Below are 72,089 nucleotides of genomic sequence, written 5' to 3'. Positions count from 1 at the left end.
TCTCTCATGTAAAATACAAAAATTCTAATTTTACGTGAATCAAAAAAAATCTAAATAATATCTAGGCACCCCAAAGTTAAAAGAAAATGGCTCTGAATATAGTCTGTTAGAAAAAATATACAATGCTTTATTATACTCTGTTTTGGAGTATATACTCCAACTCAGTATGCTCTCTCATGTAAAATACAGAAATTCTGTTACCCGAATCGAAAGAATCTAAATATTATCTAGGCACGACAATGATAAAAACAAAATTGCTCTGAATATAATCTGTCAGAAAATACATACAATAAACTATTCTACTCTCTTTTGGAGTATATACAATAACTCCATATGCTCTCTTATGTAAAATACAGATTCTATATTTAAGTGAATCGAAAGAAAATCTAAATATTATCTAGGCACCCCAATGTTAAAAGCAAAATTTCTCTAAATATAATCTGTCAGAATAAATATACAACGCCCCTTTCCACTCTGTTTCGGAGCATATACACCAACTCAATATGCACTCTCACGTAAAAAACCGAAATTCTAATTTAAGTGAATGGAAAATTTTAAATATAATCTAGGCAACCGAATGTTAAAAGCAAAATTTCTCCGAATATAATCTGTCAGAAAAAATATACAATGCCCTTTTCTACTATGTTTTGGAGTATATACACCAAATCAATATGCACTTGCATGTAAAATACCAAAATTATAATTTTACGTGAATCGAAAAAAATCTAAATAATATCTAGGCGCCCCAAAGTTAAAACAAAATGTCTCTGAATATAGTCTGTTAGTAAAAATATACAATGCCCTATTCTACTCTGTTTTGGAGTACATACACCAACTCAGTGTTCTCTCTCATGTAAAATACCAAAATACTAATTTTACGTGAATCAAAAATAATCTAAATATTCTCTAGGCACCAGAATGTTAAAAGAAAAATTGCTCTGAATATAATCTGTCAGAAAAAATATACAATGCCCTTTTCTACTCAGTTTCAGGGTATATACACCAACTCAATATGCTCTCTCATGTAAAAAAACCAAAAATCTAATTTTACGCGAATTGAAAAAAATCTAAATAATATCTAGGCGCCCCAAAGTTAAAAGAAAATTGCTCCAAATATAGTCTGTTAGAAAAAATATGCAATGACTTATTCTACTTCGTTTTGGAGTATATACACCAACTCACTGTGCTCTCTCATGTAAAATACAGAAATTCTATATTTAAGCAAATTGAAAAAAATCTAAATAATATCTAGGCACCCCAATATTAAAAGCAAAATTGCTCTGAATATAATCTGTCAGAAAATATATACAATGCCCTATTATACTCTGATTTGGACTATATACCGAAACTCCATATGTTCTCTCATGTAAAATACATCACTATTTAAGCGAATCAAAAAAAATCTAAATATAATCTAGGCACCCCAATGTTAAAAGCAAAAGTGCTCTTAATATAATCTGTCAAAAAAATATACAATGCCTATTTCTACTCTGTTTTGGAGTATATAAACCTATTAAATATGCTCTCTCATGTAAAATACAAAAATTCTAATTTTACGCGAATCAAAAATAATTCAAATAATATCTAGGCGCCCCAAAGTTAATATAAAATGGCTCTGAATATACTGTGTTAGAAAAAATATACAATGCCTTATTCTACTCTGTTTTGGAGTATATACACCAACTCAGTATGCTCTCTCATGTAAAATATTGAAATTCTAAATTTACGTGAATCGAAAAAAATCTAAATACCATCTAGGCACCCCAATGTTTAAAGAAAAATAGCTCTGCATATAATCTGTCAGAAAAAATATACAATGCCCTTTTCAACTCATTGTTGAAGTATATACACCAACTCCATATGCTCTCTCATGTAAAATAGCGAAATTTTAATTTTATGCGAATCGAAAGAAATCTAAATAATATCTAGGCGACCCAAAGTTAAAAGTAAATGGCTCTGAATATAATGTGTTAAAGCAAATATACAATGCCTTATTCTACTCTGTTTTGGAGTATATACACCAACTCAGTATCCTCTCTCATGTAAAATACCGAAATTCAAATTATACGTGAATTGAAAAAACTCTTAATATTATCTAGGCAACCGAATGATAAAAGCATAATTGCTCTGAATATAATCTGTCATAAAAAATATACAATGCCCTTTTCTACTCTGTTTTGGAGTATATACACCAACTCCATATGCTCTATCATGTAAAATACAAAAATTCTATATTTAAGCGAATCGAAATAAATCTAAATATTATCTAGGCACCCCAATGTATTAACCAAAATTGCTCTGAATATAATCTGTCAGAAAAAATATATAACGCCCTTTTCTACTCTGTTTTGGAGTATATACACCAACTCAATATGCTCTCTCATGTAAAATACCGAAATTCTAATTTTACGTGAATCGAAAAAATGTAAATATTATCTAGGCAACCCAATGTTAAAACCAAAATAGCTCTCAATATAATCTGTCTGACAAAATATACAATGCCCTATTCTACTCTGTTTTGGAGTATATACACCAACTCAATATGCCCTCTCATGTAAAATACCGAAATTCTAATTTTACCCGAATCGAAAAAATCTAAATATTATCTAGGCAACCCAATATTAAAAACAAAATAGCTCTCAATATAATCTTTCTGACAAAATATACAATGCCCTATTCTACTCTGTTTTGGAGTATATACACCAACTCAATATGCCCTCTCATGTAAAATACCAAAATTCTAATTTTACCCGAATCAAAAAAATCTAAATATTATTTAGGCAACCCAATGTTAAAAGCAATATTGCTGTGAATATAATCTGATAGGAAAAATATAAAATGCCCTTTTCTACTCTCTTTTGTAGTATATACACCACCTCAATATGCTCTCTCACGTAAAATAGAGAAATTCGAAATTTACGTGAATCAAAAAAATCTAAATAATATCTAGGCACCCAAAAGTTAAAAGAAAATGGCTCTGAATATAGTCTGTTAGAAAAAATATACAATGCCTTATTCTTCTCTGTTTTAAAGTATATACACCAACTCAGTATGCTCTCTCATGTAAAATACAGAAATTATAATTTTACGTGAATCGAAAAAAATGTAATATTATCTAGGCACCTCAATGTTAAAAACAAAATTTCTCTGAATATAATTTGTCAGAAAAAATATAAAATTCCCTATTCTCTTCTGTTTTGGAGTATATACACCAACTCCATATGCTCTCTCCTGTAAAATACAAAAATTCTATATTTAAGCAAATCAAAATGAATCTAAATATTATCTAGGCACCCCAATGTATTAACCAAAATTGCTCTGAATATAATCTGTCAGAAAAAATATATAACACCCTTTTCCACTCTGTTTTGGAGTATATACACCAACTCAATATGCTGTCTCATGTAAAATACCGAAATTCTAATTTTACGTGAATCGAAAAAAATCTAAATAATATCTAGGCGCCCCAAAGTTAAAAGAAACTGGTTCTTAATATAGTCTGTTAGAAATAATATACAATGCCTTTTTCTCCTCTGTTTTGGAGTATATACACCAACTCATGATGCTCTCTCATGTAAAATACAGAAATTCTAATTTTACCTGAATTGAATAAAACTAAATGTTTTCTAGGCACCCCAATTTTAAAAACAAAATTACTCTTAATATAATCTGTCAGAGAAAATATACAATGCCCTATTCTACTGTGTTTTGGAGTATATACACCAACTCCATATGCTCTCTAATGTAAAATACAGAAATTCTATATTTAATCGAATCGAAAAAATCTAAATATAATCTAGGCACCCCAATATTAAAAGCAAAATTTCTATTAATATAATCTGTCAAAAAATATACAATGCCCTTTTCTACTTTGTTTTGGATTATATACACCAACTCAATATGCTCTCTCATGTAAAATACAGAAATTCTAATTTTACGAAAATCGAAGAAAATCTAAATAATATCTAGGTGCACCAACGTTAAAAAAAAATGATTCTGAATATAGTCTGTTAGAAAAAATATACAATACCTTATTCTACTCTGTTTTGGAATATATACGCCAACTCAGTACGTTCTCTCATGTAAAATACCGAAATTCTAATTTTACGTTAATCGAAAAATTTTAAATATTATCTAGGCATCCAAATGTTAAAAGCAAAATTGCTCTGTATATAATCTGTCAGAAAAAATATAAAATGCCCTGTTCTACTCTGTTTTGGAGTATATACACCAACTCAAAATGCTCTCTCATGTAAAATACCGAAATTCGAATTTTACGTGAATCGAAAAAAATCTAAATATTATTTAGGCACCCTAATGGTATCAGCAAAATTGCTTTGAATATACACTGTCAGAAAAAATATACAATGCCCTTTTCTACTCTGTTTTGTGGTATATACACCAACTGAATGTGCTCTCTAAAGTGAAATACCAAAATTCTAAATTTACGTGAATTGAAAAAAAACTAAATATTATCTAGGCACCCAAAAGTTAAACGAAAATGGCTCTCAATATAGTCTGTTAGAAAAAATAAACAATGCCTTATTCTACTCTGTTTTGGAGTATATACACCCATTCAGTATGCTCTCTCCTGTAAAATACAGAAATTCTAATTTCACACAAATCGAAAAAATCTAAACATAATCTAGGCAACCCAATGTTAAAAACAAAATTACTCTGAACATAATCTGTCAGAAAAAATATACAATGCCCTATTCTACTCTGTTTTGGAGTATATACAAGAACTCCATATGCTCTCTCCTGTAAAATACCGAAATTTTAATTTTACATTAAACGAAAAATTTTATATATTATCTAGGCATCTTAATGTTAAAAGCAAAATTGCTCTGAATATTATGTGTCAGAAAAAATATAATATGCCCTTTTCTAATCTGTTCTGGATTATATACACCAACTCAACTTGCTCTCTTATGTAAAATACCGAAATTCTAATTTTACGTGAATCGAAAAAAATCTAAATAATATCTAGGCGCCCCAAAGTTAAAATAAAATGGCTCTGAATATAGTCTGTTAGAAAAAATATACATTGCCTTATTCTACTCAGTATTGGAGTATATACACAAACTCAATATGCTCTCTCATGTAAAACACAGAAATTCTAATTTTACCCGTATCACAAAAATCTAAAAATTATCTAGGCACCCCAATGTTAAAAACAAAATTTCTCTGAATATAATCTCTCAAAAAAAATATACAATGCCCTGTTCTACTCTGTTTTGGAGTACAAACACAACTCAATATGCTCTCTCATGTAAAATACAGAAATCCTATATTTGAGTGAATCGAAATATATCTCAATATTATCTAGGCACCCCAATGTTAAAAGCAAAATTTCTCTGAATATAATCTGTCAGAAATAATATACAATGCCTTTTACTACTCTGTTTTGTAGTACATATACCAACTCAGTACGCTCTCTCATGTAAAATACCGAAATTATAAATTTACGTGGATCGAAAAAAATCTAAATAATATCTATGCACCCCAAAGTTAAAAGGAAATGGCTGTGAATATAGTCGGTTACAAAAAATATACAATTCCTTATACTACTCTCTTTTGGAGTATATACACCAACATTATATGCTCTCTCAAGTAAAATACAGAAATCCTATATTTAAGCGAATCAAAAAAAATATAAATATTATCTAGGAAACCCAATGTTAAAAGCCAAATTTCTCTGGATATAATCTGTCAGAAAAAATATACAATGCCCTTTACTAATGTGTTTTGCAGTATATACACCAACTCAAATGCTCTCTCATGTAAAATACAGAAATTCTAATCTACGCGAATCGAAAAAAAACTAAACAATATCTAGGCGACCCAAATGTAAAGAAAATGCCTGTGAATATAGTGTGTCAGAAAAATATACAATGCCTTATTCTACTCTGTTCTGGAGTATATAAACCAAGTCAGTATGCTCTCTCATGTAAAATACAGAAATTCTAATTTTGTGTGAATCGAAAAATATCTAAATATTATCTAGGCACCCCAATGTAAAAAAAAAATTTCTCTGAGAATAATCTGTCAAAAAAAATATACAATGCCCTATTCTACTCTCTTTTGGAGTATATACACAAACTCCATATGCTTTCTCATGTAAAATACAGAAATTCCATATTTAAGCGAATCAAAAAAAACCTAAATATTATCTAGGCAACCCAATGTTAAAAGCCAAATTTCTGTGAATATAATCTTTTAGAAAAAATATACAATGTTCTTTACTACTCTGTTTGGCAGTATAGACCAACTCAATATGCTCTCTCATGTAAAATACCGAAATTCTAATTTTATGCGAATCGAAAAAAAATCTAAATATTATCTAGGCACCCCAATGTTAAAAACAAAATTGCTCTGAATATAATCTGTCAGAAAAAAATATACAATGCCTTATTCTACTCTGTTTTGGAGTATATAAACCAACTCAGTATGCTCTCTCATGTAAAATACCAAAATTCAAATATTGCGTGAATCGAAATATATCTAAATATTATCTAGGCACCCCAATGTTAAAAACAAAACTGCTCTGAATGTAATCTGTCAGAAAAAATATACAATGCCCAATTCTACTTTGTTTTGGAGTATATACATTAACTCTATATGCTCTCTCATGTAAAATACAGAAATTATATATTTAAGCGAATCGAAAAAAATCTAAATATTACCTAGACACCCCAATGTTAAAAAAATTGCTCTGAATATAGTCTGTCAGAAAAAAAAACAATGCCCTATTCTACTCTTTTTTGGAGTATATACACCAACTCCATATGCTCTCTCATGTAAAATACAGAAATTCTAATTTTACCGAATTGAAAAAATCTAAATATTATCCAGGCACCCCAATGTTAAAAAAAAATTGCTCTGAATAGAATCTGTCAGAAAAAATATACAATGCCCTATTCTACCTTGTTTTGGAGTATATACACCAACTCAGTATGCTCTCTCATGTAAAATACCGAAATTCTAATTTTAGGTGAATCGAAAAAAATTTAATAATATCTAGGCACCCCAAAGTTAAAAGAAAATGCCTCTGAATATAGTCTGTTAGAAAAAATATACAAAGCCTTATTCTACTCTGTTTTATAGAATATAGACCAACTCAGTATACTCTCTCATATAAAATAGAGAAATTCTAATTTTACGTGAATAGAAAAAAATCTAAATTTTATCTATGCACCATAATGTTAAAAGCAAAATTGCTCTGAATATAATCTGTCAGAAAAAATATACAATTCCCTTTCCTACTCTGTTTCAGAGTGTCTACAACAACTCAATATGCTCTCTCATGTAAAATACCTAAATTCTAATTTTACGTGAATCAAAAAAAATTTAATAATATCTAGGCGCCCCAGAGTTAAAAGAAAATTGCTCTGAATATAGCCTGTTAGAAAAAATATACAATGCCTTATTCTACTCTGTTTTGGAGTATATACACCAACTCAGTATGCTCTCTAATGTAAAATACTGAAATTCTAATTTTACTCGAATCGAAAAAATCTCAATATTGTCTAGGCACCCCAATGTTAGAAACAAAATTTCTCTGAATATAGTCTGTCAGAAAAAATATACAATGCCCTATTCTACTCTATTTTGGAGTATATACACCAACTTCATATGCTCTAAAATAAAAAATACATAGATTCTATATTTAAGCGAATCAAAAATAAATCTAAATATTATCTCGGCATCCCTATGTTAAAAGCAAAAATTCTCTGAATATAATCTGTCAGAAAAAATATACAATGCCATTTTCTATTCTATTTTGGAGTATATTCACCAACTCAATATGCTCTCTTATGTAAAATACCGAAATTCTAACTATACGCGAATCGAAAAAAATCTGAATAATATCAAGGCGCCCCAAAGTTAAAAGAAAATGGGTCTGAATATAGTCTGTTAGAAAAAATATACAATGCCTTATTCTACCTTGTTTTGGAGTATATACACCAACTCTGTATGCTCTCTCATGTAAAATACAGACATTCTAATTTTACACGAATCGAAAATTATCTGAATAATATCTAGGCGCCCCAAAGTTAAAAGAAAATGGCTCTAAATATAGCCTGTTAGAAAAAATATACAATGCCTTATTCGACTCTGTTTTGGAGTATATACAAAAACTGAGTATGCTCTCTCATGTAAAATACCGAAATTATAATTTTACCTGAATCGAAAAAATGTACATATTATCTAGGCACCCCAATGTTAAAAACAAAATTGCTCGGAATATAATCTGTCAGAAAAAATATGCAAGGCCCTATTCTACTCTGTTTTGGAGTATATACACCAACTCAGTATGCTCTCTTATGGAAAATACAGAAATTCTATATTTAAGCGAATCGAAAAAAATCTAAATATTATCTACGCACCCCAATGTTAGAAGCAAATTTGCTCGGAAAATAATCTGTCAGATATAATACACAATGCCATTTTTACTCAGTTTTGTAGTATATACACCAACTCAATATGTTCTCTCATGTAAATTACAGAAATTCTAATTTTACCCGAATTGATAAAATCTAAATATTATTTAGGCACCCGAATTTTAAAAACAAAATTGCACTGAATATAATCTATCAGAAAAAATATACAATGCCCTATTCTACTCTGTTTTGGAGTATATACACCAACTCAGTATGCTCTCTTATGTAAAATACAGAAATTTTGAATTTACGTGAATCGAAAAAAATCTAAATATTATCTAGGCAGCACAATGTTAAAAACAAAATTTCTCTGAATAAAATCTGTCATAAAAAATATACAATGCTCTATTCTACTCTGATTTGGAGTATATACACCAACTCCATCTGCTCTCTAATGTAAAATACAGAAATTCTGTATTTAAGCGAATCGAAAAAAATCTAAATATTATCTAGGGAACACAATGTAAAAGCAAAATTGCTCTGAATATAATCTGTCAGTAAAAATATACAATGCCGTATTCTAATCTGTTTTGTAATATATACAGCAACTCAATATGCTTTCTCATGTAAAATACCGATATTCAACTTTTACACGAATCGAAAAAAATCTAAATAATATCTAGGCGCCCCAAAGTTAAAAGAAAATGGTTCTGAATAGAGTCTGTTAGAAAAAATATACAATGCCTTATTCTACTCTGCTTTGGAGTATATACACCAGCTCTGTATGCTCTCTCATATAAAATACAGACATTCTAATTTTACACGAATCAAAAATTATCTAAATAATATCTAGGCGCCCCAAAGTTAAAAGAAAATGGCTCTGAATATAGTCTGTTAGAAAAAATATACAATGCCTTATTCGACTCTGTTTTGGAGTATATACAAAAACTGAGTATGCTCTCTCATGTAAAATACTGAAATTCTAATTTCACCCGAATCGAAAAAATGTACATATTATCTAGGCACCCCAATGTTAAAAACAAAATTGCTCTGAATATAATCTGTCAGAAAAAATATACAAGGCCCTATTCTACTCTGTTTTGGAGTATATACACCAACTCAGTATGCTCTCTCATGTAAAATACAGAAATCCTATATTTAAGCGAATCGAAAAAAATCTAAATATTATCTAGGGAACCCAATGTGAAAAGCAAAATTGCTCCAAATATAACCTGTCAGTAAAAATATACAATGCCGTATTCTACTCTGTTTTGTAATATATACACCAACTCAATATGCTCTCTCATGTAAAATACCAAAATTCAACTTTACACGAATCGAAAAAAATCAAATAATATCTAGGCGCCCCAAAGATACAAGAAAATGGCTCTGAATATAGTCTGTTAGAAAAAATATACAATGCCCTATTCTAATCTTTTTTAGAGTATATACACCAACTCAATATGCTCTCTCATGTAAAATTCAGAAATTCTAATTTTACACGAATCGAAAAAAATCTAAATAATATCTACGTGCCCCAAAGTAAAAAGACAATTGATCTAAATATAATCTGCTAGAAGAAATATACAATGCCTTCTTCTACTGTGTTTTGGAGTATATACACCAACTCAGTATGCTCTCTCATGTAAAATACAAAAATTCTAATTTTACGTGAATCTAAAAGAATCTCAATATAATCTAGGCACCTCAGTGTTAAAAACAAAATTAATCTGAATATAATCTTTCAGAAAAAATATACAATGCCCTATTCTACTCTGTTTTGGAGTATATACACCAACTCAGAGTTCTCTCTCATGTAAAACACAGAAATTCTATATTTAAGCGAATCGAAAAAAATCTAATTATTATCTAGGCACCCGAATGCTGATAGCAAAATTCTACTGAGTATAATCTGTCAGATAAAATATACAATGCCCTATACTACTCTGTTTTAAAGTATATACACCAACTCAATATGCTCTCTCATGTGAAATACAGAAATTTTATATTTAAGCGTATCGAAAAAAATCTAAATATAAGCTAGGCACCCTAATGTTAAAAGCAAAATTGCTCTCAATATAGTCTGTCAGAAAAAAATATACAATGCCCTTTTCTACTCTGCTTTGAAGTATATATACAAACTCAATATGCTCTCTCATGTAAAATTCCGAAATTCAAATTTTACGTGAATCGAAAGAAATCTAAATAATATCTAGGCGCCCCAAAGTTAAAAGAAAATGGCTCTGAATATAGTCTGTTAAGTAAAATATACAATGCCTTATTCTACTCTGTTTTGGAGTATATACACCAGCTAAGTATGCTCTCTAATGTAAAATACCAAAATTCTAAATTTACATGAATCAAAAAAAATCAAAATATTATCTAGCCGCCCCAATGTTAAAAGAAAAATTTCTCTGAATATAATCTGTCAGAATAAATATAAAATACTCTTTTCTACTCTGTTTTGGAGCATATACACCAACTCGATATGCTCTCTCATGTAAAATACCGAAATTCTATTTTTACGTGAATCAAAAAAAAATCTAAATAATATCTAGGTGCCCCAAAGTTGAAAGAAAATGGTTCTGAATGTAGTCTGTTAGAAAAAATATACAATGCCTTATTCTACTGTGTTTTGGAGTATATACACCAACTCAGTATGCTCTCTTATGTAAAATAAGAAAATTCTAATTATACCCGAATCGATAAAATCTAAATATTATGTAGGCACCCCAATGTTAAAAACAAAATTGCTCTGAATATAATCTGTCAAAAAAAATATACAACACCCTATTCTACTCTGTTTTGGAGTATATACACCAACTCCATATGCTCTCTCATGTAAAATACCGAAATTCTAATTTTACGTGAATCTAAAAAAATTTAAATATTATCTAGCCACCCTAATGTGTAAAACAGTATTTCTCTGATAATAATCTGTCAGAAAAAATATACAATGCCCTATTCTACTTTGTTTTGGAGTATATACACCAACTCAATATGCTCTCTCATGTAAAATACAGAAATTCTAATTTTACACGAATCCAAAAAATTCTAATTAATATCTAGGTGCCCCATAGACAAAAGAAAATGTCTCTGAAAATAGTCTGTTAGAAAAAATATACAATGCCTTATTCTACCCTGTTTTGGAGTATATACACCAACTCAGTATACTCCCTCACGTAAAATACAGAAATTCTAATTTTACACGAATCGAAAAAATATAAATATTATCTAAAGACCCCAATATTAAAAACAAAATTGCTCTGAATATAATCTGTCAGAAAAAATATACAATGCCCTATTCTACTCTATTTTTGAGTATATACACCAACTGAATATGATCTCTCATGCAAAATACAGAAATTCTATATTTAAGCGAATTGAAAAAAATCTAAATATTATCTAGGCACCCCAAAGTTAATATCAAAATTGCTCTTAATATAATCTGTGAGAAAAAATATACAATGCCCTTTTCTACTCTGTTTTGTAGTATATACACCAACTCAATATGCTCTCTCATGTAATATACCGAAATTCTAATTTTAAGCAAACCGAAAAAAATCTCAATAATATCTAGGTGCCCCAAAGTTAGAAGAAAATGGCTTTGTATATAGTCTGTTAGAAAAAATATACAATGACTTATTCTAGTCTTTTTTGGAGTATATAAACCAACTCTGTATGCTCTCTCATGTAAAATACAGAAATTCAAATTTTACACGAATCGAAAGAAATCTAAATAAACTCTAGGCGCTTCATAGTTTAAAAAAAATGGCTCTGAATACAGTCTGTTAAAAAAAATATACAATGCCTTACTATACTCTGTTTTGGAGTATATATACCAACTCAGTATGCTCTCTCAGGTAAAATACCAAAATTATAATTTTACTTGAATCAAAATAATGTAAATATAATTTAGGCACCCCAATGTTAAAACCAATATTGCTCTGAATATAATCTCTAAGAGAAAATATACAATGCCCTATTCTACTCTATTTTGGAGTATATATACCAATTCAATATGCTCTCTCATGTAAAATACAGAAATTCAATATTTAGGCGAATCGAATAAAATCTAAATAATATCTAGGCACCCCAATGTTAAAATCAAAATTCCTCTGAATATAATATGTCAGAAAAAATATACAATGCCTTATTCTACATTGTTTTGGAGTATATACACCAACTCAGTATGCTCTCTCATTTAAAATACAGAAATTCTAATTTTACCCAAATCGAAAATAATCTAAATAATATCTAGGTGCCGAAAAGATAAAAAAAAAATGGCTCGGAATATATTCTGTTAGAAAAAATATACAATGCCTTATTCTACTCTGTTTTGGAATATATACACCAACTCAATATGCTCTTTCATGTAAAATAAAGAAATTCTAACATTATGTGAATCGAAAAAAATCTAAATATCATCTAGACACCCCAATGGTAAAAACAAAATTGCTCTGAATACAATATGTCAAAAAAATATACAATGCCCTATTCTTCTCTCTTTGGAAGTATACACACCAACTGAATATGCTCTCTCATGTAAAATACCAAATTCAAATTTTACGCAAATCAAAGAAAATCTAAATAATATCTACGCAGTCCAAAGTTAAAATAAAATGGCTCTGAATATAGTCTTTTAAAAAATATATACAATGCCTTATTATACTCTGTTCTGGAGTATATACACCAGCTCTGTACGCTCTCTCAGGTGAAATACCGAAATTCTAAATTTACGTGAATTGAAAAAAATCTAAATATTATCTAGGCACACCAATGTTAACAGAAAAATTGCTCTGAATATAATCTGTCAGAAAAAATATGCAATGCCCTATTCTACTCTGTTTTGGAGTATATACACCAACTCAGTATGCTCTCTAATGTAAAGTACTGAAATTCTAATTTTACGTGAATAGAATAAAATCTAAATATTGTCTAGGCAATCCAATGTTAAAAGCAAAATTTGTCTGAATATAATCTGTCAGAAAAAATATACAATGCCCTTTTAGACTGTGTTTTTGAGTATATACACCAACTCCATATGCTCTCTCATATAAAATACAGAAATTCTATATTTAAGCGAATCGAAAAAAATCTAAATATTATCAGGGCACCCCAATGTTAAAAGCAAAATTGCTCTGAATATCATTTGTCAGAAAAAATATACAATGCCCTTTTCTACTCTGTTTTGTTATATATACACCAACTCAATATGCTCTCTCATGTAAAATACCATAATTCTAATTTTCTGCGAATCGAAAAAAATCTAAATAATATCTAGGTGCCCCAAAGTTCAAAGAAAATGGCTTTCAATATAGTCTGTTAGAAAAAATATACAATGCCTTATTCTAATCTGTTTTGGAGTATATACACCAACTCAGTATGCTCTCTCATGTAAAATACCGAAATTCTAATTTTACCCGAATCGAAAAAATCTAAATATCATCTAGGCACCCCAATGTTAAAAACCAAATTTCTCTGAATATAATATGCCAGAAAAAACATACATTGCCTTATTCTAATCTGTATTGGAGTATATACACCAACTCAATATGCTCTTCCATCTGAAATACCGAAATTCTAATCTAAACAAACCAAAAAAATCTAAATATTATCTAGGCACCCCAATGTTAAAAGCAAAAGGGCTCTGAATATTATCTGTGAAAAAAAATATACAATGCCCTTTTCTACTTTTTTTTGTAGTATATACACAAACTAAGTATTCTCTCTCATGTGAAATACCGTAATTCTAATTTTACATGAATTGAGCAAAATCTAAATATTATTTAGGCACCCCAATGTTAAAAGCAAAATTGCTCTGAATTTAATATGTCAGAAAAAATGTACAATGCCCTTTTCTACTCTATTCTGGAGTATATACACCAACTCAATATGCTCTCTCATGTAAAATGAAGAAATTCTAATTTTACCCGTATCGAAATAATCTAAATATTATCTAGGCACCCCAATGTCAATAACAAAATTGCTCTGAATATAATCTGTTCGGAAAAATATACAATGCCCTATTCTACTCTCTTGTGGAGTATATACACCAACTCAATATGCTCTCTCATGTAAAATACAGAAATTCTAATTTTACGCGAATCGAAAAAAATCGAAATAATATCTAGGCGGCCCAAAGTTAAAAGAAAATTTCTCTGAATATTCTATGTCAGAACAAATATACAATGCCCTATTCTACTCTGTTTTAGAGTATATAAACCAACCCCATATGCTCTCTCATGTAAAATATAGAAATTCTATATTTAAGCATATCAAAAAAAATCTAAATATTATCTAGGCACCCCAGTATTAAAAGCAAAATTCCTCGGAATATAATCTGTCAGAAAAAATATACAATGCCTTTTTCTACACTGTTTTGGGGTATATACACCAACTCAATATGCTGTCTCATATGAAATACCGAAATTCGAATTTTACACGAATTTAAAAATTCTAAATAATATCGAGGCACCCTATAGTTCAAAGAAAATGGCTCTGAATATAGTCTGTTAGACAAAATATACAATTCCTTATTCTACTTTGTTTTTGCGTATATACAACAACTTAGCATGCTCTCTCATGTAAAATACAGAAATTCTAATTTTACCTTAATAGAAAACATCTAAATATTATCTAGGCACCCCAATTTTGAAAACAAAATTGTTCTGACTATACTCTGTCAAAGAAAATATACAATGCCCTATTCTACTTTATTTTAGAGTATATACACCAACTCCATATGCTCTCTCATGTAAAATACAGAAATTCTATGTTAAAGCGAATCGAAAAAAATCTAAATATTATCTAGGCACCTCAATGTAAAAAACAAAATAGCTCTGAATATAATACGTCAGAAAAAATATACAATGCCCTATGCTACTCTCTTCTGTAGTATATACACCAACTCTATATGCTCTCTCATGTAAAATACAGAAATTCTATATTTAAGCGAATCGAAAAAACATAAATATTATCTAGGCACAGCAATGTTAAAAGCCAAATTGCTCTGAATATAACCTGTCAGAAAAAATATACAATGCTTTTTTGTACTCTGTTTTGTAGTATATACACCAACTCAATATGCTCGCTCATGTAAAATACCGAAATTCTAATTTTGCGCGAATCGAAAAAAAATTTAGTATCTAGGGGCCAGAAAGTTAAAAGAAAATGGCTCTGCATATAGTCTGTTAGAAGAAATTTACAATGCCTTATTCTACTCTGTGTTGGAGTATATACACCAACTCAGTATGCTCTCTCATGTAAAATACAGAAATTCTAATTTTAGGTGAATCGAAAAAAATCTGAATAATATCTAGGCACACGAATGTTAAAAGCAAAATTGCTCTGTAAATAATCTGTCAGAAAAAAATATACAATTCCCTTTTCTACTCTCTTTTGGAGTATATACACAAACACAGTATGCTCTCTCATGTAAAATACAGAAATCCTAATTTCAAACAAATCGAAAAAATCTAAATATTATCTAGGCTCCCCAATGTTAAAACCAAAATTTCTCTGAATATCATCTGTCAGATAAAATACACAATGCCCTATTCTACTCTGTTTTGGAGTATATACACAAACTCCCTATGCTATCCCATGTAAAACACAGAAATTGTATATTTAAGCGAATCGAAAAAAATCTAAATATTATCTAGGCACGCCAATGTTAAAACCAAAATTGCCCTGAATATAATCCGTCAGAAAAAATATACAATGCCCTTCTCTACTCTGTTTTGGAGTATATACACCAACTCCATATGCTCTCTCATGTAAAATACCGAAATTCTAATTTTACGCGAATCGAAAAAATCTAAATAATATCTAGGCACCAAATAGTTAAAAGAAAATATCTCTGAATATGGTCTGTTAGAAAAAATATACAATGCCTTATTCTACTCTGTTTTGGATTATATACACCAACTCAGTATGCTCTCTCATGTAAAATACCAAAATTCTAATTTTCCGTCAATTGAAAAAAATCTAAATATGATCTAGGCACCCCAATGTTAAAATAAAAATTGCTGTGAATATAATCTGTCAGAAAAAATATACAATGCCCTATTCTACAATGTTTTGGAGTATATACACCAACTCAGTATGCTCTGTCATGTAAAATATTGAAAGTCTAATTTTACCCAAATATAAAAAATCTAAATATTATCTAGGAACCCAAATGTTAAAAGCAAAATTTCTCTGAATATAATATGTCAGAAAAAATATACAACGCTTTTTTTTACTCAGTTTTGTAGTATATACACCAACTCAATATGCTCTCTCATGTAAAATACCAAAATTCTAAATTTACGTGAATCGGAAAGAAATCTAAATAATATCTAGGCGCCACAAAGTTAAAAGAAAATGGCTTTGAATATAGTCTGTTAGAAAAAATATACAATGCCTTATTCTTCTCTGTTTTGGAGTATATACATTAACTCAGTATGCTTTCTCATGTAAAATAGCGAAATTCTAAATTTACGTGAATCAAAAAAAATCTAAATATTATCTAGGCACCCTAATGTTAAAAGCAAAATGTCTCAGAATATAATCGTTCAGAAAAAATATACAATGATCTTTTCCACTCTGTTTTGTAATATACACACCAACTCAGTATGCTCTCTCATGTAAAATACCGAAATTTAAATTTTACGCGAATGGAAATAAATCTAAATAATATCTAGGCGCCCCAAAGTTAAAAGAAAATGGCTCTGAATATAGTCTGTCAGAAAAAATATGCAATGCCTTATTGAACTCTGTTTTGGAGTATATACACCAACTCAATATGCTCTCTCATGTAAAATACAGAAATTCTATATTTATGCGAATTGAAAAAAATCTAAATATTATCTAGGCACCCCAATGTTAAAAGCAAAATTTCTCTGAATATAGTCTGTAAGAAAAAATATTCAATGCCTGTTTCTACTATTTTTTGGAGTATATACACCAACTTATTATGTTCTCTCATTTAAAATATCGAAATTCTAATTCTACTTGAATCGAGAAATATCTAAATAATATTTAGGCACCCCAATGTTAAAAGAAAAATTGCTCTGAATATAATCTGTCAGAAAAAAATATACAGTGCCTTATTCTACACTGTTTTGGAGTATATACACGAACTCAGTATGCTCTCAAATGTTAAATACCGAAATTCTAATTTTTCGTGAATCGAAAAAAATCTAAATATTATCTAGGCATTTGAATGTTAAAAGCAAAATTTCTCTGCATATAATCTGTTAGAAAATATATACAATGCCATTTTCTACTCTGTTTTGGAGTATATACAGCTACTGCATATGCTCTCTCATAGAAAATACAGAAATTCTATATTTAAGCAAATCGAAAAAAATCTAAATATTATCTAGGCACCAGAATGTTAAAAGCAAAATTGCTCTGAATGTAATCTGTCAGACAAAATATACAATGCCCTTTTCTACTCTGTTTTGGAGTATATACACCACCTCAATATGCTCTCTCATGAAAAATAAAGAAATTCTTATTTTACCCAAATCGAGCAAATCTAAGTATTATCTAGGCACCCCAATGTTAAAAACAAAATTGCTCTGAATATCATCTGTCAGAAAAAATATACAATGCCCTTTCCTACTTTGTTTTGGAGTATATACATCAACGCAGTATGCTCTCTCATGTAAAATACAGAAATTCTATATTTAAGCGAATCGAAATAATCTAAATAATATCTAGGCACTCAAATGTTAAAAGAAAAATTGCTATGAATATAATCTGTCTGAGAAAATATACCTTTTCAACTTTGTTTTGTAGTATACACACCAACTCAATATGCTCCCTCATGTAAAATAACAAAATTCTAATTTTACGCGAATCAAAAAAATCTAAATAATTTCTAGTCGCCACAAAATTAAAAGAAATTGGCTCTGAATATAGTCTGTTAGAAAAAATATAGAATGCCTTATTCTACTCTGTTTTGGAGAATATACACCAACTCCATATGCTCTCTCATGTAAAATACAGTGATTCTAATTTTACGTTAATCAAAAAAATATAAAAAATATCTAGGCACCTGAATGTTAAAACCAAAATTGCTCTGAATATAGTCTGTTAGAAAAGATATAAAATGCCCTTTTCTACTCTGTGTTGGAGTATATACACCAACTCAATATGCTCTCTCATATAAAATACACAAATTCTATATTTAAGTGAATCAAAAGCAATCTAAATATTATCTAGGCACCCTAATTTTAAAAGCAAAATTGCTCTGAATATTATCTGTCATAAAAAATATACAATGCCCTTTTCTACTCTTTTTTGTAGTATATACACCAACTCAATATGCTCTCTCATGTAAAATACTGAAATTCTAATTTTACGTGAATCGAAAAAAATGTAAATACTACCTAGGCACCCCAATGTTAAAAACAAAATTGCTCTGAATATAATCTGTCAGAAAAAATATACAATGCCCTATTCTACTTTGTTTTAGAGTATATACACCAACTCCATATGTTCTCTAATGTAAAATACAGAAATTCTGTATTTAATGGAATTGAAAAAATTCTAAATATTATCTAGGCATCCCAATGTGATAAGCAAAATTGCTCTGAATATAATCTGTCAGAAAGAATATAAAATGCTCTTTTCTACTCTGTTTTGTGGTATATACACCAACTAAGTATGCTCTCTCATGTAAAATACAGAAATTCTAATTTTACCCAAATCGAAAAAATCTAAATATTATCTAGAAACCTCAATGTTAAAAACAAAATTGCTCTGAATATTATCTGTCAGAATAAATATACAATGCCCTATTCTACTGTGTTTTGGAGTATATACACTAACTCAGTCTGCTCTCTCATGTAAAATACCGAAATTCTAATTTTATGTGAATTGAAAAAAATCTAAATATTATCTAGGCACCCCAATGTTAAAAGCAATACTGCTCTGAATATAATCGGTCATAAAAAATATACAATTCCCATTTCTACCTTGTTTTGTAGTACATACACCAACTCAATATGCTATCTCATGTAAAATACCGAAATTCTAAATTTACGTTAATTGAAAAAAATCTAAATAATATCTAGGCGCCCGAAAGTTAAAACAAAATGGCCCTGAATATAGTCTGCTAGAAAAAATATACAATGCCTTATTCTACTTGGTTTTGGTGTATATACACCAACTCAGTATGCTCTCTCATATAAAATAATAAAATTCTAAATTTAAGTGAATCGAAAAATATCTAAATATTATCTAGGCACCCCAATGTTAAAAGCAAAATTGCTCTGAATATAATCTATCAGAAAAAATATACAATGCCCTTTTCTACTCTGTTTTGTAGTATCTACACCAACTCAATATGCTCTCTCATGTAAAATACCGAAATTCTAATTTTACGCGAATCGAAATAAATCTAAATTATATCAAGGCTCCCCAAAGTTAAAAGAAAATGGCTCTGAATATAGTCTGTTAGAGAAAATACACAATGTCTTATTCTACTCTGTGTTTGAGAATATACACCAACTCAGTATGCTCTCTCATGTAAAATACCGAAATTCGAATTTTATGTGAATCGAAAAAAATCTAAATATTATCTAGGCACGTGAATGTTAACAGCAAAATTGCTGTGAATATAATCTGTCATAAAAAATATACAATGCCCTTTTCTACTTTGTTTTGGACTATATACACCAAATCTATATGCTCTCTCATGTAAAATACCGAAACTCTAATTTTACGCGAATCGAAAAAAATATAAATATTATCTAGGCACCCCAATGTAAAAAACAAAATTGCGCTGAATATAATTTGTCAGAAAAAATATACAATACCCTATTCTACTCTGTTTTGGGGTATATACACCAACTCCATATGCTCTGTCATGTAAAATACAGAAATTCTATATTTAAGCGAATTGGAAAAAATCTAAATATTATCTAGGCACCCCAATGTAAAAATCAAAATTGCTCTGAATATAATCTGTCAGAAATAATATACAATGCCCTTTTCTACTTTGTTTTGTAGTATATACACCAACTCAATATGCTGTCTCATGAAAAATACAGAAATTCTAATTTTACCCGAATTGAAAAAATCTAAATATTATCTAGGCACCCCAATGTAAAAAACAAAATTGCTCTTAATATAATCTGTCAGAAAGAATATAGAATGCCCTATTCTACATTGTTTAGGAGTATATACACCAACTCCGTATGCTCTCTCATATAAAATACAGAAATTCTATATTTAAGCGAATTGGAAAAAATCTAAGTATTATCTAAGCACCCCAATGTAAAAATCAAAATTGCTCTGAATATAATCTGTCAGCAAAAAATATACAATGCCCTTTTCTACTCTTTTATAGAGTATATACTTTAACTCTGTATGCTCTCTCATGTAAAATACCAAAATTCTAGTTTTACGCGAATCAAAAAAAATCAAAATAGTATCTATGCGCCCCAAAGTTAAAAAAATGGCTCTGAATATATTTTTTTAGAAAAAATATACAATGCTTTATTCTCCTCTTTTTTGGAGTATATAAACCAACTCAGTATGCTCTCTCATGTAAAATACCGAAATTCTAATTTTACGTGAATCGAAAAATATCTAAAAAATATCTAGGCGCCCCAAAGTTAAAAGAAAATGGCTCTGAATATAGTATGTTAGAAAAAATATACAATGCCTTGTTCTACTGTGTTTTGGAGTATGTACACCAACTCAGTATGCTCTCTCATGTAAAATACAGAAATTCTAATTTTACCTGAATCAAAAAAAATCTAAATATTATCTAGGCACCCCAATGTTAAAAGCAAAATTGCTCTGAATATAATCTGTCAGAAATAATATACAATTCCCTTTTCTACTACGTTTTGTAGTATATACACTAACTCAATATGCTGTCTCATGTAAAATACCGAAATTCTAATTTTACGAGAATTGAAAAAATTTAAATATTATCTAGGAACCCCAATGTTAAAAGCAAAATTGCTCTGAATATAATCTCTCAGAAAAAATATACCATTCCCTTTTCTACTCTGTTTTGGAGTATACACAACAACTCAATATGCTCTCTCATGTAAAATAGCAAAACTCTAATTTTACCCGATTCGAAAAAATTTTAACTATTATCTAGGCACCCCAATGTTAAAAGCAAAATTGCTCTCAATATCATCTGTCAGAAAAAATATACAATGTCCTATTCTACTTTATTATGGAGTATATACACCAGCTCCATATGCTCTCTCATGTAACATAGTGAAATTCTAATTATATGCGAATCAAAAGAAATCTAAATAATATCTAGGCACCCCAATGTTTAAAGAAAATGTCTCTGAATATAATCTGTCAGGAAAAATATACAATGCTTTTTTCTACTCTGTTTTGGAGTATATACCGCAACTCAATATGCTCTCCCATGTAAAATACCGAAATTCTAATTTTATGCCAATCGAAAATCTAAATATTATCTAGGTACCCCAATGTTAAAAGCAAAATTGCTCTTAATATAATCTGTCAAAAAAAATATAGAATGCCTTTTTCTACTCTGTTTTGGAGTATATACACGAACTCAATATGCTCCCTCATGTAAAATACCAAAATCCTAAATTTACGCGAATCTAAAAAATCTAAATATTATCTAGGCACCCCAATGTTAAAAGCAAAATTGCTCTGAATATAATCTGTTGGAAAAAATATATAATGCCTTTTTCTGCTGTGTTTTGGGGTATATACACAAACTCAATATGCTCTCTCATGTAAATTACGAAAATTCTAATTTTACGCGAATCGAAAATAATCTAAATATTATCTAAGCACCCCAATTGTTAAAAGCAAAATGGCTCTGAATATAATCTGTCAGAAAAAATATACAATACTTTTTTCTACTCTGTTTTGTAGTATATACACCTACTCAACATGCTCTCTCATGTAAAATACCGAAATTGTAAATTTACGTGAATCGAAAAAAATCTAAATATTGTCTAGGCATCCCAATGTTAAAAGCAAAATTCCTCTGAATATAATCTGTTCGAAAAAATATACAATGCTTTTTTCTACTCTGTTTTGGAGTATATACACAAACTCAATATGCTCTCTCATGTAAAATACCCAAATCCTAACATTACTCAGTATCTCATGAAGTGCACAAGACTTCCGTGATGTTGTTTTGTATAACTAGGGGATTACAGATGACATTACTCACGATATGACTGAGGCTGTTTGCCGGTCCTGTGATAATGTTTCTAATATCCAGATAAGGAGAGGAGACTGTTTCTGCCCATAGGCAATTCCTCTGAATTTGGGAAGAGGAGTACACCGTGCTGTGATATGGTCACTAATGTAAACAAGAAAACAATTATATTGAATTAAATATTGGAAAGTGTTAACCCCTCCTATAATTTTCCTTCTAATACCAAGGGGGTGAGGAGGACATTTTTGTCAAAATGGCGGAGGTGTAACTACAGCTATTGCCTGCTATATAATAAAAAAGGATAAAATTATTATTTACATATGATATGATTGCCAGTATCATATTACACCACATTTTCAAAATATCTGGGCCCCAGCAGCTGTGGGCATGGCAGCCAACCGAGGGTGTCCCTATGCAACCAGGTTGGGCATTGCAGCTGCTATAAGCCCTTTGTGGTTTGTCTGGGGGCTGCTACGGGCCCTCTGGAGGTGGCTGTGGTAACAGCCACATAGCCAGAAGGTCTCTCAGCATCCAGGGAGGACCTGGCGGCTGCTACTGACACTCTGGCAGGGGCTATGTGCACAGCCACCTAACCAGGGGTCCCTACATAGCCAGGGTGGGGCTGGAAGCTGCTATCGGCCCTTTGGCGGGAGGTGTGGGGATACCCTGCTCTTCACAGGTACACAGTTTGCACCTATTTCTACATGTGTAGATTGTTTACATAATGGGCACATATTTGTACACATGTACATATAATATTATCACAATAAACATATATGTACATAATATGTGTACAATAAGTATGTACTTTATACGTATCTAATATAAACAATATGTACTTTTTGGTGATATTATGTGATATCTACATATTATTGATTATATATCTTATTGTGATAATATGTATGTTACCACTGAAATTTTTAGAAATGTACATAGAGTACACTTTATGTACCTATGCATTGTGTACACATTATAGAAATAGGTACATATTTTACAGATGATGTACATTTTTTCTACATGTGTATTTTGTACACATATGTACAGCAGAGTAAATGTACAGACTATACCTATTTTATACATTTATTGTGATATGTCAATAAATGTACACATGAGTACATTCTGGGATATAATTTTTAGCATATTAGATAGGAATTACACCGGTGACCAAAGTGGGTTTACACCCAGGTGCGCACATAGTTTATACATGTACATGCTGTGCTTATTATGTACTCATGTACAGAATGTACATGTCTACATTATATATACATAGGTGTACGCAGCATACATATGTACATACTGTGCACACATATGTACATGTGCATATATTGTACATAATGGGTGCATGATGTACATGTGTACACATCATATCACAATAAATGTAAATATACATAATGTTTGCAATATGTACGTTTATATTATGTATTACATTTATTGTGATTATATATGCTGTTGTGATATGATATCATTGTGACATTACAAATGTACATATTATACAGATTATGTACCTATGCATTGTGCACAGATTATAGAAATAGAAAGAAACATATTTTACAGGTTATGTACATTTTATTTACTTGTGTATTGGGTACACAGAGTAAATGTACAGATCTTACTTACTTTATACATTTATTGTGATATGCCAATAAATGTACACATGAGTACATTCTGTGATATTACATTTAGAATATAAGATAGAAATTACTCTGGTTACCAAAGTGGGTGTAAACTTATGTGTGCACATATTTTGTACATGTACATACTGTGCATATTATGTACTTGTGTACAGAAGGTAAATATCTACATTATATGTATGTATGGGTACAGAGCGTACATATGTACATACTATGTGCATATATCTACACCTGAATTTATTGTACATCCGTACATAATGGGTCCATGCTGTACATGTAAACACATCGTCATACCACAATAAATGGAAATGTACATAATGTGTGAAATACGTACATTTATATTATGTATTACATGTGTATTGTGATTGTATATGCTGTTCTGATATCATTGTGATATTACAAATGTACATATTGTACACATTATGGACATACCTATTGTGTACATATTATGTACACATAAATGTACATATTGTACAGATTATGTATATTTATTGTACATCTGTATGGTGCACACATATGTACATCACAGTCAACGTATATATGGTACATATTCTGTGCATTGTTTGTAATATTTCAGTAAGAGTACACATTATAAGTATATTCTGGGATATGATTTTTAGTATGTTAGATAAAATTACTTTCAATATCAAAGTGGGTATACACTTATGTTTGTCCATTTTGTGATATTATCCATCATATCCTGAGTAGGTATTTCTCTCATTGTGAAAGCAGGTTTACACTCTCGGATTGCTCCAATATCAAGGCAAACTAAAACTCGTCTGTGATGTAGTTAATAATATCTGAGGACAAAGGATGACCATACCCTGAATATCGCAGGAAGTGTACACCACCACTGTAGTATTGTTTCTAATGTTCAAAAACGGAAAGGATATTACTCCAAATATCTCAGAAAGCACACAAGCCCCCAGTGATATTGTTTCTAATAACTAGAGAATTACAGATGACATTACCCACGACGTGACTGGGGCTGTACTCTGGTCCTGGAATATTGTTCCTAATATCCAGAGAAGGAGAGGAAAATGTTGCTGCCCATAGGGAAATACTCTTAATACGGCAAGAGGTGTACACCATGCTTTGATATGGTCACTAATGTAAGCAAGAAAACAATTACATTGAATTAAGCATTGCAAGGAATGAAACTCCCCTATGATTTTAATTCTAATGTCAATGGGGGTGAGGATGACATTTTTGTCAATATGGCAGAGATGTCACTGGAGCTATTGCCTAATATACAAAAAAACAGAATAAGATTATGATTTTTATATAATATGGTTGCCAGTATCATATTACACCTGATTTGCAAAATAGCTGGGCCTCAGCAGCTGTGGGCAGAGCCCACAAGCGAGGGGACCCCTAAGCAGCCAGGGTGGGCCTGGGGGCTGCTCTGGGCTTTTTGGTGGGGTCTGTGAGCACATCGACCCAGCCAGGGGTCCCCGAGCAGCCATGGTTGGCCTGGGGGCTGCTACGGGCACTCTGGCATGGGCTGTGGGCACAGACATCTAGTCAGGGGGTCCCTAAGCAGCCAGGGTGGGCATGGGGGCTGCTACAGGCATTCGAGCAGTGTTTGTGGGCACAGCCTAATTGCCAGGGGGTCTCTAAGCAGCCAGGCTGGGCCTGGGGCCTGCTATAAGGGGGGCTTTGGTAATAGCGTGCTGTGCATCGGTACATAGTTTGCACCTATTACTACATGTGTAAATAGTTTTAATATCGGGCATATATATGTACATGCGTACATATGGAGTTATCACGATAAATTTATATTTACATAATATGTGCAAAATACATATGTACCTAATGCATACCTAATGTGTACAATATGTACTTTTTCGTAATATTAGACAATATATATTACTGTGATTATATATCTTATTGTGATTAAATATATTTTATCACTAATATTTTAAGGAATGTGCATAGTGTACACATTATATACCTATGTATTGTGTACACAATATAGAAATATATAGGTACATATTTTACAGATTATGTACACTTTTTCTACATTTGTATTGTGTACACCTATGCACAGCAGAGTAAATGTACAGACTGTACCTATTTTATACATTTCTTGTGATATGCCAATAAATGTACACATTATGAGTACACTCTAAAATATAATTTTTACCATATTAGAAATTACTCCATTGACCAAAATGGGTGTACACCCAGGTGTGTACATAGTTTACACGTGTACATATTGTGCGTATTAGGTACTCATGTACAAAATGTACATGTCAACATTATATGTATTTATGTGTACATAGTGTGCACATGCACATACTGTTCACACATATGTACATGTGCATATTTTTTACATGTGTACATAATGGGTACATGATGTGCATGTGTACACACCGTGATACCACAATAAATGTAAATGTACACGATGTGTGCGATATGTACATTTATATTATGTATTACTTGTGTATTGTGATTTTATATGCTGTTGTGATATCATTGTAATATTACAATAAATGTACATATTGCACACATTTCGTACATACCTATTGTGTACACATTATGTACCTGTAATTGCACATATTGTACAGATTATGTACGTTTTTGGTACATCTGTATTGTGTACACATATGTACATAACACTCTATGTACATATGGTATGTATTCTGCACATTGATTGTAACATCTCAATAAGTGTACACATTATGAGTATATTGTGATATATGATTTTTAGTATATTAGATAAAAATTTCTTTCTATATCAAAGTGGGTATACACCCATGTGTGTCCATTTTTTGATATTATCCATCATATTTTAAGTAGGTAGTACTCTCATTTTGAAAGCAAGTGTTCACTCTGTGATTGTTCCAATATCACAGGCAAAGTACAAGGCTTCTTTAATGTACTACCTAATATCCTGGGGACAAAAGATTATTATACCCTGAATATCGCAGGAAGTGTACACCACCACTGTAGTATCGTGTCTAATATCCAAAAACGGAAAAGATATTACTCCAAGTATCTGATAAAGCACACAAGACCCCCGTGATATTTCTTCTAATAACTAAGGGATTACAGATGACATTACTCACGATATGACTGGGGCTGTCCGCCGGTCCTGTGATATTGTTCCTAATATCCAGAGAACGAGAGAATAATGTTGCTTCCCATAGGCAAATCCTCTGAATACGGCAAGAGGAGTACACTGTGCTCTGATATGGTCACTAATGTAAACAAGAAAACAATTATATTGAATTTAACATTGCAAGGGGTGAAACCCCCTTATGATTTCAATTCTAATGTCCAGGGGTGTGAGGATGACATTTTTGTCAATATGGCAGAGGTGTAACTAGAACTATTGCCTAGTATATCAAAACCCAGAATAACATCATTTCCATATGATATGGTCGCCAGCATCATATTACACCACATTTTCAAAATAGCCGGGCACAGCGCCCTAGCCAGGGGGTCCCTAAGCAGCCAGCGTCAGCCTGGGAGCTGTTACGGGCCCTCTGGCGGGGAATGTGGTTACAGCTCCCTAGCCAGGGGGTCTTTAAGCAGCCAGAGTGGGCCTTGGGGCTGCTACAAGGGGGGCTGTGGTAATAGCCTGTTCTGCACAGGTACATAGTTTTAATAATGAACTCATATTTGTATAAGTGTACACATGGTGTTATGATAAATATGTACATATGTGCACAATACATATAGACCTAATGCGTACCTACTGTGTACAATATGTACTTTCTTGTGATATTACTTAATATATATATATTACTGTGATTACATGCGTTATTTTGATTATATATATTTTATCACTGATATTTTAAGGAATGTGCATAGTGTACACATTATGTACCTATACATTGTTTACACATTATAGAAATATGTAGGTACATATTTTACCGAGTATGTACATTTTTTGTACATGTGCATTGTGTACACATATGTACAGCAGGGTAAATGTACAGATTGTACCTATTTTATACATTTATTGCAATATGCCAATAAATGTACACACTATTACTACATTCTGAATTATTATATTTTGTATATTAGATAGAAATCTCTCCGGTTACCAAAGTGGTTATACACCCAGGTGTGTACATAGTTTATATGTGTATATATTGTGCATAGAATGTACTCGGGTACAGAAGGTACATATCTACATTATATGTACACATGTGTAGTGTACATATGTACATACTGTACCCACATACGTACACTTGCATATATTGTGCATCTGTACATAATGGGTACATGATGTACATGTTTACATATCATATCACAATAAATGTAAATGTACATCATGTTTGCAATATGTACATTTATATTGATATTACATATTACATGTGTATTGTGATTTTATATGCAGTTGTGATTATATAACATAGTGATATTACAATAAATGTACATATTTTACACATTATGTGCATACCTATTGTGTGCATTTTGTACATATATTCGTACATATGATACAGTTTGTGTACATTTATTGTACATCTTTATTGTATACATGTATGTACATCACGGTAAAGGTACATATGTTACATATTCTGTACATTGAGTGTAATATCCCAATAAGTCTACACAGTATGAGTTTTTTCTGGGTTATGACTTTTAGTATATTAGATAAAAATGACTTCCAATATCACAGTGGGTATATACCCATGTGTGTCCCTTTTGTGATATTATCCATCATATCCTAAGTAGGTATTTCTCTCACAATGAAAGAAGGTGTACACTCTGTGATTGTTCCAATATTATAGGCAAAGTGCAACGCTTCTGTGACGTAGTTCCTAATATCTCAGGGACAGAGGATGAGTATACTCTTAATATCGCAGGAAGTGTACACCACCACTGTAGTATTGTTTCTAATATCCAGAAACTAAAAGGATATTACTCCAAATATCTCCAAAAGCACACAAGACCCCAGTTACATTGTTCTTAATAACTAGGGGATTACAGATGACATTGCTCACGATGTGACTGGCGCTGTAAGCCGGTCCTGTGACATTCTTCCTAATATCCAGATAAGGAGAGAAAAATGTTGCTGCCCATAGAGAAATATTCTGAATAGTGCAAGAATTGTACACCGTGCTCTGATATGGTCACTAATGTAAACAAGAAAACAATTATATTGAATTAATCATTGCAAGGGGTGAAACCCTCCTATGCTTTCAATTCTAATGTCAATGGGGTGAGGATGACATTTTTGTCAATATGCCAAATGTGTAACTAGAACTATTGCCCAATATGTAAAGAACCACAGTAACATTATCATTTCTGTGTGATATGGTTGCCAGTATCATATTACACCACATTTTCAAAATAGCCGGGCCCCAGCAGCTGTGGGCACAGCGCCCTAGGCAGGGGGTCCCTAAGCAGCCAGCGTGGGCCTGGTAGCTGTTATGGGCCCTCTGGCGGGGGCTGTGGGTACAGCCCCCTAGCCAGGGGGTCTTTAAGCATCCAGGGTGGGCATTGAGGCTGCTACGAGCAGAACTGTAGTAATAGCCTGTTGTGCATAGATATGTAGTTTGCACCTATTTCTGCATGTGTACATTGTTTAAATAGTAGGCACATATTTGTATACGTGTACATACGGTGTTATCATAATACATATATATTTTCATAATATGTGCACTATACATATGTACCTAATACATACCTAATGTGTACAATACGTACTTTTTGGTGATATTACACGACATATATGTATTAGTGTGATTATATATCTTACTGTGATTATATATATTTTATCACTGATATTTTAAGGAATGTGCATAGTGTACACATTATGTACCTTTGCATTGTGTACACATTATAGAAATATATAGGTACATATTTGACAGATTATGTACATTTTTTGTACATGTGAATTGTGTACACCTATGTACAGCAGAGTACATGTACAGATTGTGCTTATTTAATACATTTATCACAATACGACAATAAATGTACACACTATGACTACATTCTGGGATTTTATATTTAGTATATTAGATAGAAATCTCTCCAGTTACCAAAGTGGGTATACACCTATATGTGTACCTAGTATATACGTGTACATATTGTACATACTGTGTACTCCTGTACAGAAGGTACATATCTACATTATATGAACATATGTGTAGTGTACATATGTACATACTGTGCACACTTATGTACACGTGTATATACCGCAAATCTGCACGTGTGCATGATGTACATGTGTACATATCGTAATATCACAATAAATGTAAATGTATATAATGTGTGCAATATGTACGTTTATATTGATATGTATTATATGTGTATTGTGATTATATATGCTGTTGTGATTATATGAAATCATTGTAATATTACAATATATTTACATATTGTACACATTATGTACATACGTACTGTGTACACATTATGTACATATAAATGTACATATTGTACAGATTGTGTACATATTTTGTACATCTGTATTGTGTACACATATGTACATCACAGTCAATGTACATATGGTACATATTTTGTACGTTGATTGTAATATCCCAATAAGTGTACACATTATGAGTATATTCTGGGATATGATTTATAGTATATAAGAAAAAAGTTACTTCCAATATCAATGTGGGTATACTCGCATGTGTGTCCATTTTGCTGTACCTTCTGTTAATCTTTGCCATTGAACATGATAGTGAGAGGTGGTTCTTTTCTCTAACAAGGTTTTCTGTTAATATAACTCAACTCTACTACCTTGTGGCCTCTGTATCTTCCATTGTAAATTGTAATTACCTATTAAAGAGAATATTTTGACATCACGTATCTACCTCTTGGATCCATCAGCCAGAGGCCTAAAATAAAAAAGACATTCACCCCACGAATGGTTATATAGTGGTTGACAACCCCACTTTCTTCTAGGTAAATAATATCCTCTCTTTAACAGTAGCTACTTACAAGATTTGTGCATAAAGAATGTGACTTTTTTATCAGTATCTAGTTTATTCTTACATAAATTTCTAAAATACTGAGAGAATATTCTGATCATTGGTTATGTACTATTTTAATTTTTTCCTCTCAAATTTTATCTTAACTGCATACTCTACCCTGTTTATAAGACTGCCCTATGGTTAAATTTAGTAGGTAGTAAATTATCCTGAGCACACAGAACAATTCTTTTTGTAATCAACTCTGAAACATCATTGAAAGAGCAAGGATATGGGAATGAGATTTATCTGGCTTTTATTTCTGGTACTTACTTGCTCTCTGACCTTGGGCAACTTATGTATTGCTCTGAGTCTCATCTTCTTCATCTGTAAAATGATCATAGTAATACCTAATTCATATGCAGCTTGGAAATGTGTAATTTAGTGATTGATATAAAGTTCCTGATACAATTTCTGACAAAATAATAGAAACCCCACGAGAGATAGCCATAACAATCAGAGTTTATATTCACATTAACTGGGATAAAATTGATCTGAAAATACAGCATAAAAAAGCAGCCAAAAATTCACAAGCATATATTTCGCTTGCCTTTTTATACAGAGCTGGAAAAGTTCTCATCATTATCTCATCCATTGCCTGCAGCACGATCCTTCCAAAACTCCTCCTAAGACCGTCTGCCAAGGTGGAACACACTGAACCGCATGTGACTCTGCCTTTTCTGACTATTTTTGCAAGATTTTTCTCATAGAGTATTATTAACAGAAAATGGGGCTGTTATCAAGGTGACTAGGAATGGTACATTCTCAGTTCAGGCTCTGATGGAATGTCTACTTGATCTGGTGCAACTCCAGCTGTGCTCTTGGCTTTCCTCACTTTTGTGGTTCCGAGAATGCAAATATTCTCCCATGGCTTCCTTATTTTGTCTTTCTCCATGAGGTCTCATTCAAGTATAAACATTCCCTTCAATTTTCTCAACTCATTTTATATTGTCTGAATAACCTTGATAATTTTCCCTTTCCTAAAGCTATAGACCTTCTTTTTGTGTGTAAGAACAGATTACCCACAAATGTTTACTGTCCGCTAAACATTTATGTGTCATCAGTCCTTAATTCTACACACAAAATATCATCTCTACCAACATTTTACAACTATACTCTTTCTATTGAGAACTATGAAAGGAACTTGCTCTAAAGGAGGAACTTCCAGAGCTAAACCAAGGGTATGACAATTTTTAATAATATGTTATTCAGTAAAAATATTTTTTCAGTTAACAGAGAAGAATGCCATGGACAAAATGGCAAAACAGAACTTTTCAGCACTTATTCCTTCACAGAAACATCAATTTGAACAGCCATCCGTGCATCAAAGTGTCTTCAAAAGAGACAAGGAATCCAGGTGAGAGGTTATAGCACGTTTGTGGAGTAGAAAAGTAAGAAAAACTGCATAAAATAGAGTATAAAAGAGAGTTTTCTATTATCTGCATTACCCTGCCCCTAAACCTGGGTATTGCAGCATGGAAAGAGATACTATGTATGTACAGAGAGGAGAGTAAATGTAACACCTGACTTCAACATCAACTCCAATGCCAGGCACAATTCAGTGAACTCAACACCAGGCAGGTTTCTATAGCCACAGGCTATGGGACAGACCCTGTCAACCCAAGCTCCAGGCCTTCCCCTATGGCTCTAAGATCTAATGCCTCCAACCTCCATGGCTCCTATCGACATAGGCTCCAGGCCTTCGCCACAACCAGGCCATTTATGGCTTCCCCAGGCTCCACACTGGTTACTATAGACTCGTAAGTGCCTGGATAAACAAACCTCTACATCGACACAGTGGAATATTATTCAGCAATGAAAGCAATAATCTTTGAATGTGGCTTTTGTTGCAGAAAAAAAGCACGTGAGCTATAAAGCCATTAAAAGACATAGAGGAAACTCAAATACATACTACTAAGTGAAAGAAACCAATCTCAAATGACCACTTACTATATGAATCCATCTATATGACATTCTGGAAAAGGCAAAACTATAGAGACATCAAAACGTTCAGTGATTGCTGGGGGTTGAAAAGCGGGGAAGGATAAATGGGCAGAGCATAGAGGATGTTTAGGGCAATGAAACTACTCTGCGTGTTACTATAATGGTAGACACATGCCATTACACCCTTGTCAAAACTCACTGAATATACGACAGCAAGAATGGTCCCTAATGTCAATTATAAACGATGGGTGACAGTGATAAGTCAATGTTGGTTCATCCATTGTAACAAATGTACCTCTCTAGTGACGAAGGCTGATAGTGGAGGAGGCTGTGCATTTGGGGAGGTGGGAATGTAGGAACTCTCTGTACTTTCCACTATGCCTCACTATTCACTTTACGCTGCTCTAAAAATAAAGCGTATTTTAAAAAAGATTCAGCTGTTGATATAAGCCCAATGTCTACTTTGACGTCCAGAAATGTTTCTTTTAAAACGCTAATACACCACTTCCTGGAAGAAAATATTTGTTAACAAATTCTTTTCTAGAACAATTATTTTTGTGGGTGTTCCTGTCACAACTATACATAAAAATCAGAATATGCAGCAACATCTTGATACTCTAAAAACACAATACCAAAAACGTTAAGAAAATCATTTCTAAATTTGATCTAAGCCAAAATGTGGAGAAGCAAAAGGGAAGAAAATTATTTCTGTATAATGAGATTATAGGTTGTTTCTCCGAACTCCTCTACAGTTTTCAATATTTTCCAACTTCTATCATGGAGATATATAAATATAGAAGTAGATATGTAGATATACAGTCATTATATATATTTATATATAAGAAATAAACAGATACCATTTTTATTTTTTATTATTTATTTATTTATTAATTTTTTGAGATGGAGTTTTGCTCTTGTTTCCCAGGCTGGAGTGCAATGGCGCGATCTTGGCTCACCGCAACCTCCACCTCCTGGGTTCAGGCAGTTCTCCTGCCTCAGCCTCCTGAGTAGCTGGGATTACAGGCACGCGCCACCAAGCCCAGCTAATTTTTTGTATTTTTAGTAGAGACGGGGTTTCACCATGTTGACCAGGATGGTCTCGATCTCTTGACCTCGTGATCCACCCGCCTCGGCCTCCCAAAGTGCTGGGATTACAGGCTTGAGCCACTTTGCCCGGCCTACAGATACCATTTTTAAAACATATTTATGTATTTTATATATTTATATAATATATACATGTTCATATATATATCATGTTATCACCATTATGGATATAAAGAAGGACATTAAAATCGTGAAAAGATTAAAATCAAATGTACCAAAATGGAAACAGTGATTTAACTCTGCCTAGCTTTATGTGATTAAACAAGGTATTTTTCAAATCTATTTTTCTTTGCTTTCTAGAGGCTTTATAATAAATTTATATTTTTATATTTAAAAGACTAATTTTTATTAAACAAATAAAAATTCAGCAACAATGTCTTTAGAACATTTTTTAAATCAACTTGAGCATGAAGAAAATGTTATGACTATGGTGGTGAGCATTTTGAAAGATTAGCAGAAGCAGGGATAATGTGACATTTAGCTGATCTTTCAATGGAAGCTAGACAAATGACACTTTTCGAAAAGAAAATAGTAACTAGTGTTGAAACATGGTATGGCCAGTAGGATTAAGAAGGAAAGTGTCAACTTCTTCTGTGGAAAATCCTAACATTACCAAACGTAAGAAGGCAAATACTTCAACAACAGAAATGAAAAATATCTTGATTCATTTATTTAACACTTTTTTTAGAGTTTAATCCCAAAAAGTCTATTTTGAAGAAAAGAAAAAATCTTACTCATGTATATTACCCTTTGCAGTGAACTGGCCAAATAAGTCTATCCAAGGTACGTTGAACACCGAGCATGCTGGAAACATTTTTATTGACATTATCTCTAATCCCTACAACAATAGTGCAAGGAAAGGTTTAACATCTTTTTACAGAGAGGAAAGCTGAGGCTCAAAGAGGTATAGTAGCTCATTTAACATCACACATCTAATACGTGGTGGAGGTGGGACCTATACTTACATCTGTCAGACCTTAAAGTCCGTATTCTTCTTTCTACCTCTCTGCCTCAGTCCAACAATTGGGATATTTGCCATGATGCCTCATGAGTTCACGAGGCACTTTTCAGGAAGTTTTTGACTCAGACTTTATCACTCAGCAAGATACCTCAACTAATTTACGAAATGTGACTTGAAAAGCAGGTTGTAATTACAAAATCAAAAATACAACCACAAAAGATAAAGTCTTAATCAGTAGAGCTTTACAGAAGGAAGTAATGTAGGTAGTAAGGGCACTTTCGGAAATGTCTGGAATCAGAGGAGTCGATGTATCACCTGTTAGAAATTGTACTCGCTTGGTAGCAAAATTTTTCTTGTGTTCACTTAAAATAATAGTCGTGTTGTTTTAAAACCAACGGACAGTCAGAGGGTGACTTGGATGTTTATTTTTTATTCTCTTTGCCTTCTTAAGAATGGATTTTTCCTAAATTCTAATTATTATTGCAACTTACATAAGTGCAGCCGATTTTGCTTTTAAGGATAAAACTACATTTAAGTAGCTTTGTCTGGATTATCAAAACCAGGCCCTGAAGAAGTGAGTTCCTAAAGGGTAGGAACTTTGCTTATGTCTATATCTCAGTTGTGTTAAACAGAATAACTGGCGCAAATTAGCAAATGATGCACTGAGGAATCATAGAACAAAAGACTTTATGAAGAACTAAGTTTCAGATTCAGGGTGACGCTAAGGAGCTAGTGTACCAGAGGATGGTATGCCTTCTGCAATCACAAAAGCAGCATTCAGTCTGATCTGGGCTCTAAGAAGTGCTCCTTGAGACCTGAAATTTTATCCTAACACTGCCACTAACAGGTTAAGTCAGAAAGAGTTCACTTCCCAGAGCTTTCGATTTCTGGTTTCCAAATCAGCACAATGAGAAACTGAAAAGAAGGAAAGAGGAAAAAAAGAGAGGGTCAGAGATCCCTCCTGCTTGTACAATGCCATGATTTGGACACAGGGTTTGGGAAACCATGGCCCATCCACCAATTCCTGCCTGTCGTCTCTTGTCAGACAGCTCATGAGCCACGAATGTGAAAGAATTCAAAAAAGTAACAATATTTTGGGACATGTCAACAATTATATAAAATGCAATTTTCAGTTCTCATAAAAGTACTTTGGAACTCAGCCCCACTCCTTTATTACCCATTTCTATGGCTGCTTTCACACCACAACCACAGAGATAAGTAGCTGTGACAGAGACCATATGGGCTGCTGAGCCTAAAATATTTACTGCCTAGACCTTTCCAGAAAAAAAAAAAAAAGGATTGCTGATCTTTTACAAAGACAATCAAGCAAGCGATCACCTGAGAACATTAAAATCTGTGTCTAGGACAAATGGGGCCTATATAAACTAGGGAATAATCTTCCCCACTACTTATGCAAGAACATTCACCCTTGAGAGAGCAGGCTACATGGCTTGGCAGCACTACTGCCACCAGTCCAGACTTCCCCTCACCTGTGCCCTATAAGTGACCAGCATTTCTAGGCATCCGTGGAGCAGCGGGGTGCATTCTCATGGCTGACCCCACACCTTCCCTTTCTCCTGCTTCCTCAGATTCTATTTTCTGAGTGGTTGTCAAAGGAACGCTGAATATTGCTGTCACTTTTTCAGACCCCAACTCCACTTATGACAGTCTTGGTACCAGGAAGCATTCCAAGCTCCTATCTCATCACCACAACCGCCTGCTTCTCACTTAGTCCAGACGAGCTTGCCACAGTGCACTTGCTTTTTAATCGCTCTCTCTCTTCTTGCCTTCACCTCCTCTCCCTCCCTCTCTCCCTGGCTCTTTCTGTCACACGGGTGTGTGCACATACACAAGTTCCGATTAGATAAAAGGAGAAACACTTTTTAAGTTTCTTTCTAGGCCTAATAGAAAATTCTTTTTTTTTTTATTTTGACAAAAACTGAGCTGTTTTTTTCCATTGCAAAAGTGTGGGTGTCCTTCCTTTTGGAGAGTAACAATCATTTTCTACATGGTCTTCTGACACATTGCATGTTATACATATGTGTGTGTGCACATGTGCATATGAGTGTTAGAGTATGTGTGTGTAGCAGGGAGGAAAGAGATGAAGAGTGTGTATGTGCATGTTGGTTCATATGAGTGTGAGTGTGTGCATGCACGTGCCTGTGTGTGTGCACATGTGTATGAGCATGCTTGTATTTGCGTATGAGAATGTGCATGTGAGAGAGAAAGAAAGAATGCATGTATGTGTGAATGTGTATGTGTGTGTATAGCAGGGAAGAAGGGGTTGAAGGAGAGTATGCTAAAAAGAGAACACCTCAGAACAGTCAAATAAAAGATTCCATATCAACATCATATCTTGTTAAAATACAGGATTCCCAAGTCAGTCACCTTCAAGCTGGAAGCCTGGAGTGTAAAAAGAGTGGGTGTTCTTCTCTGACAACTTATTGTCTAAGAAAATTTTATGATCAAAAATATATTCGAATAAAAGTACCTGAGAAAAGTACATAAAGAGAATATAGCAAAATGTTAACAATGGTTTTCTTTGGGTGAGAGGAAGAAGAGGCAGGTTGTGGTTGATCTGTTTCTTTTAGTTCAACTATTCTGCATTCCTCACTTTTAAATTTTGGATATTAAGCTGGAGAGAAAGAACATGAATATAAAGATGAATTCGCTGAATGGAGCAACGAATGCTGAGTTAGCCAAAAATGTATGGCTACCTTCTATATCTAATTATCTGTGGGAAAATCAGAAAACACCACTTTCAGAAATTTTTTTTTTTTTTTTTTTAGAAATGAAGTTTCGCTCTTGTTGCCCAAGCTGGAGTGCAATGGCACAATCTCGGCTCACCGCAGCCTCCGCCTTTTGGGTTCAGGCAATTCTCTTTCCTCAGCCTCCCGAGTAGCTGGGATTACAGACAGGCACCACCATGCCCAGCTAATTTTTTGTATTTTTAGCAGAGACAGGGTTTCACAATTTTGACCAGGATGGTCTCGATCTCTTGATCTTGTGATCCACCCACCTCGGCCTCCCAAAGTGCTGGGATTACAGGCTTGAGCCACCGTGCCCAGCCAGAAACTTTTTAAAATGTGTTTTATGTTATTTTCCCTTTCAGCCTAAGGACTAAAAATTGAACACAACTGGATCTGCGCCATTGCCTCAAAGATTCTTAGCCTAGTTCAAGATCCATTGTCTGGACACTCCTGCTTTTTAGACAGAAAACAGGGCTAAATTCCTATTGACTTCCAAATACACAGACACACAGATTTGTCACAGTAGCCTCTCTCTCTCACCCTGTCTCTGTCCGTCTGAGTCTCTCTTTCTTTCTCTCTCTCTTCCCTCACATCATCCCCAAATCAGAATGCATATATAAAAATTTGATTAACCGAAACATAGAATGATCAAGATTTTACTACAAGAGAAATACACAGACTTCAGCTAAGATGTTTGGTTGAATACCTGCATATGCCTTCACTCCATCATTAAACCACATTAACACGGGATGATTAAAAATAAATAAACCAACAAAGATAAAAAGAAAATAAAGACAATCCCTTCAGCATATAGAAAACTGGCAAGCAGAAGCTGTCAGTGACACCTGACAGTAGACCCAGAGATGCTAAATCCCAAGCCAGTGGCAGGAAGGCAACCAGGATCCCCAAGGGTTCAAGAGTTGGCAGCTAAATTTACCTAGGAAATTTATGTTTCAGTAGTAGGTAGATCCCAGATCCTCTCCCTCGAATCGGTGACTGCATCCCACGGTGGTGGCAGGTGGAGGTTTCCTCTCTATAGGGTAAAATTTGGTGTCTCTAGGCAGGAGCTCTCTAGACACAAGTGCTTAAATGTACACACTGAACACTGAGATCCTCCAGGTTTTCCTACCACTTAGTTCCAATGAGGGTGGCAGATACACTTGGTCAGAAGTTAAGATGATTTTTCTCTAGAGAGAATCTCTCTTGCTCAAGAAGAAAAGGTCTGACCCAGCAAGACCACCACCCACAAAATGTTACAATCACAGAACTTCCATCAGCTTTTAGCTTTTCAGTGCTCCATTTTTTTCTAACAGACACAGACAGCTAAGGGTCGCCAGGCATCTGAGCAAAGCTTCTAACATGAATGGCCGAGACCAGAGCAACAAGACACATAAATGCAGCCTGAATGAGGACTGTGCTAGGAGATAAGACATTCTGAAACCCATATGAATGTTCTCGAAGAGATAAAAGTGTTACCATTTTCATGAAACAAGAACCAAATTTAAAGAAAAAGTAAACGCTTAGAAATTAAAAATATGACAGCAGAACTTGTGAAAAATTCTTGTTAGAATAGTAAGACAACAAAGTTGAGTAGATGAACCTTATGTCTTCCAGAAATAGCGATAAGAAAAAAGTTGAAATCCGGAAGAAAATTTGAACAGGTTCAACACTAAAATGATGAGAATTCCAAAGATAGAAATAGAGACAGACAGAGAGAGAGAAAAAAGAACAGACACACGCAGCAAATAAGAAAGAGAGAGATAAACCCTAACACAGTAATTGCTGGAGACTACAACACCCAACTTTCAGCACTGGACAGATCTTCCAGACAGAAAACCAAACAATCAACATGAAATTTAATCTTTACTACAGACCAAATGCAACTGATATTCAAGGAACATTTAATCAAGTGACTGCAGAATACACATTTTTTTCAACTCAACACATAGGTCATTCATAAGTATAGAAGATACCTTAGGTCACAAAGCAAATGCAATCACATTTGAAATCAAGACTAAGAAATTCATTCAAAACCATACACTTACATGGAAACTGAGTAACTTGCTCCTGAATGACTCCTGGGTAAATAATGACATTAAGGCAGAAATCAAGAAGTTTAAGAAGTTCTTTGAAAGTAATGAGAACAAAGGTACAACTTACCAGAGTTTCTGGGATGCAGCTAGTCAAGTAGTGTGGAGAGAAATTTATAGTACTAAATGCTCACATCAAGAAGTGAGAACTCGGGACAGCTGCGGTGACTCACTCTTGTAATCTCAGCACTTTTGGAGGCCAAGGCGGGCAGATTACAAGGTCAGGAGTTTGAGACCAGCCTGACCAACATGGTGAAACCCCATTCTACTCAAAATACAAAAATTAGCTGGTGTTGTGGCACATACCTGTAATCCCAGGTACTCAGGAGGCTGAGGCAGAACTGCTTGAACCCAGGAGATAAATGTTGCAGTGAGCCCATATCACACCACTGCACTCCAGCCTGGTTGAGAGAACAACACTCCATCTCAAAAACAAAATTGAGATCTCAAGTTAACTACCCAACATCACAATTAAAAGAATTAGAAATCCAAGAGCAAAGAACACCCTCAAAGCTATGCTGAATGGGAGTGGGGAGAGAGGGCATCTTTATCTTGTGCCAATTTTTAAGGGGAATGCTTTCAGCTTTTGTCCATTCAGTATGATGCTGGCTGTGGTTTTGTCACTTGTGGCTCTTATTATTTTGAGGTATGTTCCTTCAATACCTGGTTTATTGAGAGTTTTTAACACACATGAAAGTTGAATTTTATCAAAAGCTGTTTTTGCATCCATTGAGATCATCATGTGGGTAATTTTTTTCTTTAGTTCTGTTTATGTGACGATGACATTTATCAATTTGCATATGTTAAACCAAACTTGCATCTCAGGGAGGGTGGTTGTGACCAGGAATGTATCAGTTTCTTCTAGATTTCTCAATTTTTTCAGGTTCAGTGGCTCACATTTGCAATCCCAGAACTTTGGGAGGTCAAGGTGGGTTGATCACCTGAGATTGGGAGTTCAAGACCAGCTGGATCAACATGGAGAAACCCCATGTCTACTAAAAATACACAATTAACCAGACATGGTGGCACATGCATGTCATCCCAGCTACTCAGGAAGCTGAGGCAGGAGAATAGCTTGAACTCAGGAGGCAGAGGTTGCACTAAGCCGAGATCTCACCATTGTCCTCCAGCCTGAGCAACAAGCACAAAACTTCATCTCAAAATTAAAGAAAAAAAAGTGCCTACAGTTGTACATCATATTCTCTGAGGTTGGTTTGTATTTCTGTGGGGTCAGTGGTAATATTGCCCTTATTGTTTTTGATGGTGGTTATTTGAATCTCTTCTCTTTCTCCTTCATTGGTCTAGCTTCAAGTTTATTATTTTTTAACCAGTATGATTTTAATAGACCAGTTACTGGGTAGTAAATTGAAACATACAGAGTGCCATCTCCAAGAGCAGTCATGATTTCATTTGGGTTCTTGAAAAATGTTAAGAAGTAGGTTGAGTTTTATTATTTTTTTCAGAAAACCAGCTTTTGAAAAATTTATGTGGAACCAAAAACAGCCAAGGCAATCCTAAGCAAGAAGAGCAAAGCTGGAAGCGACAGGCTACCAGACTTCAAACTGCATTACAGGGCTACAGGAAACAACGGCATAGTACTGGTACAAAAACAAACACATAGACTAATGGAACAGAATAGAGAATCCAGAAACAAAACCAAGCTTCTACAACTATCTGATCTTTGGCAAACTTAACAAAAACAAGCAAGGGGGAAAAGATTCTCCCTATTCAATAAACGATGCCAGGATAACTGGATAGCCATATGCAAAAGACTGAAACTAGACCCCTTCTTTACATTACATACAAAAATTTGCTCAAGATAGATTAAACACTGATATGTAAAACCAAAAACTATAAAATCTCTGCAAGACACGAGACAATGCCATTCAAAACATAAGCACAGGCAAAGATATCATCATGAACATGCCAAAAGAAAAGGTAACAAAAGCAAAATTGAAAACTGGGGTCAAATTAAAATGAGAAACTTTCACACAGCAAAATAAACTATCAACAGAGAAAACTGACAACCTACAGAATGTGAGAAAATGTAAACTATGCATTCCACAAAAATCTAATATCAAACATCGGTAGGGAAATTAAATTTACAAGAGGAAAACAACCCATAAAAAGGTGGGCAAAGAACATAAACAGACACTTTTAAAACAAGACATATATGCAACAAGCAATCATATTAAAAAAGCTCAACATCACTGATTATTAGAGAAATGCAAATGAAAATTATAATAAGATACCATCTCACACCAGTCATAATGGCAATTATTAAAGCAAAAACAAAAAAAAAACACACATACTGGCAAGGTTAGAGAGAAAAACAACACTTACACACTGTATTCGGGAATGCAAATTAGTTCTGCCATTGTGAAAAAGTGTCACGATTCCTCAAAGACCTAAAGAGTGAAATACCATTTGATTCAGCAAACCTAGTAATGGGTTACTACGTATGTACCCAAAGGAATATAAATCCTTCTGTTATAAAGACATGTGCACGCATATGTCCATGGCAGCACTGTTCACAATAGCAAAAATATGGAATCAAGCTAAATGCCCATCAATGGTAGACTGGATAAAGAAAATGTGGTACATATACAATAAAAAACAAAAAACACTAGGCAGCCCCAAAAGAATGCGATCATGTTCTCTTCAGGGACACAGATGGAGCTGGAGACTATTATTCTTAGCAAACTAATGCAGGAACACAAAATCCAAATACCAGATATTTTCACTTGCAAGTGGGAGCTAAATGATGAGAACACAGGAACATACAACAGGCGGAAGAACAACACACACTAGAGCCTTTCAGAGAGTGGAGAATGAGAGAAGGAAGAAGATCAGGAAAAACAACTAAATGGGACTAGGCTTAATACCGGAGTAATGAAATGATCTGTACAACAAACCTCATGACAGACTTTACCTAAATAACAAACCTGTGCTTGAACCTTTGAACTTAAATAAAAGTTAAAAAGAAAGGCAACTTCTCAAGTTGAATAAAATAACCTCCTAGGTTTAAACAAATGAACACAAACTCACACCAAGGAACATTGTCTTGAAAATCTGCAATATATGACGAAGGAAAACAGCTGTCCTAAGTTTTCAGAAAAGTTTTTTAAAAAACAGTATTTACAAAGAATCAAAAATCAGAATGATTTCAGGCTTCTCAACAGCACTACCAGAAGCTGGGAAATAATGGAGCAGTATCTTTAAAACTTGAATGGGAAATTATTTTCAATCAAAAATTCTATGCCCCACCAGTCATGTAAGTGTAAGAAGAAATAAAGTCATATTTCAGAACAATTTGCTTCAGTGTATCCTTGCTTGAATAAGTTACTGGAGGATACAGTCCACAAACAAGAGATTCAGGGCACGGGGCAGTGCAAAACAACAGAGTGGGTTTGTATTTGTATTGAAAAGACAGCAGCATTCGAGAGTTAGGGAATACTGGAGGAGGAGTTTTCTCCAGCATCCCTGGAGCCCACACCTCTCATTTCCACATTCCTATGTCCCATTGCTGCCCATGAATTCTGATCACCTATTCCTTTGATAGAGGTATTTCTCTCACCGGTTAGCTGTAGTCAAGTGGCTCTTTCTTGGGCTACAGGAGGAAATCTATTGCTTTTCATTAAACATCAATTGGATTAACCTAGGCTTAAGGTCAGCATTATGCCATCAGCTGTACGTCCTTGGGAAGACATCTACTCACAAACTGGTTAAAGGACGTGGCCCTCCTACCTCTGACTTGTGTGATTCTAAGCAAGCTATTTAGCACCCTCTCATCTGTGAAACAAACATAAAGTTCTTATCTTGGGCTCCACAAACAGAAAGTGTTGAACAAGAACAGTTTCTTCTCCTCCAAGGCCAGACCATATGGAGGACCCTAAGACAGCCACAGCCTTGGTCAGTAGGACAAACACAAGGTTCAAATTGCACCATTAAAACTGTGGCCAAACGTTTGCTCTGCCTCTGAGTCACTCACTGTCATAAGGCTCTACCACTTCCCATTCCAGATAGAAAGTGGGCTTTTGTTGGTTTTCGTTGTGTTTTTCAAGAGATGGAGTCACCCAGGCTGGAGTACAGTGGCATGACCATAGCTCACTGCAGCCCCAAACTCCTGAGCTCAAGTGACCTTTCTGCCATGGCCTCCTGACAGAAGCTGGGCCAACAGGGCAGCAGGTATGCATCCCCACACCCAGTAATTTTTTTTGAGAGATGGGGTACCGCTATGTTGCCCAGACTGCTCTCAAATTCCTGGCCTGAAGCAATTTTCCCATATTAGCCTCCCAAATTTCTAGGATTACAAGTGTGAGCCACTGTGCCCAACAGGTGTTCTTAAATGCAATTTCCACACTGCTATTCTGAAGAAGGGCAAGAAGCAAAGAGACCCTCCTTGAAACATAGAAAATAAAAGCATTCACTGTTAAGTGGAGGCAGAGTTGATGATCAGCCAAAACTACTTCAACTGTAATCCAGAAGTCCCATTGATACAGGAGTTCTAAAGAAATTATTTAGTCAGAGATTGAGGGTAAGGAAGTCTTTGGTAAGGTTTCTCTTTGAATAAAAAGCAGCCCCAAAACCATTTCTAACAAAGAGCAGCCTGTAAAATCGAGCTGCAGATATAGACAAGCGAGCTGGAAGCTTGCACAGGTGAATGCCAGCAGCTGTAACAATAGGAGGCTACCTGGGTGCCAGGCATGCTCAACCTGACGGCTTTATCTTCCTTTTTCTTTATCAACCACAAGTGCAGTAAGGGACAGACAACATGCACTGGCCAAGTAGAAAACCTATATGCATAAGAAGATTCGGGTGGATAGCCAGCTTCTTCACGAGCTATGTAAAGCTCTCACCTGGTCCAACCCATATTTGGACCCTATGTAAATCAAACACCACCTCCTCAACAAGTCTATAAAACCTTGTGCAGTTCACCAGAAAACACACTCAGAAGCCCCTCTCACTCTCTGCAGAAGAGAGAGATGTTCTCTTTTCTTCTTTTGCCTGTAAAACCTCCATTCTTAACCTCACTCCATGTGTATTCACGTCCTTGATTTTCTTGACATGAGGCAATGTACCTTGGGTATTACCTCAGATGGACAATGCTGCTTCATCATAGTTCTGTTTTGTTCAGGTTGTGGGACGAACGGCTCCTTTCCTCTGCAACCTCAGCTCAACCTTACTCAGGCCTCCTTCCAGCAGAATCACAGAGCCAAATGAAACCCCTTAAGTCTTCTTTTAAATTGGCAGCCGCTCCAAAGAAAGCAGCATGATGAGTTTCAGGTGGCCCGGGGTGGGGGCAGTGCTACTCTGGCTTCTCCGTGCTCAGTCCCTCTCAGTTCAAAAGCGCACCACGTGGAGCAATAGAACACCTGCTCATCTGAGTTTTAAAAATAGTGGGAGGAAAAGCGCTGTCTTCATGCTTATTTCCCTGGCAGAGGGGAGGTCATAAAACACTAATTTCTAAGCAGTGGACCAGAGTTTTACTGATCTCTTCTGTTACTGACTCATGTTTACCCAGAGAAACCACATCACAAATCTGAGTCTCCTCTGGCAAGAGAAGGAATCGGATTCATGATTCTCTCAGCCCCCTTTCCACAGTAGAGTTCTGACTCCACTTCTAAAATACTTTTCTGCAAGCCTCTGTACCTCATAAATGTTTTACTATAGTCGAGACAGCAAAGGGAAGCACAGATTAGCTACTGTTTTCAGAACAGTGGAAACATGCTGTCTTCTCCAAGTTTGGCATTGGAGTCAAAGATCAAGCGCCAAACAGTAGTTGTCAAGAATCCTTTCATTTACAATCAGGTTCTAGACTTTTCAAATGGTGTGGGCAAGAACCAGTTTTGCCAGAATAGGTTATTATCTACCTCTTACCTTTATAGGACAGGACTAAAAATTCTCTTTTTTAAGACAGATTCTTGCTCTGTTCCCGAGGCTGGAGTGCAGTGGCATGATCTCGGCTCACTACAACTTCTGCCTCTCAGGTTGAAGTGATTTTCCTGCCTAAGCCTCCTGAGTAGCTGGAATTACAGGGGCCCACCACTACACTCAGCTAATTTTTGAATTTTTGGTAGAGAACGCGTCTCCCCATGTGTGCCAGGGTAGTCTCCAAAGCCTGACCTTATGATCTGCCTACCTGAGCTGCCCATAGTACTGGGATTACAGATGTGAGCCACCATGCTGGGCATTTTTTTTTTAATTACACTGAAGACTTTTGAAAGGGTTGTGTGTTGTATGAACTCCCTCCTCACCCAATTCTCATGGATGGGAAAATGCTGCTGCTTCATTTTAAAGCTAATGAGCTGCCTGAACAGGAACTTCTAATTAACCATTCAAACTGATTAGCTCACGTCCCTGAAGGCTGGAGAACACGGGAACTGCTATTTCACCTGAATACAATCCAAAGGCAAAAGGCTGTGGCCAAGTTGAAATAATGGGGCAGATAGAAGCGATAAAGACTGGAGCTGGGAGTGGCCCGTACTTCAAGTTAAGCCAAACAAAGGTGTTTGCATGATTTATATGGACCAAATAGGAATTCCATAATCGAGAAAACCATTGATTTTAAGGAGGACGCTGCCCTGAAAAGCTTCCTGCCAGGGGTAAGGAAGAGGCTGCCCAGGACCCCCAGAGGCAGGTGGTAGGAGGGCTCTTAGTGGCTTCCTAGAAACTGTATTACCTGAGGTAGTGAACTGCTGTCAGAGATCCCTACCAGGAGAATTTCTCAGGAACGCATGAGAAAGGGCCCAAAACTGCATGCCTGCTCCTAAAATGTGACACCATAATACAGCTGAACTATTCAATAAAGCCCTATCTGTTCCTCTGTCTCTCCTTTCTCCCTGCCCCTATCCAACCCTAGAAGAGCCAGAAAGCACTGCTAAGAAGTGAGGGTGGGTGGTCATAACCAAACACACTGCCCTCCTTTCCCTTCCCGCTGTGGGTTTCTCAGGCTGAGGCTGTCACAGAGGAGGAGGGATGAAAATTGTTTTTGTTGATATTTTATCATGAACATTTATGAACGTACAGCAAAGTTGAAAAAACGTTACAGTGAACACTTTAACTGTATCTTCACCAACTTGGAGTCTTGTTTTATCTCATGTCCATCCATAGATCCATCTTTCTATCCATCCAGTAATCCATTATAGTTTTTAGGCATTTTAAAGTAAATTGCAGACATCAGTAACTCAACGTGCATTAACTAGAATTTGGTACCTTTTTTTAACCTTTTGGTGTAAAGTTTACAAATGATGAAATGCAACAATTTTAAGTATGTATTTACCGAATTTTGACAAAAGTATACATATGTGTAACCCAAAACTCTATCAAATAAAGAACATTACTATAATCCCTGATATGGTTTGGCTGTGTCCTCACCCAAATCTCTTCTTGAATTGTAGCTCCCAGAATTCCCACGTGTTGTGGGAGGGACTTGGTGGGAGAGAATTTAATCATGGTGACAGTTTCCCCCATACTGTTCTTGTGATAGTGAATAAGTCTCAAAAGAGCTGATGCTTCTATAAGAGGAAAGCCCTTTTGCTTGTTTCTCATTTCTCTCTTGTCTGCCACCATGTAAGATGTCCCTTTGACTTTCTGCCGTGATGATGAGGCCTCCCCAGCCAGGTGCAACTGTGAGTCCCTTCAACCTTTTTTGAATAAAGTACCCAGTATCAGGTATGTCTTTATCAGCAGTGAAAAAACGGACTAACACAATCCCAGAAAGTTTCCTCATGACTTGTCTCAGTCTCCAGCTCTGTACCCTTGGATTTTTTTCATCGTAGACTAAGTTTGCCAACTTTAGAAATTCCACGTAACTTGAATCATGTTGTGATAACCCTATATATAAGGCTCCCTTCAGTCCACAAAATAATTTTTATATTTATCAGTCAGGTTACACATATCAGTATCTCTTTCATTTTTATTGCTGAGTAGTATTTCATGCTATGAAATAACGTAGTTCGCTACCTGATCCTCTATTTGTGGTCACCAGAAATATTTTCAACTTTTGATTATTATGAGTAAAGCTATTGTGGTCTTCTATAAGTATTTTTATTAGCATGTATTTTCACTAATTGGGGTAGATTCCTAACTCGGAAATTTATTATAGATGAGATGTATATTCGTTCTATAAGAAAATTCCAGAAATTTGACAAAGTAGTTGTACTGTTTTATAGTCCCATTAGCAATAGTTATAGTTGTGCTGTATTCTTGCCAACATTTGGTGTTTAGTCTTTCCCAACCTAGTTATTTTGTGGGGTGTGTAGTAGTATCTCACTGTGGTTTTAATCTGCATTTCCTTGATGTTAACCATTTTGTCCCACTTGTATATTATGTTTGCAAAGTGGCTCCTCAAATTTTTTCCCCTTCTAAACAGGAATTGTTCTCTTTTTTTCTTTTAGTTGTTCTGTCATCCAGGCTGGAAGGCAATGGTGCAATCTTGGCTCACTACAGCCTCTGCTTCCTGGGCTCAAGCGATCCTCCCACCTCAGTCTCCCAATTAGCTGATACCAGGCTAACTTTTTGTATTGATATTAGCCAACATACAAGGCTAATTTTTTGTACTTATACTAGGTGTCAGGGTCTCACCATGTTGCCCAGACTAGTCTCAAACTCCTGGCCTTAAGCCATTCATCCTCTTCGGCCTCCCAAAGTACTGGCACTACAGGTGTGAGCCACTGTGCCCAGCCTTATTTTCAGGTTATAAAACTGCTTTCTATATTCTGGAAATCAGGCTCTTTACTGAAAATAGATTTATGACCATTTTCTGTCAGGCTGTGGCTTGCATATTCTTTTGTTTAATGTATCTTTTAATTTTCCCAGACACATTTTCTGCAAAATTTGTGTTAGTTTTTGTTGTATTTTTCAGATACTTTGTTCATTTCATCTAAGTTGCAGAATTTGTCACCATGACGTTGTTTATGATAGTCTCTTATTATCCTTTTCACGTCTGCAGGATCTGTAGTGATAGTTTCACTTTGCTTTCACTTCTGATATTGATACTGACCATTTGTGTTTCCTCTCTTTTTTTCATGATAAGAGTAGCTTAAGGTTTATTAATGTTGATATTTTAAAACAACCAGCTTCTTTGCTTTGTTAGTTTTCTCTATTATTATATCTGTCTTCAATTTGGTTTATCTCTGCACTTTTACCTTTATTGTTTCATTCTTACTACTTCGTTGGAGTTTTCTTTGCTGTGTGTGTGTGTGTGTGTGTGTGTGTGTTTTCAATCTTCTTTAGGTGAACATTTACGCCATTGATTTTAGACCTTTCTCTTTTCCTTCTATTGCAGTATAAGCATGTACGGCTATACTTCCCTCTGGGAACTCCCATAGCTGTAATTCATAAGTGTTGGCATGTTGTATTTTGATTATCTCTTAGAATAAAATATTTTATATTCTACCTTTTGATTTCTTCTTGGCCTTGTGTATTATATTTAATCTCTAAGTACTTGGAACTTTCCTAGTTCTCTTATTGTTAATTTCTGTTTTAATCCTATTGTGGTCAGGTAACATACATTGCATGAATTCAATTTGATTTAATCTATTCAGTCTTCTTTTACGACCTAGCATGTGACCTATCCTAGTGAACACTACATGTACTTGAAACATACAGTATTCTGTGGTTATTGGGTGTCGTCTTCCATTGGTTTGTTTAAGATGGTGGAGAGTGATGTTCAGGTCATCTGCATCTTGACTAAGATTTTGTCTAGTTTATCTATCAATTGCTTGGGAGATGGGTATTAAAATCGCCAATAAAATTTGTGGATTGTTTGTTTATTCCTTTAGTTCAATTTTGTTTTGTGCAAATTGACGCACAAATTATTTTTAATCCATTTTTTGATGAAATGACTCTTCTGTAATCATGAACTATCCCTCTTTATCTTTGGAAATACTGTTTTGACTTGAGCATATTTTATTTGGTATTAATATAGCTTCTTCACACTTCCATTACTGACTGTTTGCATAGTATATCATTTTAAATGTACTCATTTAGGGTCAGGTACAGTGGCTCACACCTGCAATCCCAGCACTCTGGGAGGCTGAGGCAGGCAGATCACTTGAGGTCAAAAGTTTAGGACAAGCCTATCCAATGCAGTGAAACCCCAGCTTTCTTAAAAATACCCCCACATTTAGCTAGGCGTGGTGGCAGGTTTCTGTATTCCCGGCTACTCAAAAGGCTGAGGCAGGAAAATTGCTCGAACCCAGGAGGCGGAGTTTATAGCGAGCAGAGATTGCACCACTGTACTCCAGCCTGGGAGATAGAGTAGGACACTGTCTTAAAAAAATTCAAATGTATTTATTTAGACGTACGTATATTTGTCTTTTTTTTTCTATTCAAAGTGTGTATTTCATATACAGCACTGGGTCTTGTGGGTTTTTAAAATCAATTCTGGCAATCTCTGCACTTTAATTGGAGTATGTGGTATGATTCATTAATATTTAACGTTATTAAATATAGATTTATTAGTGGTTGAATGATGTAATGGGATTCAAGCTTACAATTTAATGGTTTGTTTTATTATTTTGTTTGTTTTTGTTTGCATCCCCTTCCCCACTTTTTGTTCTGTCCCTTTTCTCCTGATGTCTTTTGGACTCTTTAAATACTTTTAAAATTTCATTTTAAAGTATCCATGACTTATTAGATGTAGTGGTTGAATATTCCTTATCTGAATTCCTTAAGACTAGAAGTGTTTTGGATTTTAAACTTTTTTCATATTTTGGAACATTTACATATACATAAAGAGATATCTTAAAGGTATAACTGAAGTCTAAACACAAAATTCATCTATGTTTATGCACACCTCATACACATAACGCAAATAAAATTTTACATATTTTTAGCAATTTTGTGCACGAATCAAAGTTTGTATACATTGAACCATCAGAAAGCACACATATCGCTATCTCAGCCATCGATGTGGATGAATTTCAGATCTTGGAATATTTTGGATTTTGGGGTTTATGGATCAGAGATGCTCAACCTCTACCTGTTTTCATTGTTGATTATTTTATGTGTTAAATATGTAAAAAAGGGTTAAGTTTTCAGCTGAATGAGATTTTTGAGTTTGGAAATTAAACTGAACAGGATTTTTCTGAAGTTCCAGGATACAGGTGCAGAATGTGTAGGTTTATTATATAGGTATATGTGTACCATGGTGCTTTGCTGCACCTATCAACCGTTCATCTAGGTTTTAAGCTTCACATGCACTAGCTATTTGTCCTAATGGTCTCCCTGTCTCACTCTCCTCTGACCCCAAACTGGCCCCAATGTGTGTTGTTCCCTCCCTGTGTCCATGTGTTCTCACTGTTCGACTCCCAATTATGAGTGAGAAAGTGTGGTGCTTGGTTTTCTGCTCCTGTTTTGAACTAGACAGAATTTCTTAATATCTTAAATTGCTCAGTGAAATAGAAAATATCAAAGATTCTACCCAACAGGTGGGTAAGAATGAGTCCACGTAGCAACTTTGATAAAGTGAAGGGAAATAACAAACCATTTCTGATTGCTCCCTGCCACAGCCAGTGCATTCAACCTTTTTACTGTCCTTTTATTATTTTTTCATTGTTCTTACAGTCATTATTATTTTTCCCCAAATGAAAAAATAAAAGTGGTGGGATTGATAGTGAGGAAACAAAGACTGACAGCTGCCCCTACACCTGAGTTTAACTTTTGAGAAATATAGTCAACATGATGATTTTCACACAGGGCTAGTAGGCCTTCTGCATCTGTTATAATTCCTGTTATGTTGTGGACAGAAAATAAATTTTTCTCTTCATGGGAACCTGTTAGTGATACTTGAGAACAATGTCAACTGTAGACCAAAACCGAATACAAGTGGAAATATTGTTTCATTTTTTTTGCAGCATTCCTTTTTTAAGACCTGAGATAGGAGGATAAAAAAGGAAAGAACTATTGACATGTGCAACAACATGGCTGAATATCAAAAACATTTTCTTGACTAAAAGAAACCTTACATATGGAGTGATCACTATATAATTCTATTTCTATCAAACTTTAAAATCTGTGCTGAAATAATATTTAAAAGTATATTTGGGTTCAGGACCGACTAAGAGGAGGCAAAACTGAACTTTTTAGTCTCTGCTATGATCCAAAACCCATGCTATAAACTTCGTACACAGTATCTCATTTAATCCTCAAAATCACCCTAACAGGTAGTTACTGTCACTTCCCCTGCTTCAAACAGAACATAAAGCTCAGAGAATCCAGGTACTGTGGTTTTTTTTTGTTTGTTTGTTTGTTTTGAGACAGAGTTTCGCTCATGCCACCCAGGCTGAAGTGCAATGGCGTGATCTCGGCTCACTGCAAGCTCCGCCTTCTGGGTTCAGGCAATTCTCGTACCTCAGCCTCCCAAGTAGCTGGGACTACAGGAAGGCACCACCATGCCCAGCTAAGTTTTTGTATCTTTAGTAGAGATGGGGTTTCACCATGTTGACCAGGATGGTCTCGATCTCTTGACCTCGTGATCCACCTGCCTCGGCCTCCCGAAGTGCTGGGATTACAGGCGTGAGCCACCATGCCTGGCCCGGTACTGTGTTTTACACCTACTTAGAAGTCATCAATTCCTAAAGTTCTATAAAATGTTCTATATAAAAATGAATAAAGTAGGCAAAAAAGACCATGTAAATAGCATTTCTACAAATATCTCCTAAGACAATTTTCACATCGATGTCCAAAGACATTTACAAGAAAGTTTTCCACAACACTGTTTAAAATAATAGAAAACTACAAGCAACCTAAATGTCCATGGAAGAGTTAGAATCTTTCTCTTATTTCCATATAATGCAATACTGTGCTGATGTAGAGATATCATATTCATTTTTAAAAATTACATTCACCTTCTTCTCATGGATCCAAGGAGATATGTTAGAGAATATCTATTGCATTTTGACATAAACATAAATACAAAGGAAATAGTAGGGGCTCTCTACAAGTGGTTATATATTGGAAGAGGAAGAAGAGAAAAATAAAAAGGATCATGAACTTTGTATATGCTTTGGCAGTGTCTGGTTTTTTATATAACTTGAATTTTTTCCTAAATATATTTTACAGTCTGCATAATTACTAGGTAAGAAGACAAGTAAGTCACTTTAGTAAAAGTTCTTCCAATTACTGCAACTGATTTCTACAGCCAGAATGTTCCCAGAACCCGAAAAGAGGAAGCACTATAAATGGAAGGCAGAAATACTGACACTAGAGGGCCAGAGCTGGAGAGGGTGGATCTAATGCAGCAAATCCATCAGCAGTTCTCATCGCCATCTTTGAGAAACCTCACAATTTTCCGTGCGTAATAAATGAGTTAAATTGAAAACAAATCCATGACAGTGTGCATGAGAAAGGTTACATGTGCCCCGAATAATAAAGTCTGCGCACAATATAATTTAAAACATACCATTTTACATTCATAAGATTGACAAACAAAAAGTAAAAGCCTAGGAATATCAAGTGAAGCCAAACACAAAACAAGTTTCCCCACATTTCCTGTGGGAATACCAATTGTTACAACTACTTTAAATAATTGGAAATTCATAGTAAAAATGAAGACAAGCCTCCCCTACAATTTACCAACCCCTCTTCTGGGAACACAGTAAGAGAGATTCTTCCCAAGAAACCTGTAAACAAATGTATATGGCACTATGCATGTAATTGTACATCGTGGTATTTCCATATGGTAAAGTATTATTGGGCAGGGAAAGTAAGTAGACCAGAGGTAGACATTTCAATATCAATAAGTTTTAGAAAAATAAAATGGAGTATAGGAAGCTGCAACTATATCTGTAATGCTTTGTTTTGCCAGGAAAATAAAGGGACACGTGGGGAGGGCAAAGGACAACAAAAACTAAACAATCTGAAACACATGCAGAAAAATACCCATATTTTAAAATTTTCCATTGCTGCTTATATTATTTTCTGTCTTTTCTATACGCTTGAAGTACTTGATAATCAAGAAAATATAAAAGGCATAGGAAAAAGTATTCTGAGAAAATACATCGAAAGGTTTATGGTTATTAGATTTGGTAAGATTTTAAATGACTTTAATTTTCTTTGTTATATCTCTCTATATGTCCTAGTCATACCATATTAAATGTGTATTTCATTTATGACAATAAATATGTATTATTTAAAAACTCATATATATGCAGTTTTATCTGACATATGATGAAACTCTACGAAACATAGATTCAGCAAAAATACTGAGAACAAGAACAAAAATAATGATATGAAGAGTTGTTGACTTTTGGATGGAGCTATGAGTGACTTTACATTTATCTCTAAACTCGATTTTTCTATAGTGGGCAAATAAAATATTTGTGAAAGCTAGATTAAATAGAAAGCTATAGGTTTTAAATGAAAAGGAATTCAAATAATTTTCCAGCATGATAAAATGTTCATATTCCTAAATATGAACTACTTTACAAAAGCACCAGTGATTTTAAAGAAACATTAGATGATTTTTAAAGGAAGTCAGTTATGATACTGCAGTTTATAGTGATACTGAGTGTTTGCTAGCTCCACTAATCAGGATATTAAGTTAATAGTATGTAATATGCCATAAAGAAATTATATGAGCAGAGGTTACTGCAAAAGGAGAACACAATGATTTTAAGTGGGCTGGTGACCTGAATTTCTTCCAGTGAGGGGAAACATCAGAGTCATTTGATCAATGAAGTGCCTTTTATAAATCTTCAGGAAATCTCCTATGAAGGCTTTAAGAAGATGGATTTCTTATTACTTCTGATGTATGTTCCCATGAAATTTTTACCATTGCCACCATGGGCCTGCCCAGCCTAAGAGATGGAAACTGTGAGTCCAGCCCACTGACGCCCACCATCAGTAAGAAGATTGCACACTGAGGAGGCCATGACCAGCCTGCTGACTGAAATCTATACTGTAAAAGGATGATGCTGCTCCAGCAATCCTGAAACCCTGCCCTAGGATCAATGCAAAGTGGTGTCAACCTTAGAATTTCAATATGCCTAGGCAGATAGTTATCTTTAAATATAAGAACAGTATCATTTTCTGGAGAAACCAAAAGAATCCAGAAAAATTCTACAGTAGTCTACTCTGCCCTTCCTCCCCGTTCCGTCTTGTTAGTAACAGCCAAATCCAGGCACAAAGATGTCCTAACTTCTACACCTGAGGTTGCCCACAACGTGTGCTAGGTGACACATCTTATAGAGCACATATGCAAACAATTATGGGATCTGAAAAACAATAACTCAGGCAGAAACATTAGGAATTAGTGCCCCTAAGTGAACCAGTGGGAACAAAGGAGGCTTAGAGAGTTTAAATGACTTTCCCCAGTAGCTGATAAGTTACGGTGGCCTTAGACAAGCTGACAAGAGTGGTAGCAAAAAGGCTTCAAGGATTACAAATTGTTCTACTATAAGGTTTTCAAAAGGTTTCAAAGGCAAAGAAGAGCAAATGAAGCCATGAATTTTACAATCTACATATTTTTAGCCCTTTCTCTTTTTTGCTTTTCTTGGGTAAACTAATTAGACCCTGCAAACATTCCCACCCACAATGTTGTCTCCATTGTTTAGGGCCTCACCTCTGAGCAGCCAGAGGAAATGCAGCTGACCCCTTATCTAGTTAACAACCTTTTATACTCTGCCCTTTCGCTTTGCTTTCTCCATGCCAACATAAGACATACAAAGATTCTTCTGCCTCCAAGATGCTGCAGCTTTCTTCTCAGCTAGTTACCCCCAGCTAAAAATAACTGTTCCACATACTCAGAGATATATGGCAATCAAGCAACCAAGTGCCCCTTTTGCCAATGACATGTTTTTAAAAAATATGTTCAATGAGAGGCTCCTTGAATATTATTCACTTTTTTCTGAGTTGCAAAGGAAAACGAAAGGCAAATTATGGCTCTATAAGCAACTGTTGCACAGATCCCATTAATTCGCCATCCACAGGGCTATTAACAACTAGCTCTTTTCTCTTGTCATTTCACTTACCAGGCAGAAATGATTACAAACTTAATTTCTTTGGGGGGTTATTTAGGTTAGAGAGGGCCCCTTGATAATGCAGAAGTCATAACGGCCACCAGAGACAGGAGAGCAATAGCTCCCAGTGCTTCCACAATGGAGAGAGAGAGAACTGAATGTCATATTCGGAAGAAATTCAAACCATCATTGATTTTTTCTGATGAAAAAACTGAGGCTCAAAGAGGTGAGGGGGTTAACCAAAGTCAGTCAGTATTTTAGTTTGCAGCAAAGCTGAAAGCTGGCGCTAAGCATTGCAACACCTGGTGTCTTCCTTCCTCCCCTCCATCCTGCTGCTAGTAGTGTCAGTGGCAAATACAAGCCAGTTCAAGGAAATGTGGCCTCAGCGAGGATTACTAAGGACCAAGCACCAATGCATCTTGCCATTTACAACAAATTCCTTAATTACAAGGCTTCATTTATTCACAGAAGCTGCCTCTTTTGTACATAGCCAAACACACACACACTCCACACACACACACACACACACACACACACACACACAGTGTGACAGAGATAATTTATCATTATCTGAACGCACTCAGGGTGGTCAATTTCAGCCAGAGTGAAGAACAGAGAAAGGCAGGGTCAAGGGCACTATAGAAATAGCTGTTCCTGCTTCACTTTTCAGCCCTCCTTTCCCTCCCATCAGCCCACTTTCATTACTTTTCTCTTTGATGCAAAATCTGAACATCTTGGTCAGGCAGGTCTGCTTATCAGTGGGTTCTTAATAACCCACTTTTATCAAACTTCATCTGATGGACCCAAAATATATTTGATCGTAGCAAAAGTACCCTTATCAGTCCTAAAATGACACTGTCCCAAAGTGAATAGTGTTAGCAGCCAACTCTCTAGAACCAGAAAGAAGTATGTTTAAATCCTCAATCATCACTTTCTAGCCATGCTGTCATGTCCAACTCATTCTTCTTAAACAATATCTCACTAAGCACACTAGACTGTAGAAATGTACACAGATAGGGCCTTACCTTTTCTGGCTTTATTCCTGCGAGGCAGCAGTGGACACTAACATATCTGTCACTCCAGTTAATGTAAAGCTTTAACTCGTACAAGTGCTGTGCAGGCAGGTCTCTGGAACAATGAGAGCACCCAGGAGAAGGCTTTGCTTTAGTTACAAAGGTCAGGAAAGGTTTCCCCTAGGGAGGGACCGAGATCAGAAGCATGAGTGGGCAGTAAGTGGGCAAAGTAAGGACGATCTGGCATTCCTGGCAAATATGTGGTGCAGGGGGACCTGGACCTTGGCCAGTCCAAGATGCTGAGTCTTTGCAGTGCAGAGCAGAGAGGAGGGGCACGCCATGAGGACAGAGAAATGGAAAGAAGACTGTGGCCATGGTGAGGAGGTTTGTCCTCATTCTAAGAAGGACTGGGAGGTATGGGGCATGGTCTGACTCATGTGGAGGACAGACTGGAGACAACATGGACACAGACACACAGGTGGAAGGCCAGGAGGTAATCCACAGAAGGGCTGCAATGAGAATTTTAATGTAAAGAAAAAACAGAGGCTAAGGGATATTTAAGAACTAAAATCAGCAGGCCTGAATGGTAAGTTGGATATGAGAAGTGAGAGAGAAAGGGATAAACCAGAGCTCACTCATAGGACTTTGGCTTGTGTGACTGGATAGGTGGTGGCACCATTTTCTAAAAACCAGAATGGAAGAAGGAGCAGACTAGTGACTTAAACCTCATAGCCTCAGTTTTTTCATCTGTAAAATGGGAATAGTCCTACATATATCACAATGTTTTTGAAAGCATTAGAAAATATTCCTAGAAAATGAAGCCTTCATACAAAGTGGTGTATGATTCTCCCCCAAATAAATGGGACCTATTCTTATAGGCTTCTTTTTCTTGATCTGATTGGAAACTCAGGATCTCAGATATTCATTTCTTTTCATCCTCTTCTCTGATGGCTCTACCAAATTGCTGGTTTACTGATCTCATCACCCTAAACAACGTATGGTACTCCATACTAGTCAAATAGGCAAGTTGGCAATTGCTCTTCTGAACAAATTATTGTAAATGTCACTGCTACAGTGCAGCTCATAGTGGCTCACTTGGCTGTTCAAGAGAAAAATTCTTGCAAATGCAGCTCTTATTATTTGCCAAATGTTCATGCACAAATGCATTTATTTTACCAAGAGCATAGTGTTGGGTCATTTAAGGAGAATGGAAAAACACCACTCACAATTGAAGAGGCAAAATAGCATACATACAGCACTCCAGAGCTTGCAAACCCCTTCATATACACTATACCAATGGTACCTCACACTGACTGTGGAGAGGCTGAGATGACGAGAAAGGGCAGGTATATTTATGATTATTTTTACAAGTAAGGTTAACTTAGACAAAGTAACTCTCTCCAGGTCACAACTCAAGGAAGTAATACATTTTTGTGATGAAAATACAAGTCTCGGGGCTTCTGATTTTATCATGTGTCTATCAAAATCCCCCACCTGCCAACGTTAAGCCATACAATGTAGAACATAAAAACCATACAGCCTCTGAAACAGAGGAGAGGGGCGAGATGAAAACTCATTTGAACTTACATAATCATATTTTATCAATTCATTATTAGTCCACTATTATCATTGTGGTCATCATTAATAGACAAGACGTGTTGAGCAACTACTACCTGCCAGACCAAATAGGAAGGACTTCATCTGTGCTGTTTCACTGAACCTTTACTTTCAACAAAGGTGCTCTTAAAAATCAGAATGATGAAAGTACAGATGAGAAAATGGAAGCCGAGAAGGCTTGAGTTGCCTAAACCTGCTCCTAAATCCTAGCCTTTTTCCAAGGTCACTCTACTAGACTTGCTTCTGTGGGATCTATTGTATTCATAGTCAAATACCAATAAGGCCAAGACAATGAGTACTTTTGAGTTCTTCTGGGTTTTGGGGGAAATTTAAACAATGTCTCCCAATCTCCTGAATGCATTGAATGTATTCGGCCGATTCGATAAGCGAACAGGCATGAACGCTTATCTGAGATGTTACCACTCTAGTTTCACTCTAATAGTACATTTTGTGTAGAATATTCTATCTCAAATGCTGATCCTCATTCTGTTACTTACTGGCTGTATATCGTTGGACAAGTGGCTTAGCAGATCAGAAACTCAATTTAGTAGTCTGCGAAGTAGGGTTGACGATAGTTCCAATAGTACAATAAAAGTGGAACCATCTGCAGAAAGCACTTGACATGGTTTCTAGAACATGGTTAGTAAGCCACACATATTAACTATGATTATTTTTTATTTTGATGATCCTTGTGACCACAGAATAGAGGTTAGCTACATTCTACAGAGAGGAAACTGGTTCTAAGATATAAAGTGTTTTGTGTAAATTCACCCAGCTTGATAGAATAAAGATAAGGAAGCACGTCTCCTAAATGTGACAGAGAAAATTTTTGTTACTGAAATCTCCAGCAACTCTCTGAGGAGGTGGGTCTTGGTAGCTGAAGAATTCTGAAAGTAGAAGTGGACAGAAGCTAAAATGCTCATCGGGAGAAGATAAGAAATCAAGACACCTGAAAATGATTCAATAGTGAGCAAAGAGAAAAACAGGGGAGAGGGAGAATATGTTCAAAGGGATTTGAGAAATTTGCTCCCCACACACAATGTAAATTACTATGAAAATACTGTGTTAGAAAAAATATACAAGGCCCTTTTCTACAATATTTTAAAGTATATACACCGTCTCAATATTGGCTGTCTTGTAAAATACAAAAATTCTATTTTTATGCAGTTACAGAAAATATAAATACTCTAATTTAACCTTAAAAAATTTACTCTGAAGACACTCTGATAGAAAAAATATACAATGCAATTTTCTACTATGTTTTAAAGTATATGCACCGACTCAATATTCTCTATCTTGTAAAATATGGAAATTCTAATTTTATGCGGTTACAGAATATATACATACTCATTTTAACACAAATGTTAAACACAAAATTACTAAAAATATAAATATCCTCTTTCTACCCCAACTTTAAAAACAAAATTGTTCTGACAATACTCTGTTAGAAAAAATATACAATGCCCTTTTCTATTCTGTTTTAAAGTATATACACCATCTCCATATTCCCTCTTCTAAAACATGGAAATTCTATTATTACGTGGATAGAGAAAATGTAAGTATTTCCTTTTGACTTCAATGTTAAAAACCAAATTACTCTAAAGACACTCTGTTAGAAAAAATACACAATGCTTTTTTTACTATCTTTTTTAGTATATACACAATCTCAATATTCTCTCACATGCAAAATACAAAAATTCTAAATTTACGTGTTTAGACACAAATATAAATATTCTCTATGCACCCCAATGTAAAAAACAAAATTGCGTGGAAGATGCTCTGTTAGAAAAAAAATACAATGCTCTTTTCTACTCTCTTTTGGTGTATATATACCATCTCAATATTCTCTCTCATGTAAAATACTGAAAATCTAAATTTACGCAGTTAGAAATAAATATAAATATCCTCTATGTCCCCGAATGATATAAGCAAAATTGCTCGAAAAATAATCTGTTAGAAAAAATATACAATGTCCTCTTCTACATTCTTTTGGAGTAAATACACAATCTCAATATTCTTTGTAATGTAAAATAAAAAAATTATAAATTTACGTGAATAGAAAAACATAAAAATATTATCTATTTACCCAAATGCTGAAAGGAAAATTACTCTAATGATAATCTGTATGAAAAAATATACAATGCCCTTTTCTACACTCTTTTGGAGTATATACACCAAATCAATATGCTCTCTCATGTAAAATATTAAAATTCTAAATTTACGCGGATATAAAATTATATAAATATTATCTATGTAACACAATGTTAAAAGCAAAATGGCTCTAAAGAAAATCTGTTCCAAAAAATATACAATGCCCTTTTCTACACTGTTTTGGAGTATATACACCATATCAATAAGCTCTCTCATGTAAAATATTTAAATACTCAATTTACGCGGGTACAAAAAATATAAATATTTTCTATGTACACCAACGTTAAAAGCAAAATTGCAAATAATATAGTGTGTAAGAGAAAATATACAATGCCCATTTTTACTGTTTCTTGGAGTATATCCACCAAATAAATAGGCTCTCTCATGAAAAATACCGAAATTTTAAATTTACGCCAATATAAAAAAATCTGAATATTATCTAGGCACACCAATCTTAAAAGCAAAATTGCACTGAATATCATCTGTCTGAAAAAAATACAATGCCCTTTTCTACTCTGTTTGGAGTATATACTCCAACTCAGTAGGCTCTCTCAGGTAAAATACCGAAAGTCTAATTTTACGTGAATCGAAAATAATCTAAATATTATCTAGGCAACCCAATGTTAAAAGCAAAATGGCACTGAATATAATCTGGCATAAAAAATATACAATACCATTTTCTACTCTGTTTTGGAGTATACACACCAATTCAATATGCTCTCTCAAGTAAAATACCAAATTTTTAATTTTACGTGAATCGAAAAAAATCTAAATATTACCTAGGCACCCCAATGGTAAAAGCAAAATTGCTCTGAATATAATATTTCAGAAAAAATATACAATGCCGTTTTCAACTCTGTTTTGGAGTATATACACCAACTCAATATGCTCTCTCATGTAAAATACCGAAATTCTAAATTTACGCGAATTAAAAATAATCTAAATATTATCTAGGCACTCCAATGTTAAAAGCAAAATTGTTCTGAATATAATCTCTCAGTAAAAATATACAATGCACTTCTCTACCATGTTATGGAGTATATACACCAACTCAATATGCTCTCTCATGTAAAATACCGAAATTCTAAATTTACGCAAATTGAAAAAAATCTAAATATTATCTAGCCACCCCAATGTAAAAATCCAAATTTCTCTGAATATAATCACTCAGCAATATTATACAATGCCCTTTTCTACTCTGTTTCGAAGTATATACACCAACTCAATATGGTTGCTCATGTAAAATACCGAAATTCAAATTTTACGCGAATCGAAAAAAATCTAAATATTATCTAGGCACCCCAATGTAAAAAGCTAAATTGCTCTGAATATGATATGTCAGAAAAAATAAACAATGCCCTTTTCTACTCTGTTTTGGAGTATATACACCAACTCAATATGCTCTCTCATGTAAAATACCGAAATTCTAATTTTATGCGAATCGAATAGAATTTAAATATTATCTAGGCACCCCAATGTTAAAAGCAAAATTGCTCTGAATATAGTTTGTCAGAAAGAATATACAATGCCCTTTTCTACTCTGCTGTGGAGTATATACACATACTCAATATGCTCTCCCATGTAAAATACCGAAATTCAAAATTTACATGAATCAAAAATAATCTAAATATTATCTAGGCACCTCAATGTTAATAGCAAAATTGCTCTGAATATAATCTCTCAGTTAAAATATACAATGCTCTTTTCTACCATGTTTAAAGGATATACACTAAAACAATATGCTCTCTCATGTAAAATACAGAAATTCTAAATTTACAGGAATCGAAAAAATCTAAATATTATCTACGCACTCCAATGTTAAAAGGAAAATTGCTCTGAATATAGTCTCTCAGAACAAATATACAATGCCTTTTTCTACTCTGTTTGGATTATATACATCAACTCAGTATGCTCTCTAAGGTTAAATACCGAAATTCTAAAATTACACGAATCGAAACAAATCTAAATATAATCTAGGCACCCCAATGCCAAAATCAAAATTTCTCTGAATATAATCTGTCAGAGAAAATATACAATGCCCTTTTCTACTCTGTTTCGGAGTATATACACCAACTCAATATGCTCTCTCATGTAAAATGCCGAAATTCTAATTTTAAGCTAATTGAAAAAAATTTAATAATATCAAGGCACCCCAAAGTTAAAAGTAAATGGCTCTGAATATAGTCTGTTAAATAAAATATACAATGACTTATTCTACTCTGTGTTGGAGTATATACACCAACTCAGTATGCTCTCTCCTGTAAAATACAGAAATTCTAATTTTACGTGAATTGAAAAAAATCTAAGTATTATCTAGGCAATGCCCTATTCTACTCTGTTTTGGAGTATATACATCAACTCCATATGCTCTCTCATGTAAAATACAAAAATTCTATATTTAAAAGAATCAAAACATCTAAATATATTCTAGGAACCCCAATGTTAAAAACAAAAATTACTCTGAATATAATCTCTCAGAAAAAATATACAATGCCATATTCTACTCTGTTTTGGAGTATATACACCAACTCGATATGCTCCCTCATGTAAAATTCAAAAATTCTATATATAAGCAAATCGAAAAAAATCTAAATATTATCTAGGCACACCAATGTTAAAAGCAAAATTGCTCTGAATATAATCTGTCAAAAAAATACACAATGCCCTTTTCTACTCTGTTTTGTAGTATATACACGAACTCCATATGCTCTCTCATGTAAAATACCGAAATTCTAAATTTACGTGAATAGAAAATAATCAAATTTTACCTAGGCACCCCAATGTAAAAGCAAAATTGCTCTGAATATAATCTGTCAGAAAAAATATACAATGCCCTATTCTACTCTGTTTTGGAATATATACACCAACTCAAATGCTCTCTCATATAAAATACAGAAATTCTGAATTTAAGCAAATCAAAAAAAATTTAAATATTATCTTGGCACCCCAATGTTATAAGCAAAATTGCTCTGAATATAATCTGTCAGAAAAAATATACAATGCCCATTTCCTTATTGTACTCTGTTTTGGAGTATATAAACCAACTCAGTATGCTCTCTCATGTAAAATACCGAAATTCTAATTTTAAGTGAATCGAAAAAAATCTAAATATTAACTAGGCACCCCAATGTTAAAAGCAAAATTTCTCTCAATATAATCTTTCAGAAAACATATACAATGCCCTTTTCTACTCTGTTTTGAAGTATATACACCAACTCAATATGCTCTCTCATGTAAAATACCGAAATCCTAATTTTACGAGAATCGAAAAAAATATAAATAATACCTAGGCACCCCAAAGTTAATAGAAAATGGCTCTAAATATAGTCTGTTATAAAAATATACAATGCCTTATTCTACTGTGTTATGGAGTATATACACCAACTCAGTATGCTCTCTCATGTAAAATACATAAATTCTAATTTTACGTGAATCGAAAAAAATTTAAATATTTTCTAGGCAGCCCTATGTTAAAAAAAATTTGCTCTGAATATAATTTGTCAGAAAAAGTATACAATGCCCTATTCTACTCTGTTTTGGAATATATACACCAACTCCATATGCTCTCTCATCTAAAATACAGAAATTCTATATTTAAGCGAATTGAAAAACATCTAAATATTATCTAGGCACCCCAATGTTAAAAGCAAAATTGCTGTGAATATATTCTGTCTGAAAAAATATACAATGCCCTTCTCTACTCTGTTTTGGAGTATATAAACCAACTCAATATCCTCTCTCATGTTAAATACCTTAATCCTAATTTTACGCGAATCGACTCAAATCTAAATAATATCTAGGCGAGGCAAAGTTAAAATAAAATGGCTCTGAATATAGCCTGTTAAAAAAAAATATACAATGCGTTACTCTATTCTGTTTTAAATTATATGCACCAACTCAGTATGCGCTCTCATGTAAAATACCGAAATTCTAATTTTACGTGAATCGATAAAAATCTAAATATTATCTAGGCAAACCAATGTTAAAAGCAAAATTGCTCTGAATATAATTTGTCAGAAAATATATACAACACACTTTCCTACTCTGTTTTGTGGTATATGGAGAGGGCATTTACATGCCCTCTCATGTAAAATACAGAAATTACATATTTATGCGAATCGAAAAAATTCTAAATATTATCTAGGCACCCCAATGTTAAAAGCAAAATTGCTCTGAATATATTCTGTCTGAAAATATATACAATGCCCTTCTCTACTCTGTTTTGGAGTATATACACCAACTCAATATCCTCTCTCATGTAAAATATCGAAATTCAAATTTTACGCGAATCGAAAAAATATCTTAATAATATCTAGGCGCCCCAAAGTTAAAAGAAAATGGTCTGTTAGAAAAAATATACAATGCCTTATTCTACTCTGTTTTGGAGTATATATACCAACTGAGTATGCTCTCTCATGTAAAATACCGAAATTCTTATTTTACGTGAATCGATAAAAATCTAAATATTATCGAGGCACCCCAATGTCAAAAGCAAAATTGCTCTTAATATAATCTGTCAGAAAAAATATCCAATGCCCTTTTTTACTCTGTTTTGTAGTATATACACCAACTCCATATGCCCTCTCATATAAAATACAGAAATTCCATAGTTAATCGAATCCAAAAAAATCTAAATATTATCTAGGCACCCCAATGTTAAAAGCAAAATTGCTCTGAATATAATCTTTCTGAAAAAATATACATGCCCTTTTCTTTTTTATTTATTTATTTATTTATTTATTTTTAATAAATGTCATTTTATTATCATCATGATTATTACAGCAAAATCAAAAGCTGTTGTTCTTATTATATCCCTTATATATATTTTTTTAATTTTTTATTGGATTTTAGGTTTTGGGGTACATGAGCAGAGCATGCAAGACAGTTGCGTAGGTACACACATGGCAGTGTGCTTTGCTTTTCTTCTCCCCTTCACCCACATTTGGCATTTCTCCCCAGGCTATCCCTCCCCACCTCCCCCTCCCACTGGCCCTCCCCTTTTCCCCCCAATAGACCCCAGTGTTTAGTACTCCCCTTTCTGTGTCCATGTGTTCTCATTTTTCATCACCCACCTATGAGTGAGAATATGCGGTGTTTCATTTTCTGTTCTTGTGTCAGTTTGCTGAGGATGATGTTTTCCAGATTCATCCACGTCCCTACAAACGACACGAACTCATCATTTCTGATTGCTGCATAATATTCCTTGGTGTATATGTGCCACATTTTTCCAATCCAGTCTATTATCAATGGGCATTTGGGTTGATTCCAGGTCTTTGCTATTGTAAACAGTGCTGCAATGAACATTCGTGTACATGTGTCCTTATAGTAGAACGATTTATAGTCTTTTGGATATATACCCAGTAATGGGATTGCTGGGTCAAATGGAATTTCTATTTCTAAGGCCTTGAGGAATCGCCACACTGTCTTCCACAATGGTTGAACTAATTTACACTCCCACCAACAGTGTAAAAGTGTTCCTTTTTCTCCACATCCTCTCCAGCATCTGTTGTCTCCAGATTTTTTAATGATCGCCATTCTAACTGGCGTGAGATGGTATCTCAATGTGGTTTTGATTTGCATCTCTCTGATGACCAGTGACGATGACGATTTTTCATATGATTGTTGGCCTCATATATGTCTTCTTTCGTAAAGTATCTGTTCATATCCTTTGCCCACTTTTGAATGGGCTTGTTTGTTTTTTTCCTGTAAATCTGCTTGAGTTGTTTGTAAATTCTGGATATCAGCCCTTTGTCAGATGGGTAGACTGCGAAAATTTTTTCCCATTCTGTTGGTTACCGATCTATTCTAGTGACTGTTTCTTTTGCCGTGCAGAAGCTGTGGAGTTTCATTAGGTCCCATTTGTCTATTTTGGCTTTTGTTGCCAATGCTCTTGGTGTTTTGTTCATGAAGTCCTTGCCTACTCCTATGTCCTGGATAGTTTTGCCTAGATTTTTTTCTAGGGTTTTTATGGTGCCAGGTCTTATGTTTAAGTCTTTAATCCATCTGGAGTTAATTTTAGTGTAAGGTGTCAGGAAGGGGTCCAGTTTCTGCTTTCTGCACGTGGCTAGCCAGTTTTCCCAATACCATTTGTTAAACATGGAATCCTTGCCCCATTGCTTGTTTTTGTCAGGTTTATCAAAGATTGTATAGTTGTATGTATGTTGTGTTGCCTCCGGTGCCTCTGTTTTGTTCCATTGGTCTATATCTCTGTTTTGGTACCAGTACCATGCTGTTTTGATTACTGTAGCCTTGTAGTATAGTTTGAAATCCGGTAGTGTGATGCCCCCCGCTGTGTTCTTTTTGCTTAGAATTGACTTGGCTATGCGGGCTCTCTTTTGGTTCCATATGAAGTTCATGGTGGTTTTTTCCAGTTCTGTGAAGAAAGTCGAGGGTAGCTTGATGGGGATAGCATTGATTCTGTAAATTACTTTGGGCAGTATAGCCATTTTCACGATATTAATTCTTCCTAACCATGAACATGGAATGTTTCTCCATCTGTTTGTGTCCTCTCTGATTTCGTTGAGCAGTGGTTTGTAGTTCTCCTTGAAGAAGTCTCTTACGTTCCTTGTGAGTTGTATTCCAAGGTATTTTATTCTTTTTGTAGCAATTGCAAATGGCAGTTCGCTCTTGATTTGGCTTTCCTTAAGTCTGTTATTGGTGTAGAGGAAGGCTTGTGATTTTTGCACATTGATTTTATATCCTGAGACTTTGCTGAAGTTGCTTATCAGTTTCAGGAGTTTTTTGGCTGAGGCGATGGGGTCTTCTAGGTATACTATTATGTCGTCTGCAAATAGAGACAATTTGGCTTCCACCTTTCCTATTTGAATACCCTTTATTTCTTTTTCTTGCCTGATTGCTCTGGCTAGAACTTCCAGTACTATATTGAATAGGAGTGGTGAAAGAGGGCATCCTTGTATAGTGCCAGATTTCAAAGGGAATGCTTCCAGTTTTTGCCCATTCAGTATGATATTGGCTGTTGGTTTGTCATAAATAGCTTTTATTACTTTGAGATACGTTCCATTGATACCGAGTCTATTGAGGGTTTTTAGCATAAAGGGCTGTTGAATTTTGTCAAATGCCTTCTCTGCCTCAATTGAGATAATCATGTGGTTTTTGTTTTTGGTTCTGTTTATGTGGTGAATTACGTTGATAGACTTGCGTATGTTGAACCAGCCTTGCATCCCCGGGATGAATCCTACTTGATCATGATGAATAAGTTTTTTGATTTGCTGTTGCAATCGGCTTGCCAATATTTTATTGAAGATTTTTGCATCTATGTTCATCATGCATATTGGCCTGAAGTTTTCTTTTCTCGTTGGGTCTCTGCCGGGTTTTGGTATCAGGATGATGTTGGTCTCATAAAATGATTTGGGAAGGATTCCCTCTTTTTGGATAGTTTGAAATAGTTTTAGAAGAAATGGTGCCAGCTCTTCCTTGTGTGTCTGGTAGAATTCGGCTGTGAACCCGTCTGGACCTGGGCTTTTTTTGTGTGGTAGGCTCTTAATTGCTGCCTCAACTTCAGACCTTGTTATTGGCCTATTCATAGTTTCAGCTTCCTCCTGGTTTAGGCTTGGGAGGACACAGGAATCCAGGAATTTGTCCATTTCTTCCAGGTTTACTAGTTTATGCGTAGGGAGTTGTTTGTAATATTCTCTGATGATGGTTTAATTTCTGTGGAATCTGTGGTGATTTCCCCTTTATCATTTTTTATTGCATCTATTTGGTTGTTCTCTCTTTTCTTTTTAATCAATCTGGCTAGTGGTCTGTCTATTTTGTTGATCTTTTCAAAAAACCAGCTCTTGGATTTATTGATTTTTTGAAGGGATTTTCGTGTCTCAATCTCCTTCAGCTCAGCTCTGATCTTAGTTATTTCTTGTCTTCTGCTGGGTTTTGAGTTTTTTTGATCTTGCTCCTCTAGCTCTTTCAATTTTGACGATAGGGTGTCAATTTTGGATCTCTCCATTCTCCTCATATGGGCACTTATTGCTATATACTTTCCTCTAGAGACTGCTTTAAATGTGTCCCAGAGGTTCTGGCACGTTGTGTCTTCGTTCTCATTGGTTTCGAAGAACTTCTTTATTTCTGCCTTCATTTCGTTGTTTACCCAGTCAACATTCAAGAGCCAGTTGTTCAGTTTCCATGAAGCTGTGCGGTTCTGGGTCGGTTTCTGAATTCTGAGTTCTAACTTGATTGCACTATGGTCTGAGAGGCTGTTTGTTATGATTTCAGTTGTTTTGCATTTGTTGAGCAGTGCTTTACTTCCAATTATGTGGTCAATTTTAGAGTAGGTGTGATGTGGTGCTGAGAAGAATGTGTATTCTGTGGATTTGGGGTGGAGAGTTCTGTAAATGTCTATCAGGTTTGCTTGCTCCAGGTCTGAGTTCAAGCCCTGGATATCCTTGTTGATTTTCTGTCTGGTAGATATGTCTAGTATTGACAGTGGAGTGTTAAAGTCTCCCACTATTATTGTGTGGGAGTCTAAGTCCTTTTGTAAGTCGTTAAGAACTTGCCTTATGTATCTGGGTGCTCCTGTGTTGGGTCCATATATGTTTAGGATCGTTAGCTCTTCTTGTTGTATCAATCCTTTTACCATTATGTAATGGCCTTCTTTGTCTCTTTTGATCTTTGTTGCTTTAAAGTCTATTTTATCAGAGATGAGAATTGCAACTCCTGCTTTCTTTTGCTTTCCATTTGCTTGGTAAATCTTCCTCCATCCCTTTATTTTGAGCCTTTGTGTATCCTTGCATGTGAGATGGGTTTCCTGGATACAGCACACTGATGGGTTTTGGATTTTTATCCAATTTGCCAGTCTGTGTCTTTTGATTGGTGCATTTAGTCCATTTACATTTAGGGTTAATATTGTTATGTGTGAATTTGATACCGCCATTTTGATGCTAAGTGGCTGTTTTGCCTGTTAGTTGTTGTAGATTCTTCATTATGTTGATGCTCTTTAGCATTCAGTGTGATTTTGGAATGGCTGGTACTGGTTGATCCTTTCTATGTGTAGTGCCTCTTTTAGGAGCTCTTGTAAAGCAGGCCTGGTGGTGACAAAATCTCTGAGTACTTGCTTGTTTGCAAAGGATTTTATTCTTCCTTCACTTCTGAAGCTCAGTTTGGCTGGATATGAAATTCTGGGTTGAAAGTTCTTTTCTTTAAGAATGTTGAATATTGGCCCCCACTCTCTTGTGGCTTTTAGTGTTTCTGCCGAGAGATCTGCTGTGAGTCTGATGGGCTTCCCTTTGTGGGTGACCCAACCTTTCTCTCTGGCTGCCCTTAGTATTCTCTCCTTTATTTCAACCCGATTGAATCTGACGATTATGTGCCTTGGGGTTGCTCTTCTTGCGGAATATCTTTGTGGTGTTCTCTGAATTTTTTGCAATTGAGTGTTGACCTGTCTTGCTAGGTGGGGGAAATTTTCCTGGATGATGTCCTGAAGAGTATTTTCCAGCTTGGATTCATTCTCTTCGTCCCCTTCTGGTACACCTATCAAACGTAGGTTAGGTCTTTTCACATAGTCCCACATTTCTTGGAGACTTTGTTCATTCCTTTTTGCGTTTTTTTCTCTAGTCTTGGATTCTCGTTTTATTTCATTGAGTTGGTCTTCGACTTCAGATATTCTTTCTTCTGCTTGGTCAATTCGGCTATTGAAACTTGTGCATGCTTTGCGAAGTTCTCGTATTGTGTTTCTCAGCTCCTTTAATTCATTCATATTCCTCTCTAAGTTATCCATTCTTGTTATCATTTCCTCAAATCTTTTTTCAAGGTTCTTAGTTTCTTTGCATTGATTTAATACATGATCTTTTAGCTCACAAAAGTTTCTCATTATCCATCTTCTGAAGTCTAATTCCGTCATTTCGTCACAGTCATTCTCCATCCAGCTTTGTTCCCTTGCTGGTGAGGAGTTTTGGTCCTTTCTAGGAGGCGAGGTGTTCTGGTTTCGGGTGTTTTCCTCCTTTTTGCACTGGTTTCTTCCCGTCTTTGTGGATTTGTCCGCTGGTCGTCTGCGTAGTTGCTGACTTTTAGATTGGGTCTCTGAGTGGACACCCTGAATGTTGATGATGAAGTATTTCTGTTGCTTGGTTTTCCTTCTACCGGTCTAGCCCCTTCGCTGTAAGAGTGCTGAGGTCCGCTCCAGACCCTGCTTGTCTGGGGTGCACCTCTAGCAGCTGTGGCACAGCGAGGGATGCTACCAGTTTCTTTTTCTGCTATCTTTGTCCCAGGATGGTGCCTGCCTAATGTCAGTCTTTTGGATATAGAGGGGTCAGGGAGCTGCTTGAGGAGACAGTTTGTACTTTATAAGGGTTTAATTGCTGAGCTGTGAGCTGTGTTGTTCATTCAGGGCTGTTAGGCTGCTATGTTTGATTCTGCTGCAACAGAGCTCATTAAAAAAACCCTTTTATTTCTCAAATGCTCTGTGTTGAGGGGTTTGGGCTTTATTTTTGGATGTCCATTGAGGTCCTGCCCAGCTAGGATGCAGACTAGCCACTGTTTGCCTGCCGAGGCTCCGCCCTGCTGTTGTGACGCTCACCCTGGCTCAGCTGTTCTGCTGTTCTCCGCCACGCCCTGTGGTGGAGTCTCTCTGTTGTAGCGGGTTGCTTTGGCAACGGCAGGCTGCGTCAGCAGTGGGCGTGTATCTCAGTAGGGACGGGTGGCCTCGGCAACGGCTGGCTGCGTCAGCAGTGGGCGTGTATCTCAGTAGGGACGGGTTACCTCGGCAACGGCTGGCTGCGTCAGCAATGAGCGTGTATCTCAGTTGGGGTGGGTTGCCTTGGTAATGGTGGCCGCCCCTCCCCCTCAGAGAGTCTCGGGCCGTCTGCACGGGGCTTGTTTGAAATCGCGGTTTGTTCGTCCCACTGGGCTAATCCTAACGTTCTGTCCCTGCAATCCCCTGGGCTGGCCCACTGTCCAAGTCTAGCTCAGTCTCAAGTCCAGCCCTCTCACATCTCCAGTTGCCAGTTCAACGGGGCACCCGGACAAGTGCGCCCTGTGGGGAGCACTGGAAATGGCCAGCCACCGCCACCCTGGCTGCCGGCTTTGCTAGGCACAATATCGACCTGGCGTCCCACATCTCCTCTTCACTTGAGAATTTCCCCGTTCTGTGGGCAACAAAGATCAGTCTGCAAATGCAGCTCAGACTCACCTCTCCGCAGACACAACGAGAACTCCAATCCTGGGTTGTTCTCACAGTGTCATCTTGAGTCCTCCTCCCTACAATGCCCTTTTCTACTCTGTTTTGTAGTAAATACACCAACACAATATGCTCTCTCATGTAAAATACCGAAATTCTAATTTTACGCAAATCGAAAAAAATCGAAATATTTTCTAGGCACCCCAATGTTAAAAAGAAAATTGCTCTGAATATAATCTGTCAGAACAA

This window comes from Callithrix jacchus, chromosome 5, assembly GCF_049354715.1.
Source record: "Callithrix jacchus isolate 240 chromosome 5, calJac240_pri, whole genome shotgun sequence".
In the NCBI taxonomy this organism is placed as follows: domain Eukaryota; kingdom Metazoa; phylum Chordata; class Mammalia; order Primates; family Cebidae; genus Callithrix; species Callithrix jacchus.
This window is presented reverse-complemented; position numbering follows the sequence as displayed.